This window comes from Thamnophis elegans, chromosome 1 (assembly GCF_009769535.1).
Source record: "Thamnophis elegans isolate rThaEle1 chromosome 1, rThaEle1.pri, whole genome shotgun sequence".
Classification (NCBI taxonomy): domain Eukaryota; kingdom Metazoa; phylum Chordata; class Lepidosauria; order Squamata; family Colubridae; genus Thamnophis; species Thamnophis elegans.
In genome coordinates, this window is record NC_045541.1 from 22,711,771 (window position 1) to 22,783,859 (window position 72,089).

The following is a 72,089-nucleotide window of genomic DNA, read 5'->3' on the forward strand; positions in this document are numbered from 1 at the left end:
AAAATATTTAGAGGAATGTATCATGAATCTATAGAAACCCTCATATTTAATTTCAACATCTCTTGTAAAATCAGATAACAAACTGCACTTTCTTAATAACAACCCATTAATCACAGCAATTGAGTCCACTGGTACAGAGATAATTTACTTAATACAGATAATTTACTTAATTTGGCAATGTTCTGGCCTGTTGCTCTGTGCCAAAATTACAACTTTTTCTCTGTTGGGCAATAAATAGCAGGCAATATGGTTGATATTACAAAAAAAAAGTACACTACAATATGCAAAGATGAATTTGATTGTGGAAAGAATTCCAAACTATTTGGGGGGGGGGAGGGGTGAAATAAAGACAGCAGCCTCACTAGGGGTGAAAAATGCTAAAAGGCAGAAATGATAGAAGCGGAAATACTTTGAAGTACTGTCACTTCAATTCATCTGGATAAAAGAATATTTGCCTGTATAGATATGAGTTAAGATTTTCTCTATCATACTGAAAAAGTAAACATTACATGATGTTACTTTAGTATCCACTGTATCTTTGATCAGCCTCAGTTTGAACTATGTAATTTCTCTTAATGTATAGAAAAGCACATCCACAGTTGTCTTCATTATGCTCCAATTGTGAATTATGACTATTTCTTATTAAAGCATACCATGTAGCTATTTCAATTCATTTCCATTCTAATCTTCTCTGTAAAAATTCCAGTATAGTGCTACAAAAAACACATAAGGCAATTTGATTTTCATGTAAAGAGCATACATTTCACAGGCCGAAGACTTGCTGCCTCTGGTGTTAGAATCCACTACAGCAAGTAATCAGGAAAAAATAGGAATAAAACAGTTTCTGCATCACTGTCATCAAAACAACATAATTTTAAATCAAGACAGCATGGAACAGTAACAGATTTTTCTACAGTGTAATTGTCCTGTTATAAGGTCCAGCAAATCTTTTCAGAAGACTATCAGAATAAGACATACATGCATACATATTATATTATATTTAAAGGTTTGTATCTGATACTTTTAATGCTATATATGGGATGAAGGTGGAGCCAAGGTGGCGCAGTGGTTAAATGCAGCACTGCAGGCTACTGCTAGATCAGCAGGTCAGCGGTTCAAATCTCACCGGCTCAGGGTTGACTCAGCCTTCCATCCTTCCGAGGTGGGTAAAATGAGGACCCAGATTGTTGGGGGCAATATGCTGACTCTCTGTAAACCGCTTAGAGAGGCCTGAAAGGCCTATGAAGCGGTATATAAGTCTACTGCTATTGCTATATTGCTATGAAGAAGTCATATAATAAATATAGACTGCAATACAAACTGAGTCTCCCTTTCTTCATAAGGGAAGAAACTTGAACTTCTCATTTTCAACAAAAACCTCTTGGCAATTTTAAGGGCAATATTTCTTACGTGACACTCATCGGTATTATTAAATGTACTAGTGTTTTAAAATTAGATGATGATATACATGAAACACGTGTAACGTGTACTCTAGCTATGTACTGCCAGTGTAACTTCCATCTATTATTAATTATACTGATTCACAATTACAATTTGTATTATGAACAGTAAGTATAAGTTGAGTTTCTCTTGATGTTAGCTACTAGACTGTTTTAACATTTTCCAATCTTTGAAACCTAGTCTTTTTCATCCTACACTTAAGTCACCATTGTTTTAGTTCTTAAAAAGGCACTTTATCCAAATCAATACTTTGAAAGAGTGCAGTAGCCTCTCAGCGTTGTCAAACAAGTATTTCTCGTGCTTAACCTAATTTAAATAGAGAATTCTGATAACTCAAATGATTAGAAAGGGAATAATGTTGATTGGGGGACTGACAAAGAATATACCTACGTTTACAAAAAATATTTATATGAAATAGCTTTGCTGCTCATCTTACTTTACTTATTGAGTTTGCAATGTAATTCACTCATCTCCATATCCTTAAGTGCAGTCTAAGTGGCTCAAATAGATTTATGCACACTTTATTTGCTTATAATAGATCCTCCTGCAACGTCATTTCAAGATAGTGGGGATTTATAGTCCAAGAGACACTTTCAAACAGAGTTAATGCACGGTGTCAGGCTTTAAGAAGTTAAAAGGTTGACTGGATGCTGCTGAACAAGACTTGCAGTCATTTTGTCTTGTAAATTGGTATTTAGATTACTGATGATTCAAGCAGGAAACAAATTTGGCTACTGACATCACAAAGAACAATAATCCTTTATTCCATAATTCAGAATAAAATCATTTTGTAAATGGGAACCTAGATAAACATGTGCAACAGCCAAGCCATCTTCAAAGAACTGGTTTTCCACTTATTCTCTGAACGGAACCATTTTAAAGAGCAAGAATATTCCTTTTTCATAGCCTTTGTTTTCAATTGGAAAGACTGATTAAAAAAAGCAAGAGTAGTCAATTTTGAATTCAATATGATGGTTCCATCTTTGCTGTATTTGAAAAATAATTTAAATACAGGTTCTAATTAATAACTTAAAATTAATTACCAAATTTCTGTCTTCACAGGGTATAAAAAGATAAGGTGGGACAAATACCTTCAGATGACCTAGCAAACACTCAAAGGCATGTAATTAAAAAAGAGAAATAACCATCTCAAAAACAGGGGATTTATTTAGACTGACTTTCTTGATCTCCAGAATTATGAATGATTAAAAAACTGAATAATTTCATCTTTTATATATTATTTTTACATTTTACTATAAATTAATGCATTTTAGAGGTTCTGCATTATGCGTGATTTTTCTTGGTATTTACTGTTAATATTTTAAATAACCAGATAAGAGAATTCTATTTAATAGCAGGATAAAAATGCAAAATTTATTTATGTAAACATTTTACATAGATACCTTTAACCAATCCCAATTTAGTAGTTTAATGGCTGTAATGCAAATAATTGTAAAAATGTAGCATGTATATAGGCAGTTAAAAATATTAAGAAAAATACTTATAGAATTGTCTAAACTTTTATTGTTTTACATCTTGACACAATATTGTTTCGAGGTCACTTCAAAAGAATATTAAAATGGCACAGAGACATGTATAATGAAAAACTCAATTTTGCTTTAAATACAGTGGGTTTCTTGAATTCATCACAGATTTTCTTGGGCTACAACAGTTTTGGCGCAGCTTGAGAGCTAAGCCCAATTTTCAAATCTGTGCAACTATCTTTTTAAAATAAAACAAGCATAGTCAAAATATTAATTTTACTATTACTATCATCAAAAGCATTCTGTTCCTCAAAGACAGTTTGGAGAAGGAAGGACTAGGCCGTCTTAACTTCAAAGTAGTGTTGTTCTATTCTTTTACAAAATGCAATGAGGTTACGGTAGCCTTTCACTTTTTCCAACAGTTCATCGCTGATCAACTGGGTAGTAAGGATTGTGAACAGGTGTCCAAATACCAAAGCATCTAATTCAGTTGGCCTATGAACAAAAGAAAATTAGTATGTTGGTTGAGAGAACACAACCAAGGTGTAATGGCTCCTCTCCTAACTTGAGAAAGTAAAGATTCTTGAAACGGATTGTTTCAAAAGGAACCTTTAATCAAGCAGGATGGAAACCATTAGAAGCAAAGCAGCATCTGAAAACCTTTAGGCAGTGCAAATGGGATTAAGCTGATAATGACTCCTCCCCTTTGTCCAATGCAGATTCTGACCAATACACAAGTGTGAAGATGCTTCCTTAACTCTTCTGCCCTGGGAGTCAATAAAGCACATGTTCCCATGGCTATCTCTAGTTAGACATCAAAGTTATATATCCCACATGGCTACCATAAACATCACTCCAGAGATGTTGGGACCTTCAGTCTCCCAGTGACAGGAAACCAGTTGTAACGTTTTAAAACTCAGTTGTTTCAGATGTAGCTAATGATTTAACTCCGAGGCTCCCCTCCTCCCAATTGAATGGCAGTATCACTTTTAGGGATCTGACACATGGCAAGCCACATTAGGCATTAGTGCCAGTTGAATATACAGACCATGGCATACTATCTTGATCATTCCATTTTGAGGAGAAAATGCCATCAACTGCCTTTATTCCACCTCTTCTCCTTAAGGTAATGACTGAAGGTTGCCAATTTAAGCTTTGGAAACTACAACAATGATGAAGAGGCATGCAAATGCTTCATCGAATCACAGCCATGTCTGCCTTATTGAGGAAGAAATTGGTGGGCCACAGGAACATTAATAAAGGCAAAAAAAAAGACTAGATTTGGCACTTAAGTACCCTGTCACTGCACAACAGCAATAATCTTGAGTTTTTGTTTTGAGTTCTGTCCTTTAATCTGAGCATCAAGAGATAGACTGCATTCAAGCTTAATGTTAATATATGTGAATGTAAAAAGTCTCTTTCTCTCTCTCTCTCTTGTCTCTCTCTCTCTCACTCACACACACACACACACACTCACACCATCAAATGAGATATTGTGAGAGAATGGAATTGGCATCAATTCAAATGATCGAAGCATTGAAAATATGAAGTAAATATTACTTTTAAAATATTATTTAGGGATATAATCAAAGAATAACTTAGAATGGAAATAAACCTGCGGTGGTAGCATTTCTTTAATCTAACCTAGATTTTAGTGTGTGCTGCAGATTTAGACAAAAATCAAATGTTTAAAACTTTTTGGGAAACTCATTTCACTGAAATTCTTCACACAGTGCTTTCTAACTTGATCCCATTAACCTTCCTAGATGTTTCTCCTTGCCTCTCTCAAGTTGCCCAGAGGTAACTTAAGAAACACAGAAATAAGTTATTTCCTGCTTCTTAGCTCCTGGGCCAATAGGCAACTACTATGATGCCCTTTTTACCAAAAGTTAGAAAAGAGAAGAGATTTTTATTTCATCTATTGGAAAAAGAAATACAGCAGGAGAAACATCTCCCCATCATTTGAAGAATGTCTTCTTGGCAAAACTCTTAAATTAAACAACTTACTTCTTATTGAAGAAATACAGTTGTGTCCCAAGCCTTTGAGAAAGTGCTTGACAACACTGATCTACATCTTCAAGTACCTAAAAAGAACACAGATATCACAGAAGAGCAGAAAATATTTTTTATGAAGTGCTATAGAAACAAAAGCTTTAGTTAAAAATACATTGCATACATAAGATTTTTAGCAATATTTGTCATACACAGTTCTTGTCCTTCCCATATGATCTTTTCTTCTTTCTCCTTTAAATCAGGGGTGTCAAACTCGCGGAATCACATCGTCACGTGACGTATCACAACTTTTTTCCTCTTCACTAAAATGGGAGTGGACATGGCCAGCGCGTGACGCATCTAGCCCACAGGCCATGAGTTTGGCATCCCTGCTTTAAATGCGACAACAATGTGTCGTATTTTTCAGAGTATTAGACGCATCTTTTTTCCTCAAAAAACAGGCTGAAAATCTGGGTGCATCTTATACATTGAATATAGCATTTTTTGCCTCCCGAAACCCTGCCCTCTTCACAAAAATGGCAGTGCATAGCCTTATGGAGGCTTTCAGAGAGCTCTTGGGGGCTGGGGAGAGCTGTTTTTTGCTCAATTGGGGCTGCTTGGTGAGTCTTATACTCTGGTGCATCTTATACTCCGAAAAATACAGTATTTGCCCCTGTTAAAAATCAAACAGGATTAGTCCTTAACATATTTCCAGACCAAGTATTTAGATTCAACCTAGAAACAAACCTATACAAATAACTTCATATAGTTGCTGTTAAAATATAACCCTGATGTACATACCTGAGAGCATTTGGAAACTTCACCTAACACTAACTTCTACTGATAGCTAACCATCTAATGCCCACTACTATGATCCTATTACTCAAATATTGAAAGGTTTACATTGGATGCCTTTTTTTTACAACACATTGATCTTACATTTTAAAGTTCTAAACAGTTTATATTCTGGCCATTTAAGTGTCCTGTTTCATTATAAACATATTATGTTATAAAAACAAATTTAAAAAATGTATCTAGCAAATCAAAATATATCACACAGTAAAACCATTAACTCGGATCATAGACAGCAGAGGCTAATTTTTATTTATAGAATAGAATAGAAAAGAATAGAATTCTTTATTGGCCAAGTGTGGTTGGACATACAAGGAATTTGTCTTTGGTGCTTATGCTCTCAGTGTACATAAAGAAAAACAAAATACATTCATAAAAAATTATAAAATACAACACTTAGTGATAGTCATAAGTTACCAATAAGCAATCAAATTGTACTAGGAACAAATAAAACAATATAAATTGTAATTTATATTTAATTTACAGTGCCTCCCTGAAACCTTACATTTTACATTTTCTAAGGGGTTGGGGATCAGACTTGGAAACTAATGACTGACCTGATCAAGTGACTTATTGCCCCAGCCAACAGCCTTCATTTTACGCTGGACCTCCCATTGCTTCTGATAGGCCAAAATACGATTCAGAGGCCAAGGATAAGGAGAACCATATCTTGGATGAGTAATCTTTAAAGGGAGGGAAAAAGGATTATTGTGTTCTTATATAACTGACAAAACTGTTTTTTAAAAAAGGCTAGTCTAACAATGATTTTATTGCCGTGGTTCTGCCTCAGAACCTGATTCTGTGCAATTATTTATAACTTGCAGCTTAAAAAAAGCAAGCCTTTAAAATGATATTAATTTTTTTTCTTCACTTTAGAACCAGCACATCCAATAATGACATAGAGTAACCCGAAATGTATATGCAAGCAAAATTAAAGCAAAAAAAAAAAAATTGGTATCATTAGTGGTATAAACCTCTATGTTTCATTTATGAGTAGGGACTTGCAATTGTGAGCAAAAGTGTTTTCTCATTAAAATTTAATTAAGATGTATGCTGCAGAATCACTCACCTCCTGGACTGTAGCATCATCGCACCACTGAAGATATAGCTAGAAACCAAAGAATACTAAACTTCATAATGGAGAAGGTTACACAGTCATTTATTCCTTGCAGCTTTCTCTCCTAGCTCTACCAAACAAGCCATTAATAACATTTAAAACACATAAATACGGCTACTAGATCTATCATGAAGCAAATGCAGTATTTCAGTGCACCAAAAATAACCTGAAAAGGATTGCAAAGTGTACATAACAGGGTGCTGCATTTTGAGAAGCACTGTTAATCGTAAGTCCACCTTTTTGTTTAATACACAAATGGTAGCTGTGGCTTGCAATGTTACAAAGAAAATAGCATTTTATTCCCCCTCTTCGATATAATTCATTTCCCAAGACTGACAAATTACTAGTGTTTTGCCATACCTCCGCTGTCAAAAGCATATTATTGACTAATTCCATGTAGGCTTTCATCTCAGCTTTTTGGACTTCATCCAACCCATCACTAAGTGAATGGCCCTAAGGCAGGAGAGAAGGAAGGAAAGAGAAAGGAGAGCAAAAATTATCCGTTTGGGTCCTTTCCAAACTTTATTGAAGTCCAGGCCCTTCTCTCATTCAAAACAATCCTTTGCAACATTACACATAAGAGGCAGCTTTGTAGACCACAAAGACTATTAAAGGCTCTGGGGAGATGGGGGGGTGGGGGATATTGAATTGAAATCTTTTAAATAGAAAAGTACAGAGTGATCAGTAAACAGAACTTTCCAGCTACAGACCTTTCTTTTGCTTTTCTGCTGAGTGGTTTTTATAAATACATCTTTGTAAATAAACTGAAGTGAGTTATGGTGATGTAAATACCTTATTAAAATACGATGCATGGGTATCGATTTACAAGACTAAAGAAAGAAGCAAGAGTAAGCATAAATATTGATTATTTGGAATTTTTTAAGATTTAAACAAAGTGTTCTCTATGCAGTAGTTTGCAGAAGCCAAGTACTAAGTGCAACATTATTTCTTGGCAACAGCCAAGAAAGCAAACAGAGCATGCAGCAATCGGGAATAGCCAACTTGGTGGTGCATTTCTTTTTTTAAAAAAAATAATAATAATCTTAATTTCAAAAGCCACAGCAAGCGTGGCCAAGGTTCTGAAACGATCAAAGTTACAATCCAAACCCTCTGGAGACCACTGGGGTGATGCCTACCCTATCTTAGATGTAGGACAGGATCCAAAGAGCTTTTGGACAGCTCAGGCCTCTTCCTATAGAGCCAAGACATACAGAGAAACAATTTGAAAAATGGAAGCCCTTTCAAAGAGACATCTAAACCACTACAATTGGTTTTAAAAAAAGTGCACCTAAAAAGGATATGTCTCAGCTGAATCAACTGAGAATTCTTTAGGTATTTACTGATGAAGCCTTGTTGTATTTGAATATATAATCAGAAATATGTTTACACTAGACAAATGTTAGGAGCCAACCTACAATCTAGCTTTTCCCCATTTAATTACCATATAATTAGTTTATAAATTTCTATCTACTGTATATCAACTGAAAACAATCAACAAACAAGTTGATATTATAACATTGCATCACCGTACTGTATTACAGAATAAACTAAAAACTCTTGAGAAGATAAATATTAGAGAAAAGGGTAAAAATAGAAATCTATTTATTAATCAGTTCAGTTATGGAATTGGCTTTTAAGGCCACTTGAATTAGTAAATTTTCAAGATAGAAAGGATGGAAGGAAAAGCTGCTCGCCTAAAATCAAAATTATACGTACACATATCCATACTAATTGTATGAGAAATTTAAGCAACAGAAAATATTTAGATATTCAAATGATGCATATCACCATGTATGAAGCCCAGAATATTTGGGTTACGTTTGCTTCAAAATGGAATTAATGCTGTATCCAAAAGAAATATGGATTTGGCTGAAAGGTCCTACTGGAAGAAGCATATCTTCACTCCTTCTTCCTTACAGATATCTTGCCATCTCCCTTACTCTCTTGAAACTTGATCAGACTCCCAAGATACTTTCAGAGCATGCAAGGAGCTAAAGAAAGGGAAAATTCATTTCTTTCTCCCACCAATGTGAAGACCTAATTATGAAAACTACATTACACAAATTTCATTTTCAGAAGATGGCCCAACACAAGAGTTTGTTTTCCTGAATCAAGTGATCCAATCAGGATTGAATCTGGTCAGTCCTTGGAGGGAAATAACCAAGAAATGCTAATTCTATAGGTTACATTGGGAAGTATTAAAAAACATCCAAAAGACAATGTCATGCTCCTTCTGTATTGTTGCAAGGAAAACTACAGGAGCAAACTCATTACCTCACCAGTTGAACTCTATTCAAAGGAGACTTTACAATAATTATTATTTAAACTTCTTTCAGTTTAAGGATCTCATATGTGCTAACTGGGGAGATATTGGAGCTGCAACTTAAATACAGCTAGAAGATATCAGGATGAGCAAGGCTGTAGGACCCCTTTCTGAAATTCTTGGGTAATACAGATTTGTGTGCTGCCTGGATAAATAACAGAGTTTCTTCAATATGGACATATATATAGAGAGAAAGATAAATATTGTACAGAATAACATTTGTACAAGAAAAAGAGTTCAGCCCAATAATAATAGATAGAAATGTACAAGTCTTTTTACAGATAAGCACTCAGCAGAAAAGTAACCTACTGAACTGGATAACATCTTAAAAGCTTATTAATGCAGTGTTTTCTGAAAGAATAAAGAATTTAATTTTCAAAGCTATGAGGTTATCAAATCACTAGGATAATTTCATAAAGAAATAATTAAAACAACTGCTGAATAGGTATTTATCTTTTTAAAAAATATATACACATTACCTTGGCTTTTACAAACTGGACAATGGGTCCAAGTTCTGAAACTACTTGATTTCCTACATGAATGAAGGGCACTTTTCCTGCAGGCGAAAAGAAGAGTATATTTCAACATTCATCACTGACATAGGATTCAGAATGAACCAGAATGAAAAGACCCAGAGAAACTGAGATTTCAGTTTTGTGCTTGTGTATCTTTGAAAGATGTATGAAAACATAGGTTGATAGCATTTGTTCTAGGCAAAAGTAATTGGTCCTTTTCTGAATACGAATCTCTGTGAATCCCAAATACTACTATCCTTATTTTTTAAAAAAATCAAATAACTTTGACCAATCATCATCATCAAAATTATAGTGAAAGAACAGAGTAAAGCAACAATTAGTAGTTAGGGGCGGGGGAAAAGTAACGGAAAATAAAACAACAGCTTGGTTGTCATTCAGTGATACCCAAGACCTCAGCTCCTCCTAAAAATCTGACCATCTGCATCCAGGGAATTCTGGTAGCACACAAGTGCTTCTTATCCACACAGAAGAGTTACTGAGGTTGGACAGTTTATATCAGGTCACATTTCTTTGTAAAAGCTTCTACACAGTTATGTCTGATTCTCTTGTAAACGAAAGCCTCCAAATGACAAGAATCGTCTTTTGTTTGAGGATTCATAATCGAGAATATAACTACCCTGAGCACCAATTATTAGCAGAAAGGCTACTGCACATGCATACATATGCACAAGTATGTATATTTTGTTTTGGTATGAATCTGCACCATCAATTGGCCCCAAAAATTATCATATTTCTTCCAGAGGTGCAGAAAGATACAATTGTAAAATCAACTAGCTTCCAAACAGTACATTAATAACAAATCAAAGCAGGGTGAAATTTAGCAGGTTCTGACAGGTTCTGGAGAACTGGAAGTGGACATTTTGAATAGTTTGGAGAATTGCCAAATACCACCTCTGGCTGGCGGGTGGGAATGGAGATTTTGCAATATCCTTCCCCTGGAGTCAGGTGGGAATGGAGAGTTTACAGTATCCTTCCCCTGCCACGCCCACCAAGCCATGCCCACAGAACCAGTAGTAAAAAAAAATGAATTTCACCACTGAATCAAAGATTGTTGAAACAAATGTTCCAAATATTAAAGTAAATGCTAAAGTTGCTGGACTTATATATATAATACTGCGTCAGTTTCACAGAAATTGTGTAAAATATACAAGATACAGAGTTTAAGAAAATAATATCCATGAACAGCATTCAGGATAACTTCTGGCAAGAGATGCATTGGTGATCCAGCCAGTCTTTGTATTTTCAAAACTGTCATAAGTCACTTTTTCAGGGCCAAATGGGAGAAAGACGGGTGTCTACTACTTTTTATTCAAAAACTACTAGATATAATCTGATATCCATTACTGATTTTCCTATGAAATGTTAAATTTTCATTTTGAGATACTGAAAACTTCAGACTGAAGCACCTACAGTAACCTAAATTTTATCTTTCTCTATTTCTTCCCATATCCCAATAAAGTCCTGAAAAATTCAAAAGCTTGCACACTTTTTTATGACATTCGACCTACCTATAATAAAACTACATCCTACTATAATTCTAATAAAAATAGTTATCTGTGCTAACTCTGTGCTCAGAACTTAATGGCACCTCATCAGAAATTGAGCAAACAGTGAACTAAGTGGCCTGGTGTTCCTTTGTTGACACTGAAAGCAGTGGTGAAATTCAAAATTTTTATGGGTGTGGCTTGGTGGGCATGGCGTGGCTTGGTGGGCTTTATGGGCGTGGCTTGGTGGGCATGGCAGGGGAGGTGGCATTTGCCGGTTTTCCGAACTACTCAAAATTTCCACTACCGGTTCTCCAAAACCTGTCAGAACCTGCTGGATTTCACCCCTAACTGAAAGGCTATAATCCTAAAACCTCTTGCTATGAAATATAGGTAGTCATGAATTTACAACTACAATTGACCACAAAATTAATGTGTTAAATGAGAACTTGTTAAGTGACTTGCCCCACTATATGACATTTCTCACCACAGTTGTTAAATGAATCACTGCAGTTGATAAGTTAATAACCTGGTTGTTAAGTGCATCTGGTTCCCCACTGACTTTATTTTATTTTGTTTATTTAGTTTGTCAAACATGTACAAGATAACAGGTATAAATATAAACATGGACATGAACAAAGGAAATGAGTACAAATGAATGGGGACAGAAGGACGGTAGGCACATGGATGTGCTTATGCACCCCTTCACGGACCTCTTAGGAATGGGGCGAGGTACACAGAGGACAGTTTAAGGTTGAAGGGTGTGAGGGTTAGAGGATGTAACAACTGAGTCAGATAGAGCATTCCAGAAGGTTGCAAAAAGTATGACCCCGGGACACTGCAACAGCCATTAATATAAACCAGCTGCCAAACTTCTGAATTTTGATCACATGATCATGGGGATGTGAAAAACTGTCATAAGTCGCTTTTTCAGTGCCATTGTAACTTTGAACAATCACTAAATGAACTGTGGTAGGTCAAGAACTACCTGTAATGTCAGTCTCTTCAATGAAGGACTACACAAATAACTGTGAAGGTTAAACACTGTCCAACGAATATTTGGACTAGTCTTGCGTTTACTTTTACTGAGAAAACGGGGGGGGAGAGAGAGCTTGGTCACTGACAGTTACACTGACTCAAAAAAAGAATTGCAAGCAGCCCCTGCACATTGGCATACATTGCAAAAGGAATGCAGGGCCTTTTGAACTTCTACACCTCTCTATGGTCCTATCAATCAAGCTTTTGCTTCTAGGGAACTACTATACTGTATATAGAATGAGCTTTTGGTGTTCCTACAGCAAGAGTCAGCATATCGGTGCTCTCACAAGGTGCGATTAAGTGCTCTCTTATTAACAGATGGAGAAAGGGAGTAGCACCAAGCAAGTGGTTCTCAAATGTGGACTCTCATAAAAAGAGGAAAATGCATTCGTGGTTCTGAATTGTAACCTTGTAGAATTAGGGCCACAATTTCTGTGTTCGCAGAAGCTCCATTTATCCAAGCTCTAATTTATAGGGAAGCATGCATATAATAATGCATGATGAAAAGGCTTTTGCGGTAGGCAGCAGGAAATGCTTTCAACCTGCCAACTCAAAAACTGGGGGGGGGGGGGGAATATTCTCATTAACATTGAATTTTGCTTTATTTAGATATTTCCTTTTACCACAGCTAATGGGGAATAAGAACACACCACATTATTGGCTAATTAGCAGGCTATGTTCATGGAAAGCAATGTACATATTCCCAATAGTTCTCTAGGCCATAAGGGGGCATGCCTAGATGATGAAATTTAGGAGAATAAGTCTTAGTGAATTCCATCCCACAATATTCAATCGAAGCATCTTTTAGCCTGCATGGATTTCACTGTTAACAAGCCCAGCTATGCCCACTGCAGACACATCTTGTTTCCTGCAATGAGGAAAGTTATGTCTGCATGTGAATTTGGAGGTATGCTACCTTATTTACTCTGCAAAGATCTGGGTGACTTCTAGATGGAAGGAAAGTGTTATATTTTTTCATCATCTCTTTGTTGACACTCAGTGGTTGCCTGGATTTTGCAAGCCAGATATGGTAGCCCTACTCTTCATGTACAATGAAGTGTGGGAAACTCCTTTCTGAACATGCCCCCTTCAATAGACAATCAGCATCAAATGTATGACGAACAAAAAAAAATGCTTTCGTCCATAATGAGACCAAATGAGAGATCACAGCAGCAACTCCGTATATTTGCATATAGAATTGCCCCAAATTAGAAGAGGATGTTGAAGAGGACCTGTTTATAAAACCTGAAAGGGGTACATGAGGACATATACAATGATTGGTTGCCTCCATCTGGGCCCTCTCTCTTCAATCATTCTGAGAGCTCAATTCTGTAAAGTAATCTTTGTTAGAGTATTAAAGGAAAAAGCTGCTCAAAGGTAGAATGTAAGAAAGAAGACAGGTCATCTCTTCTCATCTAATGTTAAAACCAGCCTCTTCCATCTACTTCCATCCTGACCGAGGCAGTTCACATTTAACACACACAGAAGTGTTAGCGGTATGTTTACCTTGGCCTTACAACACTACCGTTTAATACAGTTTAATGATGAAAAGGTATTTATTTCTGTTTCTTGCAAGAAAAAAAAATCTGTAGCATAACAAGAAACAAGCTACTGCATTGTGCAGTAACTCCAACTGATCTCCAAGATGAGATACTGTTGCCATAGTTTCCAAGCGAGGTGTAGTGTAAATGATTGGTACACTTACCAGATGGGGACATATATTCTGCATTTGCCCTACAAACCACCTGGACTGGCAGATTGCACATTTGTAAAAAAGCCTGAAAATAAAGAAGAGTAAATTAAAATTTTCCACATTATACAAATACATTTTTTTAAAAATATTTGTAATTTTAAGCCACAAGAAATATTCCTTTTGTTTATAATTATTGTCCAAAACAGATAACTGGGAGAACTATACTTCTAGGTGCTAGCTTCTAACACTGCACTTATCACAAATTCATCACTCTGGACACAACTATAAATGAACAGAGAATTAAGCAATCTGAAATATACAGCATCTCCATTTTCTTGTACTTTACTGTGATAACCTCTCTCTAAAAAAGTAACTGCATCCAAAAAAAAAAAAACTTTACATTCCGTTTTGGCAATAATGATAATTGTAGTTTTAAAATGAATTGATGAAACTTTCTGCTACAATTCCAATTTTTCATGGAGATCAGCCGACAAATTAAAGTATAGCCCACTTCACATTTTTAAAAAGATGCCATTCTTTTGTCCGTCTGTTAACTTTAATCAACTATAAAATTAAAAATAAAATACAATTTTTAAAAATTACACATCATGCATACTGCTTAGAGTGGGGCTGGATAATAATCAACAGCCCCAGGCCTGCCGGAACAGCCAGGTCTTCGTAGCTTTACGAAGGCCGGAAGAGTAGTAAGGGTCCGGATCTCTACGGGGAGATCATTCCATTATACAGACCTGAGTTGACTGAAAAATAAATCTTGGCTCTTCTAATGGACTAGAAACTTAGGAACTTAAACTGTGGGTAAGGATGTCCCTAGAAGACATCTCTGTTTAGAAATTTCTCACTCCTAAAAAAGCAAAAGTCTTAAGGTATTTGAACCCCTAAACAGGTCAGATCTGTAAACAAACAAGAGTGGTTTACTTCCCAAACATAGGCTTTGTGGCTATACCTGAAAATGAAGAACAGTGGGCAGCAATGATAAAAGCATTGCTCCCTAATAAACCCTTTGCTTTGATTTTTCAGGTTCTTCCACCACAACAGAATACACATTCCAGACAAGCAAAATTTCCATAAACCAATTCCCACAAAACAACATGAAGAGGGGAGATTTCCATAAAGTATGAAGAAAGATTCCAAGCTGAGATATTTTGAGTAATAACAAGGCTTCTCTGGAATTGCATATTATTAATCTTATAAATAAATCAAAGCCAGTCCTAGTAGTATTATAATAATTAATATTTAAAATATGGCTGTAGAGAATGTCAATATGCAGACACTGAAGGGGATCTGCATTTTCTTTCATTAAAAAATGACAAGTGGAAAAAAGTGGAAATTATACAACATGAACTAATGCACAAAATATTCCAGTTTTCCTATCAAGCGGTGGCAGATGCTGTAAATTGCACCGTCTGTCTAAAATTATAAATAAAAATGGTCCAATATCATTCTTGGAATGATAGAGTATATGCCTAATGCAGTTATGATAATAGTCACATTTGTAGTTTAACATAAATTAAGAGTTTAATTGTATTTGTGACTACTTTAAACAAAGTAACGTGTTCTTTTGTACCTGCAAATGTAATTTATTGCAAAGCCAGGTTCATTTTCCAGAACAATCAGTTTTATACTACCCTGGAATGCTGCTGTAATGTAATTCCTGCAGCAGAATGTGTGAAGAGTACATTCGCTGGTACCACAGAGGAGGCTTTGAAGATAAATGAAGATGCTATTCATTCAGGAGTAATTTCATCTTAGAACCATATGAAAGATGTTTCACTCAGACACGGTGGATGCCTGGCTTGGGATTTCAGTCTATTTTCAGCTCCGGTGTAATGTTGTTAAATCGATTATGTTGATACTGTATTTCTAATCATGAAGAATTTCAGCTATTATTCTACTTAAAGAATGGATTGTCAGACTGGCATTATACTGTTAGGTCTCTCTCCGGTTTACAACACAATTACAGTTTCAAATCACAAACTGAAATTATAAATTCACACTAAAAGAAATTCAAATCAGATAGTCTGCAGCAGTCTTTTTTTTTAATCATTTAGAGAAAAATGATCCTTTTTCTCACTATAAAGAACTAATGAGCTTCCAATGCATCATGAGTGTTTCTTTCAGGTTTTACTCCAATTGTGTTTATCTTTCTATGTTATGTTTATGCTTGGTGACCAAACTCCATCATCTTTCTTCATATACATACATACTACAACTTGAAGAGCTATATGCAGGGGTGGGTTGCTAATCCCGTTCCAACCGGTTCGGTTGGAACGGGGCTGGCGGCGTCCTGGTGCATGCGTGCAGTTCGCGCATGCGTCTTAGCACCTGCGCGATGCTCCAGCTGCTTGCGGAGACTCGCGCAGGCGCTGTATGTGCCATCCAGCTGCTTGCGGAGACTCGCACAGGCTCTGTATGTGCCATGCACCTGCGTGAAAGCGCAGAAGCCTTCAAAGACCGGTAAGGAGCGTGGGTGTGCAGGTGGGCCCTTCGCCGTTCCCGGAAGTTACTTACTTCCGGGTTCGCCGACCAACCGGTTCGCGGGGACCGCCGCGAACCGGTTGAAACCCACCCCTGGCTATATGGGATATATTATCACTTACTTTAATTACTATATTTACATCACCAAACCATGAGGGAACACTGTCTGCTGCTCCCTATTCAATTTTAACAAGGGTACAGGTTCAGACATCCCAGGAATGCGTGATATCATACTACACTTACTGCTAATTAAATACATTTCAATATATTGACTTAAATTTAATTTGGTCTAGTCCATGCTAATGCCTTTACAGTGCTGGCATATCATACAAAGGATGTTACATCATTTAACTCCCCAAAACGTTTAGCAACCTTCCATTAAAACACTAAGTTTACAAAGCTACTGACATTGTTACTTTCTGTGTACATTATATTATTTTTCCATTCTTTCCAAAGATGAAGCAGTGAAACCTCTTTCTGGATATTTGTTTCACTGAAAGCTGGAAAGCAACTGAGATGAAGTAAGTAAGTAATTAAGTGTGTGTGTGTGTGTGTGTGTGTGTGTGTGTACGTACACACACATACACACACAAACACATACACACGGCACAAAATAATTTATCTAAAGGGGAGAAAATAATTTCTGCCCGAATAGTGATCTGAGTCAGATTCATAATAAAGCAATCAGCACGTCTTTATAATCTCTACAATCCTGAGAATATTTATCACAAAAAATTACCATTCCAGTCCCAAAAAATAGGAAATAGAATATATCAAACAACAAATCCTAAAATTCCAAGTGTTTGAAACCTATACCTGCATATCCTGACTAGAAAAATATTAGGAATGATTTTACAGGATTCTCCTCTCCCCCCCTTTTATTTCTCGGCAGGAAGACATTAAAAAAAAAGGAAGGATAAAGTATTAACAGTCTTCTTAAAAAAACGGAGTGAAGAAAGAACCTACAGAGAAAAACAGTAACCACAGACGTTGACCATCTCACTGACTCACTTGGTCTTCTTTCTGGATAGGTTCAGAGAGAATTTAATGTATCAGATTTTTATCTCATTGCTCCTGTCTTAAGTTTCTTCAATTTTATTTCTGCAACAATTTGTAAATTCTCTATTAAAAACCACATCTCAGAATATACACATTGTTTCCCCCAAAAAACCTTTGGTGTTTCATACCATATACGTCACAGATAAACCTATCTGAGGATAAACTGACCCTCAAAACTGCAACCAAAATACATCTACCATGAACTACCCAACTGTCATATTTAAAATGGAATCTGTTTTAGAAAACAAACTTTCTTGATAGAAAATATAAAAACAAATGAAGTCCTTCAGAATTTGCTGGAAAACCATACAAAAATTATCAAAATATTTTTTAAAAAATCCCCATCTTCATCATCTGCTTATTCAAAAAGATTTTCAGATTCTTCCCTTGTAATACAGCATCATCTCTATCATCCTCACCTTAATCTGCTCTGCCACCTACATACATTGCATCATCTTCTGTTCCATCCAGGGCATTGTCGATACCATACTTGAAACATGAACAGTGAACCATATTCAAAGAAATATTTTCCATCCATTTTGCTATCAGCTCTATATTTGGTTTTTTTAAATGTCTCTCTTCCTTTAACTTGGCCATGCCAAATATTGTCTGCAACATGTACTCTAACATGTCCCAGATGAGAAGGGGTGGTTTCTTTTTGAAAACAGGACCAAGCCATTTTTTCCAAACCTTCTCAAGCCACAGGTCTTATACCATTCTTGTCCATGCAACGTTTTCCATAGGGGCACACTATATATATATCCCTCTCACATAGAGGGAGGGAGGGAGGGAGGGAGGGAGGGAGGGAGGGAGGGAGGGAGGGAGGGAGAGAGAGAGAGAGAGAGAGAGAGAGAGAGAGAGAGAGAGAGAGAGAGAGAGAGAGAGAGAGAGAGAGATTGAGATTTTGCTTGCCTTCTTTGGGAGCTTTTTTCACTTAAAAATAATATCTGGATAGCTCTTAGTTCCACTTGTTAAACATGAAAGAATCACAGTAAAATTATTCTTTTAATTTCCCAATGACCGAACAAAAATTGTTTTTTACCAATACTTGTCAACTGTAATTGAACTGCCATGAATTTTGACCATATTTCTAATGTCACCAAGTTATCACCTATGATGCTTAAAAGTTGTTCAAGATTTTTTTTTCAAAGAAAACAATCTTCTCTTCAAGAATTCCGGGTAGCCCTTGAGAAACTTTATTTCATCATCTTAAGCAAAGTCTGCATCTAATCATGAATTTGGAACACCAGCCAACAGAAAAACAGAAATCTACCAGGCCCTCAGCCTCATATTTTTCAGACTTCGCCATCTTAAGTGTTCCCAGACCAACATTGGTCCAGGTAGCAAGTGTGCAAGACCAAAGACACTCCCCATTGGTATGCCTTCTTCCAATTTGATTTATCTTCTCAACTAGCTTTCATCTAGGACATCTTCAAGGCAGCTTTAGAAACCTGTATTATATTTAATTATTAGAAGATTAGATGTCATCATTCATGTAACGTGCCTTCACACTTGTAAAGAAAGAAGACTACACTGAACCAAAATCAAATGACATAAAAATGTAGTGTCCTCTAATATAAAGTGAAAAATTCAAAATGCTTCTTCTTTCAGTGAAAAAAATTATTTAAGAGTCAACTCATTAAATTATATTCTGTCTCAAAGAAACTCAGGAGAAAGAAGGGACGCTGTTAATTTACAGAAGAGCATTCTAAGAATAAGGATAGAGCCTAAATTTTGTTAGTATGAATTTTCAAAACTCTCTCCTTCAACCTACCTAAAAAGGTACAATTATATCCAATACTCTCTTTCTGCCAATCAGTAACATATGGCAGAAAAGTTTTTTTCCCACCTGCATCTCTGTATAACCATAAATCTCCTCTAGAGAGCTGAATATCTCTGAATGGGGGGGGGGGGGCACAGAAGGGACTAAAGGAGAAATAATTTACAAGTACAACTTCACTTCAAATCCATTAACACTGCAATCCCATACAGCTCTAACTGAAAGAAAGCTTTCAGGTTAGCACATAAAGGATTGTAACTAATTATCAGTGTGGGAAATGCTGCTTTAATCCACTTACATTAGACAATTAAAGAAATAATACGTATTCTTTGGCAATGTGATTCTTACTCTACTGGGCCTGTCTATATTTGTTATTGACAGAAAGCCAATAGTTGCAGAAAAGCACAGAATAGGTTGAAATGTTCATTTTTGTGATATAAATAGAAGGAAGTAAATTGAGTATACAATATAGGTTAACAGAAGGCATCTATATCATGGATAGTACAGATTTCCAAGGCTAATGTTGTAAATGTTCTAAAACACAATATGCAATAACACTATCTTATTCAGTTTCAGCCTTAATGAAGGTCAGATTATTATCGGTGCTCTGAACTTACAATACAAAAAGAAAGAACCATTGCTGGCAAGAACTTTAAATAATGCTTTGATTATATGCTATCAGGCCAGCATCAATTCTTAGCAATCACATAGATAGGCCTTCTCCATCAGTCCCAATCTGGCCCTTCAGATCTCCCTAATGACCCTTCAGTACAATTATACCTCTGCAATCAAATCCACCCATTTTGCTACTGACTGTCCTCTTTTTTCCCCATTCCCTCTGCGTTTTCCAGCACTATAGAATTCTCTAGACAACTAGATCTTCTTCACATAATGGCAATATGATAATTTGAACCTAGTCATTTGTGAATTGGGTATGAGCTCTGAACTGATTTGTTTTAAGATTCATTTGTTTGTCTTCTTTGGGTATCCATGATATTTGCAAGAGCTTTCTCCAATAATCAAAGTTCAAAAGCATCGTTACTGCTTCTCTCCTGCTTCTACAAAGTCCCGACTTTGCTTCCACAAGGTATCACAAGCAAAGTCATTGCCTACACAATTTTAAACTTCATGGGTCTTAATACATCCCAACATCGTTTCCAGGGAGTTTACTGATAGTCTGCCAAACACTAGTCTGCAACTTATTTCGTGACTGCCAATTCCTCTACTGTTAATAGTCAATTACAAAATACAGAAGCTATCCACCCTTTCAATATCTTGTCAGTTCTAAGGTTTGTGCTGCAGCTGACATTAATTTGATCTTCTCTGCATTGAATTATAGAGATTTTTTTCATTGTGCCCTTTGACTTTCATTGCTAGAGCTCACAGATCATTTGCATTTTCAGCTATCAGAACAGTGTCAACAGTTCTGTTTCTTTCTCCAGTTTTAAAATCACACCAATCTTTTTTTCCCATCTAGCTTCCTTCAATATATATTCAGCACATATACTTGAACAAATGAATGAGAGCATACAGTCTTGTCTTATTGGTTTGTTGATCTGGAATCAGTCTTTTAACCAAGTTCTTTCCTATGTGTATGTTTTGCATGTGGACAATGAGATGTTTTGGGATTTCCATTTTCCTGAGAACATTCCACAGACTAATATAGTCTATACAATGAAGATCTTTTTATAATAAATGAAATACTGTCCATGATAATTTACTTCTGGTATTTTTTTCATTTTGTCAATTATAAAGCATGCATCAGCAATAATGTTTCTTGTTTCACAGCTTTCCCGAACCCAGCTTGAACAGCAGCATTTCCCTTTTCATATAAGCCTCTGCAATATTTTCCCAACAAATGTGTGAAATTAAAGCTATCATACAACAGCTTGCATGCCAGTTAAGTCTCCTTTCTTTGGCATTGGTATGTAAACTTAACTCTTCCAATCTGTTGGCCATTGCGTCATTCTCTAGATTTGTTGGAGTAAAGGTTAGAACCTTTACTGGTTCTTCTATTAATCACCATAATTCTATAGCTCTTCCATTAATTCATGCAGCCTTCCAACTTGGTTATGACCGGTGCTGATTTAACCACAATGCTTACAATATAATTGTAAAACATTACAATATAGAAATTGAAACAGAATTCAGAGCATAGAAGACAGTAACTTTAAATACTTTAAGAGAACAATTAACATAAAAGATTTGTAAGCAGTTACCAGGCACAATTTGAAATGGAAGAAAGGCTCTCTCAATTCTACCCCACCCCCCAGCCACCACCACTGCCGCCCATTTTATGATCAGGCTGGGCTTCAACAATTTCAGCAACAGGTTCTCTGCCCAGTTGCTGGGTGGGCATGGCCATCATGGGCATGGCCATTATGGGCTTGCCTAGTCGGTCTCCTGCACCATGGCGGGAGGAGCATTTTTGTCTTCCCCAGGCTCCAGAGGCTTTCCTCAAGCCTCTGGGAGGATGAAAACTGCCTCCCCTGGGCTCCGGAGGCCTTCCAGGAGGCCTATTTTTTCCTTCTCCAAGCCTCCATGCAGGCACTTACCTCACATTCAAAACGTGTTGAGGGAGACTCCTGAGAGGGAAGGAGCCAGCCAGGGGAGGTTCTCCAAACCAGTCATAATGTTAGTTAGGGGTTCTCCCAAACCTGGGCAAACCTGTAGCAGCCCATCCCTGGTTATGATGGATTCCCCAATGGCTGTGGGACTCAGTGGATGCTGACATTACAATAGGTGCAGGTTTTCAATGTTCCTGAGAATTACAAGCCATAAAAGGTTGTAAATGTCTAAACCACCATCTTGGGCTTGGAAATAAACTGGTGAAAGTCTCCCCAATTTGCAGAAAGTTCCCGTTATATATCTCAATCAGAAACGTGTTGGCCACATTTTTATCCAATTACTGTTGCTAAATCATCTTTAAATAATTAAATGGTTTCAACCATATAAACAAAATAGTGTACTGTGAAAACAAAATCTTTACAAAGCAGAGAACCACTATCAAAATTACAAAAAAACAAGGAATTCATAATCATAACACAACCTAAGTATTATTAAGTACTGTTTAATAATAGTTACTGCAGTAACTGTACAAGTAGGCATAACTTCTATATTTCTTATTACAGATTATTCTAAACTGATAACATCACCTTACATCAAAGAAAATTGTTCCATAAAGTTTAAAATCAGATATCTTTTGAAGTCATATTTATATAGTCATGGCCACTATCTGCTGTCACGCAAAGAATATTGAAAAAAGATGATTTTAATATATTATGGTTAATTTATCATTTAAGTGACATGTGTAAAACAGAATTGAAATACACAAAATTCTCCTCTGAAAGGAACTTTGATTTTAACTATTTGTCATAATGATGATTATAGGTTTCTTGGTAGAAATGCAGGAATATCATTTCAAATATATTAGTACTATCAGTTATTTACCAAGAATTTTTAAAAATCCATTTTATAACAAAATACACACGGGGTCATTTCTACTTCTTCTCACCTGCTCTAGGATATCCCCATTTACCCCTTTCCTACCATCTACTGAGAAGTTGTCCCCCCAAAATCAGGAATTTCTAGGGATTGTCTCTCAGAAATGTGGGACTATCAAGATAGGAAACCGAATTATTATTGTTCATTACAATGAGATGCAGTGGTTAGAGTGCAGTACTGCAGGCTACTTCGGGAGACTGCCAGCTGCCTGCAGTTTGGCAGATCGAATCTCACCGGCTCAAGGTTGACTCAGCCTTCCATTCTTTCAAGGTGGGTAAAATGAGGACCCAAATTGTTGGTAACAATAGGCTGACTCTGTAAACCACTTAGAGAGGGCTATAAAAGCACTCTAAAGTGGTATATAAGTCTAAGTGCTATTACTATTGGTATTACATAATACTTTCTTCAGATGCAGAAAGAACATCATTTCTAATGATGGTGCAACATCATGGATTGCAAGCATTATTTAAATCAGTGATGTGTGTATTATTTATAGTGCAATCTGTTACAATCTTGTACTCAAAATGAGCCCCATTGTATCCAAACTAGCTTCTGAATAGGATTAGAGTGCTACAGTTACAACATTATCTTTTATAAATATTCTTTTGGACTTTTCAGTTTTCATTAACCACTAGACCAAACTTATCGCCATGACCCACAGAGATCACCATCATATTCCCACAGTGTGACTTCAAGCCAGCTTCTAACAAGCAAAGTCAATGGGGAAGCCAGCAGGAAGTTGCAGTCATGTGACATTGTACTCAACGACCCATTGTGACTCACTTAAGTTTAAGTTTAAGTTTTATTTTATTTATATGCCGCCCTATTCCCTAAAAGGGACTCAGGGCGGCGAACAACTTAAACGGGAAGGGGAAACATACAAGTACAAAATAAACATATTAAAATGACCAACAATCACACCTGTCGAGAGGGGAGGGGAACTCATCAACCCCAGGCCTGCCAACACAGCCAGGTTTTAACGGCTTTTTGGAAAGCAGGGAGAGAGGTGAGGGTCCGAATCTCCGCGGGGAGTTCATTCCAAAGGGCCGGAGCTGCAACAGAGAAGGCCCTCCCCCGGGTCGTAGCCAGATGGCATTGGCTGGTGGATGGAACCCGGAGGAGGCCGGCCCTGTGCGATCTAATGGGTCTTTGGGAGGTAATTGGCAGCAGGCGGTCTCTCAAGTACCCAGGTCCAATACCATGAAGGGCTTTATAAGTAATAACTAGCACCTTGAAGCGTATCCGGAGACCGATTGGAAGCCAGTGCAGCTCGCGGAGGATAGGTGTAACGTGGGTGTATCGAGGTACACCCACAATCGCTCACGCGGCCGCGTTCTGGACCAGTTGAAGTCTCCGAATACTCTTCAAGGGCTGCCCCATGTAGAGCACTTAACAAATGCAGCCAGAACTGACTAATTGATTTTGTTAAGTCAGGGAGTCACAATATTTTATTTTTTTACTTTCAACTGTGTCACTTAGGAATGGAGTTGCTGGTCCTAAATACTGTCTGTGTCTTCAAACAAGTATGAGTTGCCACATACTTTATTTATTCACAAGAAAATGACATCGACCATTCTTTATTCCGTAGTCCTTAGAACAGGCAATTTGTTTTTGATGCATGACTTCACATATTCTTGTAAATAATGCAATATTGGCATTATTATTGGTACCCCTTAAAAGGTAGAACACAATATTGGATTTTAATCTCTCAAGCAAACTACTTTCTTTAATTAGCATGATTTTGAATTTCTTAATTTGAATTTCTTAATACCCATTATCTGAATATAAATGCAAAGCATTGCACGTTGAGGGGAAAAAAAGATCCTAACCTCCCATATATGAATACTGATCAAAAAAACAGATGTTGCATTGGTGAATAATCTACTCAATGCAATAAGAAAGGTAAACATGATAAAGGAATTTAAGAAAGGAATGAGAAACTGAATTGCAAAAATGCTCTTCTGCAAACATTGTTATATTTGCATACAACATATATGTACATTTTTGGTCACAACATCACAAATAGGATATAGAAAAGGGCAGAGAAAGAACAATGAAAATGATAAAAGACAAACAGTACTCTGTATGAAAGAATTACCGTATTTTTCGGAGTATAAGACGCACCCTTTTCCCTCAAAAAAGAGGGTGAAAATCTGGGTGCATCTTATACCCTGAATAAAGCATTTTTGGCTGACTGAAACCCCGTCTCCTTTGCAAAAATGGATGTGCAGAGGGTTTGGGAGGCTTGCAAAGTGCTCCTGAGGGCTGGGGAGCGCAAAAATGAACAAAATTGGGCCATTTTTGCTTGTTCCCCCCCCCCAACCCCCAGGACCACTCTAAGAGCCTCCCAAAGCTCTGCATCCCCCCTTTTTTTTTTTGCAAAAAACAAGGCATGCAGAGGGTTTGGGAGGCCTGCATAGTGCAGAAACGTTTTTTAAAAAATTTATCTCTTCAAAATCATGATGCGTCTTATACTCCGGTGCGTCTTATAGTCTGAAAAATACGGTATATATGTAGCTTTTTGTGTGTTATATTTTAAATGTAAGTAGAAAAAGGAAAAGTTGATAGAAATTTAGAAAGTTATGCAAAATATATATAAAACATTTATTGGAAGTTTTTCTTTCTTCTTAAAATACTAAACCACGGGTATGATACAGGGAGACAAAAAGAAGCCCAAATTCACAAATACAAGGAGACATTTCCCCTGGTTTTATTTAAATGATTTCCACTTTAAGATCAGTTTCTAAATAAATGATGGCAGCCAAATTTGCTACTATTTGAGTACTGTGATTAGAAACTAACCCTTCTTTTGAGGTAGTTTCTAATCATGGTACTCAACTGGTTGCAAATGAAAATAAGAGGAAATCTTTCTACTGTTACTGATCCAATAAAGCTGTATGGTGAAAGATTCGGGAGGTTAAAAGTTCTACATACATACTTCTACACACAGCATGTAAGCAATTCTCTGAAAAATGTTACGAAATATAGTAATGCCCATCAACTCCAACAGCTTTAAACTTCATAGAAAATAAAGCTAAGGACAACTATTAGACTAGATGATTCTATATGAGTGTCAAGACAGACAATCTTCTAAAACATTAACAAAGCCAGTAGGAAGGCTTCTGGTTTGACATCTGATTACATTATGTTACACTACAGTTATGGAAGCAAATTTGGAACAGACTCTAATTCCAGAGAAATCTAAAATTATTCAAAAAAAGTATGACACATATTTTTGATGTATGCATGATTTTTTTCAAGGTACACTATAAATCTAAAGAAAGATACCATGGCTTGATAAATCAACTGAATCAAATAATTAAAGTAACATATCCTTTAATGCATCTTTTAAACCAACAATGTATCCTTTCTCAGGCTTAGATAGAAAGTTGTTTATGCTTTAATGAACATGAGAGAGGAGCTGCCCTCACATAAAGTCCAAAGCAATTCTGAATCTTTTTCGAAGATTCAGAATCTTTGTGCCAGGCCTACTCTTTTCACATTCTGGCAGATGCAATACATCAGGCATAATATAGCACTGGACTATCTTGCATCTCGTACCTAGTCTAAAACCAATATATATTATTGTGCATTATTAAAATTTGAAAGAAATTGACAAGACTAAGGGGTAGAAATGATCTTGAAAAAATGTTTTATATTTCTATTACCTTACTGGAAGATAACATACCAGAGCCAATCTGGAACAGACATACTGGTGTCTATCAAACAGGAACTGAGAGCAACAAAGAGGTGCAAAATTTAATTCATATCAACAAAGCATGGGTTAATAAAGCTGTTGGAGGATGGGGACCATTTCTTCCAGGTAATATTAGCAACCACAAAATAAGAAAACGATTATAGTTACCTGAACAGCAAGACAGGCGGCATTATCAGAAAGCAAAATCTGTTCCTCTATAAAATAAAATGCAGTATAATTATTTAAAATAATGGTTCTTTCCTCTGCCGATAATTGCACATCATTATGAGTACAAAAATAAATGGTATACAAACACACAGAGGCAAACTGTTTTAACACAAATCACACGCCCCATTACATTAATGCCACTTTACAAAACCTGAGGCCAGAAGTCCCATAAACATTTCTCCTGATGTGTCCTATAATTTGTCCTATTGCCCCAACAGTTAAAGAATCCCTAACAAAAGATATGTCCTAAGGTTTTCTGTTTCATTATAGGCAAAAAAATTTTTAATAATCACTCATTTCCTAATAGAAATAAAACCCACAACTTCATAATTCTTCTTGCTAAAAAGTAAAAGCATTCATAAACCTATGAAAAAAACCCAGCTTGCAGTTAATATTGCAGACTTTGTCTAGGTCTGTCACACAAAAGAAAGATGACAAGTACACAGCAATAAAAATTCCATGCTTAGAAGACTAAGGCTGCTACCTATTAGTCTTCATTACTTTGCAGTCTTCTGACAACTGTAGCAGGCTGCTGAGCCCCAAATGGGGGCCATAATGTGATCTGATGATATATGAAGAGCTGCTAAAGGGAGCCTGAACCATCCTAGCCTATACATTTTAACAGTTCCTTTTTATCGAGAGCCCACTTTACCACAAGACTTCAAAAATCTGCTGCCTCAGCTATTGGTGCAGTAAATCTGCCAACTGGGCCTGCAAACCACATCATTTTACACTGCCTACAGCAGCCAATATAATGAGTCAATAATAAACCAAGGACCTTATAGGCCATGAATAGCAGGTTTATATTGGCAAATACAAGTTTACACAATCCTCTGACCAGATAAGCATCATAAAGGATTCCCTTTTCAACAAGGCCTCTCCTGCCCTTCACCCCCACCAGGGCTCACTTTAATTATAAGGATGCATATTTAATGAATAAAAGTTAGCTAACTGAGAAAATAAAATACACACCTTTCAATGGCTGATAGAGCACAGCATTCTGAGGCCAAGGTTCAGCAGCTATAGGAAGGGATTAAAAAAAAACACCACAATTTATAAGGTAAGCATTTGTTATTGCTTTTATACCAGATTTTCTCTCAATTTAGATTGATAAGGCAGATTCCTCTGCTTAATAGCTTTACCCTAATTTATTATTTTTTTAAGAAAGATAAAAACAGGAAGTAACATTTAAGGTTAGAAAATGAAGATTTTTTTTTTAAAGCCAAAAGTATCAAGAGAAAAAATAAAGAAAAAAATAAAAATGACTTCTGGTTTTTCTTTCACAATCATGAGTGTAAATTTAAACTGACCTCTTACTCTATTCCAACAGATCTACCATCTGTTATTTTCTAATCATGAAACCGATATATTACAATTTAATTTCTTTCAAAGTCAAACAGGGTTTCCCATTGGCATTAATGAAAACCAGTGTGTTTTCTCTAATTAAAGCTATTTTGCCACCTCAGCAAGCTCCATCATATTCAACATCCCTCTTCCAAATCTTTCCATCTTTGTACATATAAAAGTCTTGCTGCTGTTATCGTATAGAAAAACAAAGTTCTATGAGTTTTTCCCCAACTTACTGTCAATCAATCCCCAAAGAAAAAAGTCTGGCTTCACTTGCATATTAATCTTTAAAATCCACAAAATTAATGTCTGTATTTGAATCATTTTTTTTAGCTTTTACATGTCTACTAAGCAAGATTAAAAAATCCCCTCTTGTTCACATTTCCAGTATAAATTTGAAGCATGTTTACATTTTAGGCAATTTTTTCCAATGGAAAATACCAACAAAACTTGAAGTTGATGTCAACGAATAGATTCCTTTCCCACAGTACATAAAACAGCTTTGGAAGAGACACTTTTCTCAGGAAACTAACACAAAGGGAAAGGATAATTTCTCTCTTCAAATGGCTGCAATGCTTATAATTATTACAGGCACGTGCAATTTCTTTTTGCAAAAAAAAAAAAAACAGCAGCTTAAATGCAAACTTTGGCTCTAAGTTTAAATCTGAATTAGTAAATAAAGATGTTGCAATGTTTTTTTGGATAGAGTGAATTATACAAATAACTGGAGGCGAGAGCTTCAAAGATAAGGTGCTGCCAAAGAAAATAGATGGAGGTATGAGACAATAGATGCAATCTTTACGCTAACCAAGAGATTTGAATCAAAAAAACCTGCAGAGCTCTAGAATGAGCATAAAAGATACAAGGAAGTTAAATCAGGAGCAATAAAGCAAAAATATTTAGAAGAAATACTATTTAAATGAACAAGCAGAAAAAGAGGCTGATCAAACAATGGGAAAAGAGAAGGAAAAAAAGAAAGAGGCTGCTATGTAGAGGCAAGAATGGAAACTGCAAGAATAAATAATATATGTATCAGTTTTTAGATTGCATATTTCCCCAGTCCAACCTAGTGTCCTCAATGTTTGATTACAATTCACACTATTATAAACTAAGAATGATGGAGTTGTTGTTGAATACATATGGAGAGTCATTGAGACAAGCACTGGCACACCTAAGTTTAAATTTTTTTTAAAAAAAAGCTAATACATATTTCAGTAAATAAAAATATATAATATGTATATTAATGTGAATATCATTTTGAAAGAGTGACTCAAAAATAAGCAATGAAAATTGTATAAGAATAACATTCCAATTTTCATATCTCTGCTAAGGGTAACAAATTCCCTACAAATGTTAAAGCAACACTATCCCTTTTCAAAAAGGGATATTTTTCTTTGCCAAAAAAACCCAAAACCAATCACTAAGGAGATAGATGGAAAGAAAAACCTAATATAGCAATTGAGAGCCAGTCAACAAGCCTGCTTGTTAAAAATCCCAGAAACTGCCATATATCTTAGCTGCCACACTCCTGCTCTAAAATTTCTCTAACTGTAAGGAGCATTTTACCATGATAAAGCTTTTCTATGCTGCACATTTGTGACATCTGTAATGTGTAATTTGCGGAATAGTCTATGACCATGATGGTGAACCTATGGCACGCAGAATCCTTTTTGCGAGCATACAAGCTGTCACCTAGCTCAGCTCCACCGTGCATGCATGCACACCTCCTGCTGGCCAGCTGATTTTTGGGTCTTTGCTGCATATGCACGGGGAGGGGGACACACATATGTGGGTCATGCATGGATCCACAGGGGAACGGGTGGTGCACGTGTGGGAGTTGCACACACATGCATGGAGTCAGGGCGCATGTAGGGGGTCACGTGTGCATGTATGGGGCGGTGAGGGGAGTGCAGGGGGGAACATGCACAGGGGCAAGGCACGTGGGGGTGCACATTGCCTTATGGGTGTGTGCATGCACTTTCGGCACGTAACGACAAAAAGGTTAGCCATCACTGGTCTATGGTGTGTGAAAGAAAAGGGGTGGGAAAGTAATACTTAATATTATCTAAAGAATGGTGGAGGTGAAAGGATTTTTGTAGGATCCATTCTGCAATTTATACAGACAAGGAAAAATTCAGAAAGCTAGGATGCTTATGTAAGCAAACAGGTAGCAACCATTTTATTTATTTATCAATTTAAATTCCACCACAAGAGAAAGCTATTAGGGTTATATGGTCTATAACCAAAGGTTGCTGGGAAGGGAGATGAAGATACTTTTAACAAAAAAAAGAGCCCTCTTTACAAACCATTGCAAGCAACATATTGTTTTTACTCTCTATCGACCTTCTTATGCTGGCCCTTTCCAGATCTACAGAACTTTTGACAGTTCCCATCATCTCCAGCAATCCAATCCCAAACATCTAGAAAATATCAAGATAGAGAATATTGCTATCTGCAAATTTAAAGAGGAAACATGGGAACCAAGATTTTCCTGATGAGAATATGACTCTGATTTATTATTCAAAGTATGACTACACAGAGTTGAACGTGGTATCAGTAGTTCTGACATGCCAACACTGCCGGGCACAATGTTCTTGCAGTTTGGCATGACAATGTTGACTCGTCCATAGAAAGAAAATGTGCATAAAGATAAATCAAAATACCATTCAGCATACACTAGTCACAGATAGGAGAGATATACAATTATTGTAGTTGATAAAATGTAAATGATTTGCTAAACCTATTTACCACAGCTGGTGCTTTTTGCAACGATTCCATCAGTAAAAATTAAGAATGCTGATTCTCTGCATGACCTTGGAACCACAGTAACAAAAATGCTTGACAGCTTTGTAATTGTATGCCACTTTACCAGTGAACTAAAATTATTTTTGCGCAGGAGCTAGATGGGGCTGTAAGATATGTAAATGATATGTTGCTGTTGTTCTGTCATTTCCAATTCTTTGTGACTTATTCAATGTCATGTCATTTGGATATTTCAGGATCAGGATATCACTGGAGCCCAGTTTGGATTTTTCACCTTGTTCTGATTGTGTTTATTTTTTAAATGTTTTTACTTTGCAACTTTTATTGCAAACTGTTATATGTATGTTTATGTTTTTATGCTTGTTCATTGATCAATGTTATTCAATTAAGATGGACAGTCATATGAACGTGAATAGTAAATCCCTATTAATGTTCTGAGTTCTCATAAGCTCAAACCTGGATCATCAGTGATAGCACCTAACCACCTATCTGCTTGTTGATTGCCTTTGATCCTTTCAAACATCAATCCTCTCCAATGACTCTTGCCTCTGTATTGCATGTCCAAAATATTTAAGCTTCAGCTTTGTTATTGGTGATTCCTATGAATAGGCTATATTTACTTCATACAGTACTGAATTATTTTTCTGGCAACCCAAAGTATTCTCAAGAATTTTCTCTAGGACCACAATTAAATTCCGCTGGGCCAGATTTCATTACCATATATTGTAAGTGGAAAACCACAGCTTTCAAAATACATACTTTTGTTGCATGTGTGATTTCTCCATACTAACGTTTTGTCTAGAAAGTCTAAAGTACACAGAGAAGCTAGCTATATCCAAGTGTCATAATGGAATACTTTTTTCATTATATTAATATTAATCTGTTCATGCAGCGTAGACCAAGAGTCCCCAATCCCCAGAACCGGGCTGCCACACAGGTGGAGATGATGGGCAAGTGAGTGAAACTGAAACCATCTCTCTGATCTGTGGAAATATTGTCTTCCACAAAACCGATCCCTGGTGCCAAATAAGTTGGAAACCACTGACAGACATTTCCACTGAATGATATACAAGGTGATCAAAAAAAAAAATACAGAAGACTCAAATCAAGGCAAGTATGACACGTTTATATGATCTACTATTTAAGATAAAGTGAGCTAATATTAAGGTGCACTAAAACCTCAACATCTTCATGCAAGTCTAGAAACCTAAAATGTTATTGCTAATTCCTATGGACCAACATAGGATTGGTCCATGCTCCTGAATAAAACTTAGGTTGGGAAAGATTGGTGCAGACTATACAGTAGTAAATGGGCAATAGTCTGAGGCAATATAATGTAGTTGCCCATAGTCCTAAAATAAAAGTTATGGTTTTAGAAATCTTTTATGAACAGTTTTGGATGTCTGAAAATGAAGATTCATCAAGAGAAATATCAATGAACTGCATTAATTTTTGTACTGCTCTAGCCAGAAAATTCACCAGCACAGAAAAAGAATTATTCATATATTTCTGAATAAAATTGTAACTTCAAATCAGTAAAACTAAAAGAATGAGGCTTCTCAACAAGAGAGCAGAAAAATAAACACATTTTTTAATGTACAGCATGTTTCTTGCCTTGAGAACAATAGGTGAAGGCATAATTTGTAGAATAATAGGCACTAATATTACACACTGCTTTAGCCCTGTCATATTTCCAATCCATCAAGTTGATTAATGTTTAAGTCTCCTTCAAGTCAACCTCGATTCCTACTGACTTCATGGACACATCCAAATAGTTTTCTTACATTCTTCAATAATGTTTTTGTTGACTTTCCAGATTATTATATAGCCATGGAATTTTCTGGTGATTTTTCCATAGGCCTTATCAAGCCCAATTTGACTTAGCTTCCAAGCCCAGATAAAATCACACAACAAAGATATAATTTGTTCAATAATGAAATCAAGCCAATGATTGAATCCCTGCCCTGGAAGCGTGGCACGACAAAACCGCGGTCCACTAAAGCGCGCCCGATTAAAGCGCGTACCTGACGTCATCAGCAGTGCGACAAATACGACCGCGGAGAAAAAAGGGCGCTTTAAAAGCGCTTTTAAAGCAAGCCGATTCACGTTAAGGTAAGGGTTAGGTTTAGGGTTAGGGTTAGGTTAAGGGTTAGGGTTAGGGTTAGGGTTAGGTTAAGTGTTAGGGTTAGGTTTAGGGTTAAGGGTTAGCGTTAGGTTTAGCGTTAGGTTAAGGGTTAGGTTTAGGGTTAGGTTTAGCGTTAGGTTAAGGGTTAGGTTTAGGTTTAGGTTTCGGGGGGTTAGGTTTAGGTTTACGCGTTAATTTTAGCTTTACCGCTCACAGCGTGCTTTTTTCGTCGCGCTGTGATGACGTCAGGTACGCGGTTTCGTCGAGCGCGCTTTAGTCAACCGCGGTTTTGTGGTGGAACCCCCTGGAAGTACCCCATCTAAGAATATACAAAAGTATCTTAGTATACTATCCATTTAGCTCTCTTATTCATGTCTTTGCAAAAACATTCTCTTTCCTTCAGCTACAATATGGTGAGAGACAAGTATTGGTCATCTTCTTAAAACATTAAGAGTGGTTTCCTAGTATATCTTCAAAGTCCAGATCATTTACCTGTAGCTAACCTAATAAAAGATATTGTTGGCTCACTTGGCTACTGCCCATTAAAGAACATTAGCCTGTCATCCTACCTACCCCAATGAAACATCTTACATCAAGCCACAGAACAGACAGATAGAATATAGCCCTCAGGCGGTATAATAAATAGTGCCAGCTTGAATTGTTTAAAAAAAATGCAACTTGATGTGATAAAATATGAATCTACCCTAAACTGTCTTTAGCTATCCCAAAATCTGGTCAATCATATTTTTCCAACTGTTACTCGTTCTTTGAAATATCCTTAAAAATCATTACTGCAGGAGCAACCAAAACACTTCTCTGTATCAATTCCCACAACCAGTCAATGCCATTATTAAGGATGATGAATACCTCACAGAACAATTCAAGAGTCTGTCTTCTTTTCATCTCTATAATTTTCTCAATTAAGAAAATGTTATCCGATTTTAAAAGCAAATCAACACATAGGCTGAGCATTGCATAAATCAAGTAAATATATCAAGAGTATAGTAAATAGTAAATATAAGTAAATTGGGTTATTACTTATATAATATATAAGTGAATTAATTTCCTCCCAGTCTTTTGATATAGATAATAAACTGCAATACAAAGTTCAAACAAGCCAAGAAATAGATAAGCAACCCTTATTCTGTACCTGGCCCCTTCCTCAATCTACTAATCACACTACAATTGCCATAGAAATTGGGTGTTGGTTGATATGCTCATTCTCTGTTGAAGTGGAGACAGCAGCCAGACTGGGTTTGCTCCGTCCAATAACCAATTGGACTGAGTCTACACTTATGATGTCATTGGACCCTTGTGGCTCTCATAGGTTCAAAGGGCGGGGAAGTCAAAGCCTTTAGGACACGAGGTAAGTCCTAAGTCGGATACCTTTGGATGGCAGGGGGATGCAGGTTGGATGCTCCACGGAGAAATCTCCGGATCAAAGGATGAGAAGGTATCGATAGCAAAAGCAGTCGCAGGAGGCCACGGCTTGAGCAGCACCTGCAAATCAGCTGTTTTTTGAATGGCAGCCGGATTGGCTCAACTGATCCGATCAAGGAGCTGAGAAGCGCTGAGGTGACCGGGGAAGGGAAGGGCTTCCTCCTGTACTTGCCACGGCACCCTTTCACTAGGGCTTATTTTTGGGGGAAGGCATATATTTACACCCACCTCAAAAATCAGGCAAAAACCAGGCCTGGACTTATTAGCAGGACATGTCGTATTTTCGGGGAAACAAGGTATGTGGCGATCCTAAACTTTGTGTTGGAATTGTCTGAGGGCAAGGTGAACCGCCCATAACTCTAGCCAATTTATGCTGTTTTGGCTCTCTTCAAAGGACCACTGACCCTGAGCCACTAGGTCCTGCATGTGTGCCCCCACCCCGTCAGACTTGCATCCGTAGTAAGTATGAGATGGCACGGATCTCTGAACAATTTGGGGGTCCTCCTGGATTCGCAGCTGACACTGGAACATCATCTATCGGCTGTGACCATGGGGGCCTTTGCCCAGGTTCGCCTGGTGCACCAATTGCGGCCCTATTTGGATCTGGAGGCACTTCAAACGGTTACTCACACCCTTGTCACCTCAAGGCTGGATTACTGCAACGCACTCTACATGGGGCTACCCTTGAAAAGCGTTCAGAGACTGCAGCTAGTCCAGAATGCAGCCGCGCGAGCGATATTGGATGTACCGAGGTACACCCACGTTGCACCTGTCCTCCGCGAGCTGCACTGACTACCAATTGGTCTCCGGACGCAATTCAAGGTGTTGGTTATTACCTTTAAAGCCCTACATGGCTTAGGGCCAGCGTACCTTCTAGACCGCTTACTGCCACATACCTCCCAGCGGCCAGTAAGATCCCACAGAGTGGGCCTCCTTCAGATGCCGTCAGCCAGACAGTGTCGGCTGGCGGGCCCCCGGAGGAGAGCCTTCTCTGTGGCTGCTCCGACCCTTTGGAATCAGCTACCCCAGAGATCCGGACCATACCCACTCTCATGGCCTTCAAAAAAGCTGTAAAAACCTGGCTGTTCTGGCAGGCCTGGGGCTGTTGAAGTCCAGCCCCAATTAAAATGAATGCATGTGGTTGTGATTTTAAACTGTCTTTTTTCTTGGTTTTTTTTTCTTTCTCTTTTTTTTCTTCTTTTTTGTAAACTGCCCAGAGTCCTTCGGGATTGGGCAGCATATAAATTTTGATAATAAATAAATAAATAAATAAATAAACAAGGTCCCTTGCAAAATTGCCGGGGACTGCCACTATTTGAGGGATTGCAAGACCTGGCTGGGAAGGGGAACCTGGAGAGGAGAGCAGCTCCTGTCGGCCTTTTGTTGTGGAAGCATGAACCATTGAAGGGGCCTGCTGTGGAACCTGGCCCACGGGACAACCCCGAAGCAAAACACCATCTTGCCCAAGACTTGGGAGAGAAGAAGAAGGGACACCTTGTATAGGTGCAGCACCTTCCTGACAAGCTCATTCAGACTGAGCATGTGGTCGCTAGACAGAAACACCCTCTCTGCCACAGTGTCTATCAAGACCCCAAGGTGGAGAATGCAAGTGCCGGGAACAAGGTGACTCTTCTTGAGATTCACCCCAAAACCGTGATTCCACAGGGTGTGAATGGTGAGAGCGAGATCCCTTTCTGCTTGAACCGAAGACCTGGACAAGAAGAGAATGAGTACCTTTATGGATAACTAATTGTATGAAATGCGTTTGACACTGTGATTAATCTTATCACTGTACAATTCATGGTATTTGCCAAAAAGGCTATAAATGGGCTTACTGAAAACTATTTAGAACATCAGTGAGTACGTGCTCTGGAATAAAACAAATTAAAAATTAGAGATGATTGCACTTACAACTTATCCTGTATAACGGCAGCGAAAATTGTACAAAACGTTCTATAGAATACTAGAGTATTTCTAGACAATTATGAAAAATATTTGAAAAATAAAAATCTGATTTACTAATCAAATCTTGTATAAAAGCAGTGAAAATTCTAGGAAAAAGTATAGAAAACAATTCTAGAAAATTCTCAAAACGTATTTGGAAAATAAAAATCTAATTTTCCAAACAAATGTACTAATCAGTAATACATCCAAAATAATTATAAAAATATACTTCCAATGGCAGTATACAGATTCCAATACAAATACAGGACTCTGATGATACTGTAGTTTGATAATTTTTTTTGTTTTAAAATAACTATATATAAAACCTTTATTACTTCAACAAACCTGCAACCAGCCGGATGCTCCAGTTTAAAATAATCTCTCATCCATTAGGAATGATCAATAAAGAATGCACAAATACTTCCCTTTATAAATTAGCTGCTCACTTTCATCCAACCTAAATACCTATATGAAGACATAATCAATTTCAAAATGTACTTAGGCCCTTTCATAAAACTGACCTTATACTATTCATAAAAAGGGTCAGGAAAAAACAAGTTCATTGCATAACAAACCAGAAAAGTGACTTGGATAATTTTTCTATATTGGACTTACAAAAAAGACCTGTTAAGAATTTTGAGAGAAGCAACAAGAAAAAAGAAAAAGAATTCCAAATTTATTTGTTTATTTTAAATCATCATTTTAGAGTACAAAATTACATATGCAGTACATCCATATTTCTTTATATTAATTAAAATTGCAATCCTATGCATACTTGCTAAGAAAGAAGTAAACTGAAGCCAAGAAATTTTAAATTTACTTGCTTTGGACTATATAGGCGCAAATCTAATTACAAAGTCTAATTAAAACCCCAAATGACTGTTCCAGAAATAGAATGAAGCTTACATTCATGGAATGGTTACTAAATTATAAAAGCATTCATATTTAGGAAATGTTTCCAAGAGGAAATCAAGCTGAATATTGTCTTCCTGAAAAATATGCTTCAAGGAATATGCCAAAATCTGTTCTCCACTGAAAAAGATATGTCTATTTGTAAGAGAAGCTAGAAGGATGGTACTCTCCTGGTGGTTTATACTTAAGGCAGATGGGGATTATAATCTATATGTGGAACACTGAATCTCCCAAATCATGGATAAGTTCCACAAGCTCTTACAACACCTTGTATTTAGATACTCCAAAAATGTGTGGTTATATACTCTGATCTACCTTCTATCATACAGATGATAGAGGAGTATTGGAACTCCTTTGGAATTCCACATCATGATGCTGCAAAATAGATATATGTGAAAATGAAGAAATAGGGGGGGGGATTAAATTAATTACAGATTCTTGCTCAAGATTCTTTAAAATGTGCTATGAACTAATTTTCTCACAAAACTGCTAACCCAAAGAAATAACTCCATCCAGCTAAACAGTACAGATTGTTATGAGTATACTAAGGGAAAAAGCTAGAAACAGGTTGGAACTATACTCCTTCAAATATAGACTTTGACATAATAGTTGATAGCAATCCCAAATCTGTTGAGGGTTGCTAAATTGTATTAGCCAGGTGTCTTATTATCTATTTGACAAAAATGCAGTGGCAAATCATTCTTAAGATTATTTCACCAGAATTTGTTTTGTTCCATTCACCAAAAATAACTAGTATATTGGTCAGACATGTCTGATAATATAACTCTAAAGTTAGAGCACTAGTTAATGTATTGATATCTGAATTATTGATGAATTAGTTTAAAATTAACCTATACAGACGCTGAAGTACACAGTAACAAGGCACTCTTACATTCTGGACATGAATCCTAGCACACAATGTTCCCATTCCTAAATTTTGTTAACTTCTACTTAAAGTTGGGCTACTGAACTATATCAGAAGAAATATGTATATTACTGAACACACATTACAATCTGGGATACATTGCTGTCTACTCTTTCTTATACATTCAATTTTTTTGAAGAAAAAAAAAACCTATTTATGTATTCTGCATCTAAACTCCTTTCATTGTGCTTTTGCAATACATCAGTATATTACTTAAACATATGCAGGTATTTGTTATCCTGTTTTCCTTATTCATTAGAAGGGCAGTCTTAGAAAGCCTAAGTTTGTGCTGCATTCTGTATATTTATTATACGGAACAGTCGTGGCTCAACCTACTAAATCAAAATGCATATTTCTGGATTTATTGAAGATGAACTTCAAGGTACTCTTTTGTGTCATAAAAGTTTTCTAAATATTAATGAGCAAATGGTGAAAATCTGCTTCTCAGAGTAGCCTTTTTTTCCAGTGTAAGGTCATCTCTCAATTTTGGTAAATAAATATTTTCCACTCAATATCCATTGAACGAATCTTTCATACATCTTAGGAAAATTCTTTCCTCAGACTCACTAATGTATCATTCTTGCAACCATTTTTCTTTTCCAACATTATTAGATGATATTTAAGTTGCTGCAATAAGAAAGATTAAACCTTGATACCATCTGAAAACCAAGATGTTAACTCTCAAGCAGTATAGGAAATTTATTTCCTTATCCTGAGAGTTCATTTGTGATATGCATATGATAAATCTCAATAAATCCTCATATTTGTCTGTGGAAGAATATGTTCTACTGGGTATCTACCTAAAATAGATTTTAAGTACTGTAGTGCATGAAAATCAGTTTTGAAATATGGCTACCATTTATAGCATTAAAGGAAAAAAATATTCTTAGCATGAGAAGCCCTATCAAGCAGAACCACCACAATTTAAATCAGTAAAATTTTGCAGAGTAAAATGCAAGCAAAATAACTTCTTCATTATCTAGCCAACATCATCACGAAAAAAACCTCTTAACGCTTCATAAATGATTTGGTCATCATTTTATATTTAATCATTAGTGCATTAGAGTAACGTACTATGCTCAGCATGTTCAAACAAATGCAACTTACCAAGTGAAAGGGGCAACATTTTAGAAAATCAACATTTACTGTACAACAGATAAACAAGGATAGAAAGCAAAAAAAGCAATTATGGCAAAGACTACATTCTTTCTCTACAAAGAAAACGCATTTTTAAAGACTTGACATCCCAACTGAAGTCACAACCCACTTTGAGGCCAAGAAAAATCTTCCTTTTCTTTTTTTTAAATAAAATCATCCTAAGCCATTTAACTGCCTATACAATAAAGATCAATATTTTATTGCTGCCATTTCACCACAGCAGTTATAGTTAACTGGAGCTGCATAACGGAATAATTGTTTTCATGAACAGGGTCTTCTACTAGTAGTCAATCAAATTTCATTTTTATTTTTTGATATTAAAAGTTTCACATTTATGACCACACTATGCTACTATACATTTAAGGTAGAGAAAGTAATAATGAAGAAAACAGAGATAGAAAATATGTTATTTTAAAAGATGAATATGTAGAGAAGACATCTCACTGGGTTAACTTGATGAATGCAAGAACTTAATATACACATAGTCCTTACTTACCAATGGAGTTCAATAATTGTTTGAAATTGTAACAGTGTAAAAAAACAAGTGTACTGCAACCGCCACATATGCAATCAATCCTTGCCCTTATAGCCATCACAGTATCCTACAGTCATATGATCAACAATTAAGATTGATCGTTGTGCCATTTGATGGATATATGATCACCATTTACATGCTTCCCAACCAGCCTGCAACAAGTAGAGTTAATGGAGAATGTGGAAGTATAATCAAAAGTCACACATGTGATGTTTTGCTTAACGACTATGATGACTCCTTTAACAATTGAATGGGAAGTAATGTCATAAATCCATAACGATCACATGATTTTTCACTTAGCAAACTTAGCAACAGTGCTGCTGGTCCCCATTATGGTCCCCCCTAAGTAAGGACTACTTACAACTATAATCTAGTCCAGTACACGGGTTCAAAATATTTTTGTTTTGCTGGGTGGGAGTGACTGGGTGGGAGTGATGTCGGGTTGGCATGCCCGCTAGGCGTGGCTTAGGGGATCATGTGATCGGGCGGGAATGTTAGCAAGATGGCAATGGGCATCCAGGCTTTGTGGCTCCCAGTATTTTTTTTTCTGTGGGAAATGGCTCCAGGTGGCTCTTTGAGTCTTTAAGGTTGCAGATCTCTGATCTAAGCAGTATAAATGCAGGATTACTAGATCTATAAATCTTTCATATATGCATCCTATCTTTCTACAGGATAATGTATACAGTATCAGCTAATCTTTGCCATTACTTCCTACATCATGAGATAGATCATATTAAGAGGTAGTTAATTAACCCAATGTTACCCCATGAGATTCACAACTGAGGGCTTCAGCTATGATGACTACAACTAAGAGCCTTTATTAGGCCTTATTTAGTGGCGATACAGGCGACAAAATGTACTCATTTTTCCGCTCTTATTGCGTCCGCAGAATCTCGCCCGGCCGCCCTGTTTAGGATAACCCGCTCCCTCCTGAAAGGGAGGGATGCGGGGGAACCCTTACAGGGAAGAGCTGAGGAATTTGTTCTGTTTCTGTCGGACAAAGTCGCTCAGATTCGGATGGATCTGGACTCCACTTGGACAGTACCAGCAGAAATGCCGAGGGTGGGCCTTGATCAGATTTCTTGGAGTGAGTTCCAGCTTGTCACTCCTGAGGAAGTGGACAAGGCCATGGGAGCGGTCCTGTCCCCCCCTCCTCTTTAATATCTACATGAAGCCACTGGGTGAGATCATTCGCCGGCACAGGATCAAATACCACCAACTCAGCGAAGCGGTGGAAGTGATGTGCCAGTGCCTGGAAGCTGTCAGGGTCTGGATGGGAGTAAACAAGCTGGCACTCAATCCAGACAAGACCGAGTGGCTATTGATGTTGCCCCCCCAAGGATAATCCAGATATTCCATCCCTTAGCCTCGGGGGGGGGGTTAAATTTTACACCCCTCAGAGAGGGTCCGCAACTTGGGTGTCCTCCTGGACTCGCAGCTGACATTAGAACATCACTTGTCGGTTGTGACCAGGGGGGCTTTTGCCCAGGTTCATTTGGTGCACCAGTTGCGGCCCTACCTGGACCGGGAGGCACTTCGCATGGTTACTCATGCCCTCGTCACCTCAAGGCTTGACTACTGCAATGCGCTCTACATGGGGCTGCCCCTGAAGTGTTCGGAGACTACAGTTGGTCCAGAATTCAGCCCCACGAGCGATATCAGGTGTACCTAGATACACCCATGTTACACCTATCCTCCGCAAGCTGCACTGGCTTCCTATCGGTCTCCGGACGCGCTTTAAGGTGCTGGTCATCACCTTTAAAGCCCTACATGGCCTAGGACCTGGATATCTGCGAGACCGCCTCCTGCCACATACCTCCCAATGGCCGATAAGATCTCACAGGCTAGGCCTTCTCCGGGTGCTGTCGACCAGGCAATGCAGGCTGGCGACCCCTCGGGGGAGGGCCTTCTCTGTAGCTGCTCTGGCCCTGTGGAACGATTTACCCGCAGAGATCTGGACCCTTCCCACTCTCTCGGCCTTCCGAAAAGCCACTAAAACCTGGCTGTTCCAGCAGGCCTGGGACTGTTGACCCCATGAATGAAGTCCAGCCCCATCTAGGTTTGAGTGTATGGTGTGTTGTTTTTAAATCTGTTTTCTCTTTCCCTATATTTTAGTTTTTATTTTGCTCTTGTATTTTGTAAGCCGCCCAGAGTCCTACGGGATTGGGCGGCATATAAATTTATTAAATTACAATTACAATTATCCCAGGCATAATATTACAAACTTCTTTATTTTAAAGGTATTAATTTTCAAAATAATAGATCAGAGATAACTAAACTAGTGCCTACTAAGTGCTTTTGATTTCAGTTCCCATGACTTCCTACCAACTTAGTCATAGTTAAAATAGTTTTTATTTATTTATTTAATTTCGACACTGCCCATCTCAGGTAAATAGTTAAAATATTTGTGAATTGCAATAAAAACATCTGAAGAACACTTGGTTGCTAGCACAGTCTAAAATGATATAATTATCTTGGCAGTTAAAGGGTACGTCCTACTTTTGTATTATAATCCAAAAATCCATAATATACTAGACATTTTAATTTTCTTATATATTCAGTATGTACAGTGTAACTATGAAACTAAGATTACTATTTTGCTGTTACACTTAAGAACTCAAAACATCTTAGATCATTAATCAGATCATAAGCACTATGGCAAATTCGAGAATCTAAGAATATAAAAAGAAAGTGTATAAAAAGAAAAAGAACAAACTACAGGCTATATCAAGAGTTTGACAGGAACTGCAACAAGTTTCTACCGTGAATATCCTTCCCGCCTTCCTGTGTACCGTGGTGCACTTTCCTTCCCTTGCACTCACACTGACCCATGTCCTCCTTCCGTTGGCCTCCTTGTGCTCAAATCAATCCACATCCTCCTTTCCATGACTTTCCTCTGCCTCCCTCTCCCCAATTCATGTGTGGCCTGCACTTGGCATCCCATCACCTGTGGCATTTTTGTGCTCCTTACCCAGGACTCTCATCACTTCCCACTTGATTGCACACTTTCAGATTACAACAGCAATCTAAACTGCCTGAACTGCTATCACTAAGCAATGTGGTCATGTGATATCATCCTTTACATCAGCACTTACCAATGTCACTTACCAATGTCAAGTCCCAGTTGCTGTTGTAACCCAAGGACTATCTGTACTTTCCATCATGTTCCATTTTAAGTAACGCCCCATTTCCTACTTAAGCTCATCCATTTAAAAGATGCACAGATCTTTTACAAACAAAAGACCTTGACCTACTGGCATCCCCTTGAAACAGATAAACAAGGGCTTATAAATCTCAATATGCAGATAATCTCAAAAATATAACTCACAGAATTTACAAAATCACTGGCTCCACCCTTGAAAATGTCATTTTGCATTAGCCTCCATACCTCTTTTTGCACATGGCTAGGATTGGCGGATCTAACAAAGAATAGAGGAAATCTCCCAAGTCTGAAATACACCCCAAACTGTGTGTCATTCAAACATAACAAAGAAGATAACTCTTCATGTTGCATGATCATGATACAGACACTACTATTATGACTACTGGGTCACGAGAACCTCCACAGACCCAGCAACTACAAAATGCATGGCAGCAAAAAGCACTCAGGATAGGCCATTATGCCTGCCTATATTTGGGTGGCTGGGTTGGGTTAGGCTAAGTTGGGGGCAATTAGTAAGAAAAGGACAAGCAGCAGAGCGACAAAGGCGCAACTTCACAACAAAGTTGGGGCTTTCCAAACTGCAGGCCGTTATTATAATATTTTTAATCCCACCTTTTTTTCAAATAACATGGTGAACATACATAATGCTGCTCTCATTTTCCAAACAACAATGTAAGGAAGGTGGGTGGATGGGTGGATGGATGGATAGATGACTAGCCCAGCCAGGTTTCCTGCCTAAAAGGGATGCCTACAATTCAGTCTCCCGGTTTATAGGCCAGCACCTTCACCTCTACACCAGGCTGACCAAGACATCTAGGAACTGAGCTGCAACACTTCTGGGCTAGCAGGGTAAGGAAGCAGACAAGGCTCTCCTGTTAATAATACTGACAGGCATCCATCCGGATTGGGGTGGTGGTCTCCGAAATGCAAAAGCGAACGGGACAGGAAGCCTGGCTGCGCTGAAGGAGGCGACTTATCCGGCCCAGAAAAGCATTCCAGGTTCCCTGGGCAATCCCAGCCTCACCGCCGCCCACTCTAGCTCGGGCAACTCTCCAAAGGTCGGGCGCCTCTCCTCCTTCGGGAACGCAGCCCGGGCCAAAACTCCGCGGCTTGCAAAGCCCCGCGTGGAGGAGGAGGAGGAGGAGGGAGTTTGTATTGCTTCCCTTCCGCTCCCATTCCCGCCGCTGCTTCTTCCCGCTCACCTGCTATCTGAGTCACGAAGGCTTCCGCCACCAGGGACATGCTTCCGACGCCGGGGGAGTCCCTTGCACTCCAGACCCCAGGCCGCGTCGCAAGCGGCCGAAGGTTAAGGACACCAAACGGAAAGCACGGCGGCTGCGCCGACCAGCCTGCGGAAAAAGTGCATCCGGGGCCTGCTCCGCCCCTCGGAGGAGAAAGCGCCTGCTTGCAAGAGCAATGGGGAAGCCGCGCTTGGCGCCTCCTCGCAAGAGCTGCTGCGGGTCTGAGCCAGGAAAGGGGTTGCGGTCCCGGTTCTCCCATTACTCGCAACCGGGGGTGTTAGATTAGTAGCTGGAAGAAGTGGATTCTAGTCACCTTTGATGGGCTCGCTAATCGCAAAAATGCGTGCATTTGAATTCAAAGCTTTATTGTCAGAGTACAACATGTGTGCAATGAGATTGCGTGAGCCTCCCTTCGTGCACCCCCACCCAACACAATACAACCCACAGTGGAAGACAGAAAATCCCTAGCCCAGCGAACCCTACTAACACAAATTCAGTCCTGTTGCACCATGTGAACTTATTGCACGTGACGCTGTCTCCGCAAATCAATGGACTATGTTGTAGAGTTATTTTTCATTCAGGAGTCTGACAGCCCACGGATAAAAACTTATTCAACTTGTTTGTGCGGCTGCCTATGCTTCTATATATCTTTCCAGATGGTAGGAGAATAAATAAGGGCTGACCAGTGTGTGAGGGTTTGGTTTTGCCTTTTTCCCCTGGCATCTTTGACAAGGGCTAAAGGTGGGGAGTGAGTACAGGCCCACTGAACTATTCCAAAATAAAAATTCCCACAAAGCGGATTGCCCCAACCCTCAGATCCGTTCAGGCACCAGCATTTATATGGATGGTGGTGATGGGCACATCGAGCCTGGGGGTGGAGTGGGGGCAACCTTTAGGAGCCACATATGAAACGCAGTCCCTGTCAAATTATCCCTCAGTACATATGAAATAAAAAGTTTTTTTTAAGTTTTTTTTATTTTTAGACAAATAAAACAAAACCATCTTCAATTACATACAGCGTGGCGATTGATTACAAGATTTTTGTGCATCCTTTCCATAGTCCTCACTTAAATTTATATGAAATCACATATTATCAATCAAATATATATATGTATACATTATTATCATTCTACATCATTTGTTTGACTAAAACTATTATTCCTTCATTTTAAATGAGATATTCTAAATATTGGATTCATTTATATTATAACAATTCATTAAATCTTCTTAAATTTATCCAATAATAATGTATCTTTATATTGTATTCTGTCATTCTATAATTCTTGTATTATAAAATTATCTAATGTCTTTCATTTCCATGGTTTTTTTTATCTAACCACTGATAAAATAAATCCCATATCTTGTAATATTGTTTATCGTCTTGTTCTCTAATTTCAAATGTCAATTTGCTCATTTCAGCACATTCCATTATTTTCTGAATGACTCCCTTCTGCGTTGGTATTTTCACATTTTTCCAATTTTTAGCAAATACAATTCTACCCACTGTTAACACATTTACAATCAGATATTTCAATTCTCTACTATATGTTTCCAGTAAAAATTCCCATTAAAAAAATCTCTGGTTTTAAGTCTACATGTTTTTGTATCATTTTTTCCAACCATGTGTGGATTGAAATAAAAAGTTTTATAGGTTTTTTTTCAAGGAAATAAAAATAATTTGTGATTAGCCAGAGAATTACATAGTAGAAGTACTTAGTTCAATTTGGTTTGTGAGAACAGTTGTTAATTTTTTTTCTAGGGTTTCAATAGGATATTTTATTGATTTATCAAATTTCTACAACGCACATCTCACCTAAGTGACACCGAGTAGTTTACAAATAAAAAACATACAATAATGTAAAAAAAATACCAGTTAAAAGTAAAATTAAAACTAATATGAAATCAGAGGCTAGAAATAGGTTAAAAACGTAAAGGGGCTGGGGAGAGAGTCCCCTCAAGCCCCCAACCTCCCTCATGGTTTCATATCATGCCAATTGGCAGAGGCAAGTCTTGACATTTTTCCAAAAATCCAGAAGACTGGGCAGAATGCTTAGAAAATGGAAGGAGCAGTGACACAGCCCTGTAAAAGAATTTGGGCCAAGAAGCAAAAGATGGATACCATCCCGGCTCCCCAGAAGGCAAAGCAGAAAGTAGCAATAGCAATAGCAGTTAGACTTATATACCGCTTCATAGGGCTTTCAGCCCTCTCTAAGCGGTTTACAGAATCAGCATATTGCCCCCAACAATCCGGGTCCTCATTTTACCCACCTCGGAAGGATGGAAGGCTGAGTCAACCTTGAGCCGGTGAGATTTGAACAGCCGAACTGCAGAACTGCAGCCAGCTGAAGTAGCCTGCAGTGCTGCACTCTAACCACTGTGCCACCTCGGCTCTCAGTGGGGCAATCCCCATCAACACCGAAGGAAGCTGTGTGCTGTTGCTGTTTCCTGTTTGATTTTCCCCCTTATAATTTCCTTATACTGTGTGTTCTAACTTAACTTGATCATTATTTGCAATGGATAAAAAAATGGTATTTACAATATTTGGATCTTTGGTAACAAATAAGGTTTTGCTGTTTATTGGTGTCTTTCAAACCACCATAGATGTACTGCTCAAGGAAGTTGTAAGTGGTACCCATGACACTGAGCAGTGACTGCCTTCCTTGGGATCTCACCAGGCTGCTCTCATCTCACTTCATATTTTTAAAGATGGTTCTAATTCAAAACTGATTAGAAATTAAAAACTGGCATGTTGCAAAGCAAAGTAATTGGCTCCAGTATCATTGATTTACAAGAATGTCTTTTGGCCCTTCATATGTTTTACGGGCATTCCTGTAAAGATAAATGGTAAACAACTATAGCCAAAGGTGGTTTGGGGGAGGGGTGTCCAGCAACTTGAGGGGGGGGGGGAGGAACATAACCACAAAACTCAAGTATCACGGCAAAGAACATTCTTGGAAGCTGGAACTGCTGATGCAATGAAACTTCTTTAAATGCCATCTTCTGGTAAAGGAATGTTTTCTGAATGGCCATATCTGTTGTTGCAGCCATTTTGTGAATAATAAAGCTACTTCATGGTAGCCATTTGTAAGGCAGAACATAAAGCGAGATTTGGACATAATAAGAGTGAACATGATACGGAGTCAGACTAGAAAATCTCCTGGGACCTTGTCTATCCCTTCTAGCTCATTATACATGTTCTAGTCTTGAAGCAGAGCAGGAAATTCAAATATCAAACCACGAAAACTAACACCTGCTGTAAGTAGGTCAAGTCAGCTTAACCACATAAGTCAGAATGAAACTAGTGTTTAGAGGATCAAGGGTCGAAGGGAAGACGCGAGAGCAGCCAATCAGGGCTCAGCATAGGCTGTTGCTGGTCTCCCGGTCGTAACTGGAGGATTTTATTAATCCTCAACATAGTGCTTCGTGCATGCTTCTCTGCCTAGCAATAAGAAGCCTAGCCTAACCTGCTGTAAATAGGTCAAGTCAGTTAGAGGTCTCGCTTGAGTTCCTGTTGGTGACCATGATTCTCTGGGACCGCAGGTCAGTGGCAAGTGTCCTAGAACATGGGTGGTGAAGGAAGCGTTCCTTGAATGCCTCTTCGATACATGTTACTCTATACATCTTGATCTTTAAAAATATGCCAGTGCTTGCTGGGAGATCTAAAGATGATATAGAAAACTTTGGATCTTTAAAAATAGGCCAGTGCTTGCTGGGAGATCCAAAAAGTAGAAAAGAGAAGACATTGAACACCCCAGAACAAAGAAGAAGAAGGAGAAGGAGAAGGAGAAGAAGAAAAGAGTTGTAAGGTAGTCCTGGGTGGACAGGGTACAACACTCTTAGAAAAACCCTGCGATATAGTCAGTTACCAGGATGGGTAGCAAGCCTCAAGGAGGAAAGAAAAAAGAGAAAAGAAAAGGTGAGTCTCAACAAAACATTTAGTTCCTGTGTTGTTTTAACTTGCGTGTTTGTCTTTGTTGATGTGTGTTGATAAGTGTTTTTTTCTCTTTTTTTTTACAAAATATAAAAGAGAGAGAGTCTCTGACATCAGTGCCCTCCACCTGTGTATCTTTGACATGAAATGGTTGACACTGAAGAAGTAGGAGACCCAGGGAGACAAAAGATTGAATCAGATACTGGTTAGAAAGAACAAATGGTCCCATTAGGTGGGGCCAGGAGGAAGAAAACCAAAAAGGTTCCCGAGGGGACAAATCAAGTGGACCACAAAACTGGTCCAAGGGAGCAGTTGAGACAAAAACTCAAATTGCCCCTAAGGGAATTTTTATTGCCAGGAGTTGAGGGGGAGCTACGCAAGGTGTGGATATATGCTCCATTCTCAATGGCTAATTTATATAATTGGAAAAATCAAATTCCTAATTATAGAGAAAATCCAGATGAGATGCATATCCTTTTTGCATCCATTTGGGCAGATATACAAAGTCTGATGGAAATATTATTAACCCCAGAGAAAAGAAGGCTTGTGAAGGGAACCATGAATAAGCCTTTGCAGAAGGATCATGCAAAAGATCCAGACTGGACATGGTTACTGAAGGAACCAGATTGGGAACCTTAGTCCATTCAGCTGCAAAACTATTGGACCTTAGTTTTGTTAGGACTCAAACAAAAGTTAAGAACTTAGGGAAGGTCTATCAAATTCAACAGAAACAGGATGAAAATCCAGGGGAATTCCTAGAATGCATTTATCAAACCTTTAGGGAATATACCAAATTAGATCCTGAGGCTGAAGAAAATAAGAGAATGGTCAATATGATCTTCATTGGTCAGTCTGCAGATGACATTAAACCAAATTACAGAAGACAGAGAGGGCCCCAGGAAAGGCATCTCTGAACTTGTGGAATTAGCATACAAAGCATATATTAATTGGGCTCAAATTTTAGAGAAGAAGGAACTTCAAAAGGCAAGAAGAAACATATTTTTCCTCGCCAAGGCTCTTAGACAGAAAGAGTGGGGGGCCAGGGGACCTGCCAGAAGAATTGTACGAGGAGGAATCAGTAGTTAGAATCCCACACCTGATTAGAGGACGAGCCCTCCAGAAAAGGGAAGATGGTTAATGTCTACATAAACAGAAAATATGCATTTAGAGTTTTACATGCTCATTGGGCTATTTGAAAAGAAAGTGCCTGTCTCTGTTGTGCACAAAACAACCTGAAGGCAGGATGGAATGGATGCCAAATTTTGCCCTACCAGCCAAACTACTCTATGAATTTACAAAGGGGGGTGAAAAAGAACCCTTTGTTTGGGAGCGGGAACAGAAACAAGCATTTGAAACCTTAAAGTAAAAATTGTCTCAAGCTCTTCTTATGGGACTTCCCAACCTCGAGAAACCTTTTAATTTGTATGTGGACTCAAAGAATAATATAATACCACTGCTCTTCTGATAGAGGAAGCTAATAAATTGACTTTTGACAACCAACTAATTTATATGTATCAGACTCTCCTCACTCATAATCCTGAAGTGACATTGAAACAGACAAATGCCCTAAATCTGGCCACCCACTTGCCTAACTAGGGGCATCATGGGTGAGTCAAATGGTGGGAAAATTAAACAAGCAAAAGAAATCCAACCATATTGTGTGTCCCTTAGCCCACCGTTTCTGAGCACCTCTAGTCATAATATTCAGGTGGGAGAAAAGTATAGGTAAAACACTAGAAAGGAGAAGAACTTGAAACCCAAGTGGAAGGGCCTGTAAGTATACGGTGGTCAGGTGTTCTCCACTTGCAGTAAGAGGGTTGGAATCCAAGTTTTGGATTCACTGGACTCGAGTTAAGCCAGCTGCTGATGAGTCTTGGGAGGCAGACAAGGACGAAGCCCGTCCTTTAGTGGTACGCTTGAAGAAGCGCCCCCTATAACTGTCCTACCATCAACAGGAAAACTACATACGGGGCAGAAGAGGACTTACTGGCGTCACCCCTGGAAGCTGATGTCTTTACGTACGGCTGAAGATTTGGTGGAGGAAGACAACATTCCATTTATTAGATATAAAATGTATTAGAAAATCTGGGCACCTGTCAGGGAATGGAAAGTCGAGCATACATAGGCATAATTGCATTATCTGTTGCTTTAGTGAGTGTGCTTGCCCTTATTGTGATTTGCTGTGTTGGGTATTCATTCTTCTGGAATCGCCCCCTCCCCAGAAAAGCAGGTGCTGAGCCTAAAATCATTGACTCTGACAGAGAGCAGTATGAAACCCCTGGAAATACTTATGTTTGAGGAAACCTGGGAGTGGGCTCTCTGTAGTGCTGGGACTGTGGACATTGTATTTTACAAATAGGTGTTGGTTTTGTGGAACACCTAAGACTGACATTGCCCTTTCCCAAGTCACATATAACCCTAACCTTCTTCCTGACATGGTGATTTGGAGATAAAGAGAAGTGTGATTGGGTAGGTTCTGTGTAAAGGACAATGATGAGCTTTTAGTGGCTTTGGCTGTTATTGGCAAAGGGCCTGCTGAGTGATAACATCCTGAATAGTAGTTCCCAGTGTTGTGAGAATGCCCGAGTGACCCCCCCCCCTTGCCCTTGAGGGAGGATCCGGGGATGTTGAGAACCCAAAGGAACAGGGCAGGATCAGGTGACAGGGTGTGGACGCTTTGGGACAGGTCCGCTCCCACCAAAGACTCATTGTCTATGAATGGGAATGGAACCGTAGGCCAACCCCAAGACCTAAGGACAAGCCTCTGACAATCCCGGTAAAAAGTGGGATAGAACAAAGGGAAAACGGGCCCTTGCAACAATTGAGAAAAGGGAACTATATGTTAGGAATACTGGAATTGGGTCAAAGCCTAATTAATCAGTCTGACCCTGCCCTAGGTCAAAAATGCTGGTTGTGCTTGTCTGCTGGCCCTTCATCTTACAATGCAGTTCCAGTTGAGCCAGATCTTTGGGAAAAGACCAGGGCCACAATATTCCTTGACAAAGGTGGTAGATGGAGAACCAAAGCAGCAGAAGCCAAGTTGCAAGGTGGCTTTTATAATGCATTCAAAAGGCTGGGGATGAGCCACTTCCCCACTGTTGGCCCTATAGCCGTTGGTATGGAAATCCTAGGGTCACCTTCCTTGTGTGTTAAGCAGTATCAGGACCTGGCATTCCTGTAGGGTCACTGGCAGAAGAGCAATGTCCATCAGAAATATACCTTGGCCCTAGAAAGACGCTCATGGACGTAAAATTAGCCCACAGTATGTCTCCATCTGCCCACAACCTCTTCCAACAGAAGGTCACTTTCTTGCTTCTGCCCCCCTCACTAGTAACAGTTGGGAGGGGAATTTGACTACTGAAAAATGCCCAAAGTCATTCCTGCCACACCGATTCCCAATTTGGCTCTCGATTCAATTCACCACAGGATTATGTTTTCACTTTCCCCCTGGGAATACCAGTTCCCATTATCTGTTTGAAGGTCCAGTTCTCAGGGATAAGCGAAAGGATCCTAAGCAAGAAGCACCATTACAACCACTTACTGGCATGTTCATGGCAGGGACCTTGCAGGCATGGACTAATGAAACGAACCTCTGAGCCCATGCCTTTTCCATGAACATAGGTGTTTATGTGTGGGAGAGAAAATGGAGTCTTCTTCTTATGTGGGAAAAATGCGTATCTATGCTTACCTAGCAATTGGACTGGAACATGCACCCTGGTACACCTTTTTCCCAAGATGGGTGTGGTCAGTGGGGAACACACTATCCCTGTCCCTCTCATCGGGCATGTTCAGAAAAGGGTGCCACTTTTAATCCCACTATTAGTAATCCTGGGGACTAGAGAAGGTGCCTTAACAGATTTAAGTTTGATATATGCTTTACTTGTCTTTTTCTGCTTACTGATATGCATCATTATCATAACCTGATTGTATTATGTGCTTGCATTAACTAATATGTACTCCTGAGATATTAACCTTGCCATATGCAATGCCAAATGTCATAATAAGACACAATAAGAGGCAAGACTCAATTGTAACTAAAAATAGAGTCTTGAAGGAGGGACTAAGGCAGGACTTAAAGCGAGATTTGGACATAAGAGTGAACATGATACAGGGTCAGACTAGAAGATCTCCCGGGGGACCCGTCTATCCCTTCTAGCTCGTTATACATTTTCTAGTCTTGAAGCACAGCAGGTAATTCAAATGTCAAACCATGAAAACTAACACCTGCTGTAAGGAGGTCAAGTCAGCTTAACCACATACCGTATATACTCGAGTATAGGCCGACCCGAATATAAGCCGAGGCACCTAATTTTACCACAAAAAACTGGAAAAGTTATTGACTCGAGTATAAGCCTAGGGTGGGAAATGCAGCAGCTACCGGTAAATTTCAAAAATAAAAATAGATACCAATAATGTTTTTGAATATTTATTTCAAAGAAAAACAGTAAACTAGCGGTGTATTCAATGAAATACTTCACTCACCTCATGATGCTGATGTCCCGCTGTGATGATGATGTCCCGTGCAGCCGCGGGAGCGATGTCCCGCCTCCTATGACACACGGCACAGTGATTCCTATCATTGGATCACTGTACCAGAGGAGGTGGGACATCGCTATGTGGCTGCTTGCCATAACAAGGAGGAGGTGGGACATCGTTGCAGAGCGGCAGGAGGGGGAGGAAGGGGAATCGTAAGACAGCCCTGCATTACATTAGAACGTGAGGAGGGGGGATGGTGCGGTGCGCGCTGCGCGGCAAACTGACACAGAGGGAGGGGAAACTCACAGGGGCACTGGGCCATTCACGAGTGTCACCCAGCGGCATGGCCCCGCCCCTTTTTCTCCTCCATTTCGGGCAAATTTTTCACTGACTCGAGTATAAGCCGAGGCGGCTTTTTTCAGCCCAAAAAGTGGGCTGAAAAACTAGGCTTATACTCGAGTATATACAGTAAGTCAGAATGAAACTAGTGCTTCCTGCATGCTTCTCTGCCTAGCAATAAGGAGCCTAGCCAATAGAAATTATTTAGCACATTTCCGTGTTAACTGTTTTGAGGAAGTTATAAGAACACGCTTCTCCCTAAGAACCTCGCTCAGACGTCGGATGTGGGTTTACACTGTCTCAGCCTTTTGGCCAAAATAAAGTTTCTCTTGATCTCGCATTCCGGGTCTCCTGATTTTCTGCAACATTTGTGCAAGAGTCTATGTTATACTCCCAAAATTATAAATGTGCTCACCAAAATATTGACCAACATTGATATATCTGAATGTTCAGAATATTTATGAAAATATGTAGTTTGGAATTATATGTTTGTATCTTACCTTATTATTAGGCAGCTGCAGTACTGGAGATCTATGATTTTGGTATAAGTGCATAATACCCAGATACAAATTCTCTCATAGATATGACTTTAAACAGCACTAACAGTAAAACTGACAGTGTATAGCTGAACAATTTCAATGTCTCTAGGCTTTCTGTTTTCTTACTTCATATTTCATTTTAATAGCAGAAGCAGAATTAAACTGTCAGCAACATTTGAGAAGCCAACGCTGTTTCTGCTACTAACGGTTTTACATCCGTCATGGCTTACGTAGTAAATGTCATCACCTTCAAACATATGCCTTGCCTCCATTTGCTGGATAGTTATGTGGCTAATCCTCAAACCAACAATCCATCATAATGAACAAAATTATGATAAATATCCCCATCAGTTATAATATTGCAATATTGGTCAATGCTTTTCATTACTGCGTTGTCTAGATCTAATTTCAGTTGTGGCTCTTTCTTACTGAATTTCCACAGTGAGCTACTCATTATCTCTGGCCTAATCTTTCAATTCTCAATGAAGCAGGGAGGGGAGAGCAGTCTAATGAAAGGTTTTATGGAGTTTTCACATCAGGTTGTATTTTACCTTAAAAAGAATAGCCGTTTATTATATAAAGTAAAAGTTTTTCTCTTTTCATTATTGCTTTTTGAGCTGTATTGTTTTAAAAAAAAAAAAAAAAGAATTGGAATAAAGTAAGCTGTATGCTTTATTACACTTGTCTTCAGCCTTTTATCTGTTGGCTCTGTTGTTCAGTGAGAGTTCCAGCATATGCAAATACATTTGAGAAAATAGTCATACAATAAAAACTATACATGCAAAAAACACAAAAGTTCACTCATCACCCAGAAACAAATGTAGTACCACATTTTTGTGGTTGAAGCCAACAGCTAAAGTTTGTCCAAGCAAACATTTTTGGCCTTGTATAGCTAAATTTGATCTTATAATTGTGACATAGCTGGAAACTTATGGTTGCAAAATATAGTTGTCCCAAAATGAACTTTTACCCATAAGGAGAATAATTTCCCCATCACAAAATATCATTTTTGGAAGTCATTTTAGAAAGGGGAAAATAAATTATGTATGAGTGACAGCTGGCCACCCATGTCTTAGAAAACATAAATTGAACCTGCTAATTATACAGTTATGGTACAAGCATGCCATACTGAGCCTAATGCAGAATAGAATAGAATAGAATAGAATGGGATGGGATGGGATGGGATGGGATGGGTTGGGATGGGATGGGATGGGATGGGATGGGATGGGATGGGATAGAATAGAATAGAACAGAACAGAACAGAACAGAACAGAATTCTTTATTGGCCAAGTGTGATTGGACACACAAGGAATTTGTCTCTGGTGCATCTAGTGAAGACTTAGTTTGACAAGAAAATTAGTCTGTGTACTCGAAAAAAAATTCTTTAGTGTTTCTAGTTATTTGATATTACCGTGACTATACTCAGACTTGGAGTGTGCTGTATCATGTACTGATTCAACCCTTCCTGAACAACTAGGGTTGCGGATCACATGCCAGCATACCCTCAGTCACCATTGCTATCCATGATCTTTCTGATATTAGAAAATGAATTGCATGCACTGACTGTGATGATGTTTTCAAACTAGTGTATTCTCTTAGCTAAGTAAGAGACTATGGGATTCTTATACAGTAGGTACAAGTGGATACATGGATCTTAGTTTGGTTTCCAAGTGACCATTAAAAATATCCTGGCTGTCTTCTAGAAAAATAAGGGGCAAGTCTCATCCACCTGTATTTTGGCAGGAATTTTTATGAGCTACTAGTTGATAACCCGGTGTTGCAACCCGGGTTGTATTTATTTATCCTAATCCTGTATTAGACAGGAAAAGCCCTGATTTCGGCGACAATTAAATTAGTTCCAAATGTTTTCTCTGTGCCCTCAGAAGCGTCAAGAAAAGTAATACCACCTTAATTTCTAATGTTGGATTTCCCCCCTTACCACAGAGAGCCCCCTTGTGGAGTATTGTGAAGCTGTTACCGTGACGACTCCACTGCACTGCACAGTAGAAGCCATTTTACAGCAGTACAGTAGAAGCCATTGTAAGGCACAACAGGCTGTATCTTAGCAGAAGACACACACACTCCAGGGGTGTTAGGGCTGTTTTACCCCCCACAGTATTTGTTTCCAGAGGTGTGTACCAAGTTTGGTTGAAATTGCTTGAGGTGTTCCAGAGTTATGCTGGAACATAGACAGAGTCGTTTATATATATATATATATATAGAAGAAGATGGGTGATCAGATATACTTTACAGCAGCCCTGTACTTCAATTGTTCCTATTCCCCCTTCAAAGCCCCTGTAGGCTCTGTTGTTCACATTTTTTTCTGTAGACAGCACTAACTTCATTCAGTTCAATTTCTGCCTATTTGCTATTTATATACTCTGTAGCCTAAAGGCCAATCTTTAGTTCCCAGCTAATTCTCAAGATTTCAGGCACATGAATTAAATCTTTGCCTTTGAGATCAGCCACAAAAAGAAAGGACATTTCTTCAATTGATAAAATCTTGCGACTGACTTTCTGCAATAATGGACAAAGGCATAAGAAAATAATTCGCATTTTCCACGTGATAGAAACCTTGTATCAGGATTGTCAGTGTCTTTTCTGCCCAATGCTCTTGTCATTTAAATCTTTGATAAGAATCAGTTGGGAATGGAGCTATATAGCTGCAACAGCTTCTTGCAAATTGTAGATAGAGTTGATATTGCAGATACCTAATTAATGTGACATATTACCTTATTTCAGTCTCAGGCATTTTTGGCAATGCTGAATTGTTTTATATCAGGGATTATGTAGATATGGCAAACAGAATTATTATACTGTAATGTATTTTCAATTCTATAAAGTTCATGGATACACTACTATTAGACATTATCATGAAAAACAAGCTAAATAGATATATCTGATAAATTAGTGCACCATATTGCCCCAGAAGATGAGGTTGAGGAAATGGAAGAAGTTAATGACTCAATGAGTCATATGATTGTTGGAATTGGGTCCAGTATAGAAGAGGGAAGCATCTTCACTGTTTTGCTTTAAGTTTGATATAATAAGATGGGGATAAAACATCCAGAAAACTTGAAACCAGAAGTGGTATTCAGCTGGTTTGGACCGGTTCAGACAAACTCGTAAATTTTGAATAGTTCTGTTGTGGTCCACCAGCAACCTGCGGAGCTGGCAGCAGAGTCGGACAGCAAGGAGGTTGGAGAGGAACATGGGCCAGTCCTGGAGTCTGGGGAAGGCTCAGACAAGGGCTGTGCATCGGAGGGGGCCAGGACCATCTGGGACTTATGTGCTGCCTCCGGAGCCTTCAGAGTTGGACAGCAGCGAGGCAGAGGAACAGGCACCCTCTGTTCCCAGTGTGCGCATGTGCAGAGCTGCCAGAAGGCAAGAACAGTTAAAACAGAAGGGACAACTCGGGAGTAAGGTTTGGAGGTGATTGACCCCTCCCATAGGACATAAAGGAGGAGCAAAGGCACATGAGCCTTTGCAGGAAGCAACTTGGTTCATGCTGGTCAGTTTACCTTCTGAAAATACATTTGGGGTCTTTGCTTCGTGTGACCTTGCCAAGCTATTATCCAATTAAATCTTTGGTAGCATTTTCAAAGAAGATAAAGCTGGGTGCTTATCAGCCTTTGGACTTTGGAAGTCTGCTGTAGAACTCTTTACTCCTATTTGGAACTCATTTACGGGCTGTGAATGAATATAATTCACACCCTTTGAAATAAAAAGAGGGTTTTTGGACTTAATCATGTGTGTTTTACTGTATCAGGAAGCCTAGGTCAGAACAAGTTCGGAGAACTGGCAAATACCACCTCTCGTTAGCCCCCCACCCCATCCCCATCATTCTCTGTCCTAGATTCCTTTGTTTTTTTGGTCAGCTGATTTGCATGGCAGAGCAGATTGCCGCGCCTCAGCAGACCTAAAACACAGCTCAGCTCACCAGCGCTGATACCGAGGACGGTCTTTGAGTGCTGTGTGCATGCACGAAGCGCATGTTAGGCATGTGCACACAAAGTGCAAGCGCACACACAAACCGATACTCAAACAGCATAGGAAAAGATTTGGAATCCCGTCACTGCTTGTAACCTATTCTAAATCTGCTTCGGGGGAGAAAGGTTTCACTAGGATTTTGACATATTGCTAGTTATTTTCACAGACTATCTGATGCTGCACAGGTACTTGAAAGTAATTTGGCAAATCTTCTTTGGGATCTGAATATTTAGCTATGACAAAGCCTGCTAATTGTAACAACGCAGTATTTGGATAGGCAGTTTAAAATGGTTTGGTTTAATTGGTTTTTTAAACCAATGATCCTATCCAGTGATAAATGTGTGTGCAAGTAAACATGTCTATGCATAGACATGTTCCCTGTTTTTTTATGTTGACATACCCCCCCCCAAAAAAAACTTAAAATGTTTGGCAAAGTCCTTTTCAAACTGATGACATCCAAATCTGTAAAACTTCAAGAATTCTCAGCCTGTTGGGGACTGAAATTTCACATACCTGGAAAGCACCAAATTGGTCTACTTCATTAAAAGTAGGTTTTTTCCAAGATTCCCATAGAAAAACAAAACACTCACTTCTATAATGCAAACGTATATTAAAATGGTTCAAAAGGAAGGAAACAAATATTTAACTGTCATATTTTACTGCTGAAAAGAATTAAATGAATACACATAGCAAGAAAAAAGATAAATAACTTATCACATAAATCAAAATCTGGTTCTGGGGGTTTTAATCAATGGATTTTTTGCACACAAACAATTCATTCTTCCATATGCTGAAATTTCCTAGAAACTACAAGAAGCAGATTAGAAAAGAGATATTCATTTGTGTATATCTCATTTGAAGTTGTTTGAACTAATCTTTTATACCTATCAATCTAACAGCAAGCATAGCGGGTAGCATTGAAGAACAGAAACATAAATTTAAATCTTACTAATTAATTACTGAATGAATCCTTTTGAAGGGATATATAAAGTTGTTTTTAAAAAGAGAGCAGTATAATATCTAAATCTTTATATATATGTATATATGTTGACAGAACCTTTCAATCATAAGCAAAGTCAAATAAAAATGGCTTCCAAATGCCATTATGAAGAGAGTTTAATATATCCATGTGTATGTCATAAAACATAGATGTTGAACTATGAATTTATTAGATGATAGTTGAATTATAGGTCCCCCATCATTAGTAATAAGACAAGTTATCTATGTATGACTGTTGCAAGCTAGACAGAAGATCAACAGCCATAGATTTTCCTCTTCAGTCTTATAGAATACTAGCCAATATGCTTGCTGTTTAGATATATTTAAATATATTTTCTTTTGCAAACAATTTTGTGAACATACAATCCAAGCTTTCCCAAATTGCATGTATACATGTGCACCTAGTTGATACACATCTTTGAAAAGTTATATTTAGATATTTTTTTAATCTATCTTGCATCAGGTTCACAGTTAGTAACAGTAATAGATAAAAAGATTGACTGTATAAATGATTATTGGATCTTCAGGATTTTCTTTTTGAATACAACTGGTACTTTCTAGAAATATTGAACTCCATCTGCTATTACCCTCAGCTACCACAACCAATGAAATGCCAGTTGAGGTTGGCGGGGATTATAGGTTGACACACATGGAATATGTAGGGGAGGAGCCATCATATAACTTTTGTGCGATTAATGTAGCACATCATAAATCTTTTTAAAAGGTCATAGAATGTACACAAGTGACATTGGAGAATATTGATTTTTGGATTCATTCCAGTTCAGATTTCTGTTTGGCTTTGAAAGAGAACCAGTCAAGGTCAGCCTGGTAGATGACATGCTGGGAACTGAATGGGGATGAACAACCTTGTTGTTCATTTGAACTGTTAATGAGTTTTAATAACTTCCAACCATAGTATCCTTCTAAATCATCTTGCTCAATGGAGCTTCAGGGACAATGTTTTCAAGAAGCTCTTCTTCTTTCTGACCAAACACTTTAAAAGAAGGAGTAGCCAAAATAGACCTCTATCTCTAACCATAATAATGCCAAATTATCAATATACTTCATGACAATATAACACAATTTCCACCATTCGTACTTTCGGATTTCTCTCATAATATCACACAATTATATAAGTTCTTCTACCATATTCCACTCATGGCTTGGGGAATTTGTTCTACATGACAGTTGTTGTCTTATGAGATACTTTTGTTGCTTATGCTTCTCTTAGACTATTTAACATCTACATGAAGCCACTGCTTGATTTTTTCCAGAGGTTTGGTCTATCTCTATCCTCCTCTTCCCCTTGAGTCATATAAGACTTTGCCTCTTCCGCAAGCTCATTTTTTCATAGATATGCCATTTGCTTAATAGTAAACCATAGTTTCCTTGTTTTATTAAGAAACCAATCAATATACTATATTTTAATTATCTGTGTTTATAACAAATGTATGGCTCATGTGCATAACTCATATAAACTAGTACGTTCTTTGCACGAAGCAAGAGAGAAGAAGGTAACTGAATTTTCCTTCTCAGATCTTAGTGGCTATATCTTCCGGTGACAGATTTAGGCATAAACTAAAGAAGCTACAGTTTCAGGGGCTTACAATCCTCAGAGCCTCACAAAAATTATTTTTAAGCCATTTTTATGTGGCTTTTTATGTGTACTGTAGTTTTGAAAATCTGGTGTAGCAAACTTTTATGTATAGTTTTAGAATGACTTTATATGCAATTAATTTAATGTGCATAGAAAGCTATCAGCTGTGCAGCTTATCATTTGAGCACATAATCATGATTTTACTTTTGAGTAACAAGAAAGAAAATGTTTTAAATTGTATCTTATACCAGTTTTCTGACTTTGCAAACAGGTTTGATTATTATAAGTGATCTTGATTATTTATTTTGTCAGCGTTTTCTATATATATTACTGAATCTTAAAATTATTTTAAAAATCGCATTAAGTAATGTTTCCAGGATATGCTATATTTTATTATAATATAATGCTATATTATAATCTATAAGAGACATGAAGCCAGCCAAATAATAAATATGTAATCAGAAAATGCATTTGAAAGTAATTTGTATTTTTTCACTTTCAATATCTTGCTATTAAATCATTAAAAGGCATATTTATGTCTTCAGTTTTTTGTGGTGACCCAAGGCCCTATTTGGTACACACCTTATTGAAACTTTTGGTGTAACTTTTTAACAAGGAGCCTCCAAATTTTATATAATTTAAGGCCTCACCAAATATAAATCCTACCACTTCCAGCAGATAAGCTGTTAAAAAAACCTGATCATGGAATTATAGCAGCCCTAACTAACCATAGCACAGTGGTATTAGATTACAGTGTCACAGAGGTTGCAAACATAGACACATGCTAATTCCACAATGCAGAGGGAAAGAAGGAGGGAGAGAGAAAGTAAGAGAGCAGTTAATTATAAGGTTGTTATCAGTTTCTAATTATGAGAAGATGCAGTGTCTTTTCCACAAACAGAATAAGAAATGGGAGACATAATCTTTGGCACAAGGACAGTGTTCTCTAGAGTCCTTATTGCATAGCATCACAAGTAGTTATGCTATTAGTTTAGATCAGTGGTGGATTGTCAATTTTTTTATTACAAGTTTGAGCACGCTTCTACACATGCTTGTGTGCGTGTGCAATGCTTATGCGCATGTGCAGAAGCATCCAGGTGGATGGGCGGAGCCTCCCACTGCCACTATTACCAGTTTGCCCGATCCAGGCCAAACTGGGAGCAACCCACCTCTGGTTTAGATATATTTACATCTATTTGCTCCCAACTCCAATAGTCTTTGGTAGAGATATTTTCTCAGGATTCTGGTAAACATAACAAAAAAATGTGTTATATATGTTATATATTCCGTAGCACATGTTAAAAATTGGATGAATTTCTCATTTTCAAATAAAAAGGCTTGAAATGGATTGGAAGATTTGTGTTTTATAATGGTTAAGAGATTTGTTTAATATTTCCTTGTTTGGGTTTAGAAAATAATCTACAAAATTCTAAATTTCTAAAATAAATAAATTTCTATTTTTTAAAAAATAAAGGAAAGCCGACATCAGGTTTATGTTTTAGCTCAGTTTCCCCCAGTTTGGCTTGCTTGATAATATGTAGGCACCATAACTCTGAGAATGGAATCACAGCATAGTTGATGGATATCAGATTGGAGAAGGTAGATTGAAATAAAGATAGCATCTAACATTTATAAGAATGGAAGGGAAGATTAGAGCCAAATTGTCATCGTAGCAAATTCTATGAGGAGGATTCATTCATAGGACAATCATTTCCGAAAAAGGTATAACAGAGCACTCTCCTCTGGGGTCAGTTGGCTTCGTTCCTTGGAAGCAGATACCAATTTTCACCAGATGAGGAGATGGACTCAAGTAATAGACTGCATTAAAAGAAAACATGTCAATCATCTTGCAATTATTTCTCCCTACAAAGATCCTTTTGCCATTTTATTACTTAAGCATCTTGAAGGCAATGATATTTCTGTAATCAATGTTACATTATAGAGTACTCAGGCATAATGCTAAGAAGAGATTTGTGATTTGTGTGCTAGCCTACCCTGGAGAAGTTAAAGCATGTATCAAAAGAGATTAGGGCTTCTAGCATCCCCCTTGTTATATCACTACTTCTACTACTTCCTATCCCCCATCTTATGTGTCAGGATGAGTCTTACTTTTTGATTGTTCTCTCTAGCTCTGGTCTACTATTACAAACTTGGGAAGAAATTTATTCTTGCAAATGAGATGGTTTCAGGGTATAGACCTTATGTCCAAAGAAGTAACGAAGTTGCTAATCCAACACTGCATCCTTAGTAGTTTTGGGAGAAGAACTATGGCCTGCTTCATCTTGTTGTGTAAAACATTATTAAACCCTGAGTCTCAAAGGTGCTTTTTCAAGAGGCAACTGGACTTTCTTCAAAGACGTTTTGCTTCTCATCCAGGAAGCTTCTTCAGAATGAAGAATGAAGAAGCTTCTTGGGTGAAAAACAAAACATCTTCAAAGAAAAACAAGAAAGTTCAGTTGCCTCTTGAAAAAGCACCTTTGGGACAACTACCATATGACTTGGATGACTGAGAATCTCCATTGACATTTACTTCTATGCTATAATGGGGAAAATAAGCAGTTTTCTATATATGAACAGACTGAGTCGAATGTTAAATTATCTTTCTATCACACAGAGAGAATGAGGAAGAGAGACTTTAATACAGTTATAGACCTTGCATTATACCTTCCTCCCTCTAAGAGAATTATCTTGTGTGTTATTGCTAACTAGGAACAAAAGGGGGTTTATTGTAGCTGGGGAGAAACGTAAAAGATGTCAAAAATACCTTTTCCTTTCCAATAGACCTACCACTGGGAAGAGTGGAGCAGTTATCTCAGGCAGTAAGGTGTTGAGTGTCAAGAAAGATTATTATTTATGCATTTTGAATTTTTATTCCTAGGAAATAAAAAGGTGTTTATGAGATTTGATGGAAAGGGGCCCAGGTCCTGTGTCTCTGCTGAGATCCACCAGGACACTCCGATTCCCCAAAGGTTTGAGTAGCTAACAATCAAAATCATTAAATAAAAAACAGCCCCCACAAAAATAACAACCCCAAATTAACATCAAAAATTATACATAAGAAAATGCAAAGTTGTGCTTCTGTTGGATTTCAACAATCAATCACAGCATTTTTGCACATGCTGCTGACTCTCCTTATCTTATACTCATACTCCAAAAGAGAAGAATATCTGTAACTCAGGGTTGAACTATGAAGTCCTAGGTGCTCTCTGAGCTTGGTTGTTTGCTTGCAGACATTTTAATAGTAGGTAATGTCATTAGTGCTATCGGTATACTCATTTGATATTCCAAATTAAAAACTTTGACTATGTCCCTGTTGACATCATTTTGTTGGCTTCTACCCATTGTTCCAGCTTGCCAAGATTCTCCTGAATCTTGAAGTTGTCCTCTCAGAAGTATATGATCACTCTATATTGTTAGTGAAGCTGATAATCAAAAACTTTAACCCTTCATCCAAGTCATTTATAAATAGGTAGACTAGCAGAGAGCCTAGAATTGAGCCCTATGGTATCCCACTCCACTCCTTCTTCCGGCTTGACATGGAGTCACTGGGTATGATTGTTCAATGAGTTTTTATCCATCTAGGGTAGGGTAAAGTAAAGGTAAAGGTTCCACTCGGACATATGTGCTAGTTGCTCCCAACTCTAGGGGGTGGTACTCATCTCAAAGCTGAAGAGCCAGCACTGGCCGAAGACGTCTCCGTGGCCATGTGACCGGCATGACTAAATGCCAAAGGCTCACGGAACGTTGTTACCTTCCCACCAAAGGTGGTTCCTATTTTTCTACTTGCATTTTACATGCTTTAGAATTGCTAGGTTGGCAGAAGCTGGGACAAGTAATGAGAACTCACTCTGTTATGCGGAACTAGGTATTCGAACCGCCAAACTACCAACCTTTCTGATCGACAAGCTCAGCGTCTTGGCCACTGAGCCACCATGTCCCTTAGTAGTAGGGTAGTCCAACCTATATGGTATCATCATTTTTATTAGGTGTCAAATGCTTTGCTGGAATCAAGAAACACAGTTTTTCCTGCATCATAATCAGCTAATCTGGTCACTTTATCAGAAAAGTAGATCAGTTTGTGTTGGCATGTCTGACATTTCTGTTCCAATCCTTGGAGAGGTAAAATGTGCCCATAATAAAATAGTGTAGAAATCCAATCTACTAGTTAAATTGTGACAGGGTGATAGTACATATATCCTCCCACCTACCCACCTGCCTGTCCAAGGTAACAGCAAAATGATTAATTTCTGTTCTTTGCATTAATTTAAAAAATCTCTCCCTAGGGGAAAAAGGGTTTTATTCTAAATATCTCACTTTGATTGCTTCTATTACTGCCAATATTTTTCCAACTTTGGGAAACTCACTCCATTATATTTTTTGAGGGGAATAAATATTCATGTTCTTTTAATCCATAAATTGTTTTGAATGTTTGGGTATTCTTTTAATATGTATTGTAGAACAGTATTCCCCCACTCTTTGTGGCTTGGCGGCCTGGCTGGGAGAGGGAGCGGAATTGGTCTGTGCAAGTGGCAGGCCAGCATACATGCAGCTCAACTTGCATGTGAGTGCCTGCTAGCCCCCCGCTCATAAAGTTGAGCTGCACTTGCGTATGTGCGCATACATTCCAGCCAGCCACTCGCACAGCCCAATTCTGAATAGGTTGTGACCCAGAGGTTGGGGATCCCTGCTATAGAACATGGATACAGACTCTTTGAGGCCAAGGGCCAAACCTGACCTGAGAGTTGTTTGGGGAGCTGTTCTATGTGCCACATACATACATAAGTACATAATATCATGTAATAATTTACCTCTTCTAGCAGAGTGAAAAAAATATTTTGTCTTCAGTTCTTGCAGGATATTTTGAGGCCAACTCCATTGGTTGGGAGAAGAGGTTCATGTTGTTGCAACTTGAACGCCTTGTTTAGAATGATAAGCAATGAAATTGCTAATAAAACCATGAGGGGGGGAGCAGCACTTGGCCTATTCTATCATAATTAACGGAAAGCACTTTACTACGGAGGTGTTTATTATTTATACAATGCTGACTTTAATCTAACTGCTAAATTGTTTTACTAAATTGTCTAGCAGCTGTAAACATCCCCAGTGATCACATTGTGCCTGTTCTTCCCTGAAGTGTCTATGATTCTGTATCATTTTGAAATATCCAGGTAAAACATAACACATTCTAAGATTCAGACAACTTCCAAGAATAATGTTGGGGGCAAAGGTGATCAGATCAAATAATTAAATATTATAGATGAATAACCATAAGTATTAAAGCGAGTGTTAAGAATGAAGGTGGGAACCTTTTTCTCTCTGTCCTAATTCCAGGGAGAATACCGAACCAGGCCTTAATTCCTTCCAGCATAACCTACAACCTGTTTCCAATTGTTTGGCATCCACTGAACATATGTGGCACCCAACTGCTGTGCGTAATGTTGTATGAATGGATGCTAGACCTTATCTATCATTTATTTGTCTCATGTGTATGCCCATATATATTACAGACATTTTTATTTAATTATTCAGGAATTGGCATATGAGTTGCATTATCTCATTCCTCTGGGCCCCCTTGCTGACAGAATAATGCAAAGGAGCAGTAGCTAACACTTACACTCCTCAGGTTGTTCATCAGGAAATAAGGCCTCATTTAATTGCCTCTTTCACATGGGAAGAAAATTACCCTGAATAAGAAATGTTTCTCCATAAAAAATGTGTCTCTTCCCTTATACTCTTCTCAGTGAAAAGTTGCAGGGCTTGGTTTTCAACTGCAAATGAGTCTCAACTTTGGGACTTTGCCATTTTATAGATATCAAGCAGTAGTCTACAAAGTCGGCATGTATATCTGTTTATTCTGGAAAACAAATGGTATTAGTAAAGATAGGTATGCCACAAGGCTCAGCTTCTGTTTCATTAGAAGGCCCTGGACAGACGATTGTTCTCTAGCTCTCCAAACTATAACGTGGGGTAAATAGAGATGCTTGCTTCTAGGAATGAACATTATGTTGAGTGGGGAACATTTTCAGTTTCAAAAAATTGTGTGCATGTGTGTCTTCAAGGTAGTGGTGTAGTGTATATTGGAGGTGGTGACCCTTTGAGAGCTGTATGCAATGAAATTTTATTTTAATTAGTGTGTATTTGAAGTGACAATAAAATTATTCTCTTCTCTTCTCTTCTCTTCTCTTCTCTCCTCTCCTCTCGTCTCCTCTCCCCTACCCTACCCTATCCTACCCTATTCTATTCTGTGGTAGAATGCTGCCAGTTTAACAACTGGTTTGGTGAGCATGCACTTTGCTTGCATGTGTGCTTTGCATATGTGCACAGCACTGAAAATGGAGCATTTAGAAGCTCATCTGCTTACCTTCCAAGTCAACACGGTAAGTAAAACACTGGGGGCGGGGGATGAGCTGTGCCACACTATTGAGATGAGCTAGAAAGCAGGAAATAAAGGATAGGATAGAGCAGAGGCAGGGGGCAATAGTTTTTTTTTTAATAGCAATAGTTAGGCTTATATACCGCTTTATAGGGCTTTCAGCCCTCTCTAAGCGGTTTACAGAGTCAGCATATTGCCCCCAACAACAATCTGGGTCCTCATTTTACCCACCTCGGAAGGATGGAAGGCTGAGTCAACCTTGAGCCTGGTGGGATTTGAACAGCCAAACTGCTGAACTGCAGTCAGCTGAAGTAGCCTGCAGTGCTGCATTTAACCACTGCGCCACCTCGGCGGGCCCAGCTGATAATCAGAGCTACCGGTTCCCCCCGAATCTGTCCAAACCGGTAGAGTCCCACCCCTAATTCCATTCCATTCCATTCTATTCTTGTTCACTCCTGACAACTGCCTGGACCAGTCCCTGAAGTTCTCTTGGCAAGATTTTGAAAGTAATTTGCCTTTCCCTGCTTTCTAAAGCTGAGAGAAAGTGACTGGTCTTTCTAAAAGTCTATGCTAGCTGGACATTCTTGGTGGTTCTACTTTAAGACATGGGAAAGATTAGTAAGTTTAGGAGGGCAAGGGGAGGGAAGGAAGGCAAATAGGGAAAAAAACTCAGCAGGAAAAAAAACTGTTACTGCAACTGCAGCTGAATAAATGTGCAATTACAGGAGACGGAATATTTTTTGGGAAACTACAAGCCAAAAGAAAATAGTCTTTACTTGGTCATGATGATGGGAACTGGCATTTCTGTTGCTAAGCAATGTAGTAATAAAATATGGTATCACGTGACCACACTCATGTCTGCAGTGGGTGCAATTCTGTTTGCTTTGGTTAATCAACGCCCTTGTAGTTGTTAAGTATGGCATCATCACCATTAGTCACCTCCTGCCAGTTTTCCACTGACTTTTGTTTATTGGAAACCAGCACTAAAGTTCGCAAATGGTAATCACTCGACTACAGGATGCTATGACCATTATAACGATGAGCCAGTTGCGAGGCACTTGAATTGCAATCACATATCCACAAGGTCACTGCAATGGCCATAAGAACTAGCCATAAGCTCCTTGTTCAGCATCATTGTAATAACTTTGGTCAACAGGTCAAAGGGAGAGTAATATCATTTAATATAATTATATGCATTTTTCTCAGAAGATAATCCTATTAAGAAATGTATATAGGAATAATACCTTAAAGCAGTGGTTCTCAATATTTTCTTCACCATGGACCCTTTTTAAATACTTGTTGTGGCCACGGACTATGGCCATGGGCCCCTAAGACTTAACTCAAAATGTAAATCATAGCATTTCTTCAAGCCTTTGCAGATCCCTTGTGATGACATCACGGGCAATCCAGGGTCTGCGGACCACAGGTTGAGAATCACTGCCTTAAATACTTCCATATTATTCTAAGCAAGTGTGCCATCCTGCATCTAGATACCGGGGTCTATCACAGCTTGAATCTTTACTTAGTCTCATATACTTAAGTGAGTGTTCAGAAGCTAGGTTCACATTTAATATCAATCTATGATATTTTTTTCATATTTTAGTTTTAGTGCAATATAGAAATTTATCATGGTGGTTTATCATTTGTATAAAAATTATTCAACTCTTCAAATCTAACCAGGACCAACCCAAACATACTGTAAACTCTCCAGAAGATAAGCAGGGTATTAGAGTGATAAATTATTCTAAATGTCTGTTTCAGCCATTAAATTCTTTGACTTAACTATAGAATGAGTACCAATAACTCAAAAATTCAGTTGTAAAAGGCCCTCGAGCTAGCAATATAAGATTTCACTAAAACACTCACTTCAAAGATTCCAGTTACTATTTTCATTCCTTCCCTCCCTACTTACTTCTCCTTTACTTTATATCTGAGTGAGTGAGCCACAAACCACAAAAATGTATGCTCAATAACTGCTTTTATGATGTCATAAAACCTTTCCTTTTCTTGTCACTTCAAAGTACCCGGAATAAATTAATCTCATTAGGTTTTGTGGGATTACTCCCAAGGAAATGTGCAAAGGATTGTGGTGTGCTTTTTATGACATGGTTAGACATGCCTCTGAGGTACTTGACAACAGCTTTTTTCCTTATATTTATATTTTGTAGCAACTTCATACAAGTGTGTGTTTATGTACTGTATAAAAACAAAGTGTAGTGTAGATAGATGGATGGATGGATGAATGGGAGGGAGAGAGGGAGGAGAGGGAGAGAGAGGGAGGGAGGTATAGGAAGAACTCAAAAACCTCCCACTCTTTCCTAACATGAACTCTTTTTGACCCAGTCTTCTTCCTTTTAAGGCCTATCATGAGATGAAAACAGCACCCATTGTATCGTATCTCCCAATGTGATGGAAGCCTTCCTCCAAGCTTCACATTAATAAAACACTCCCTACCACATTTATTTTGACACTTTTATTCAGAGGATTGTCTTGCTGAGGTCTTCCAATGGTCTAAAATATGAAGTAGATTTTATTGGAAGGGTTCAAAGGAGGAAACAAGAAAACAAAGGGTTTTTTAAACACGTCCTGTATTGACATTCCTGTTTGATCAAAGAACTATGCATGGTTTACAGAAATAAGCCTTGCTAGAGGCCAGGTGTACTCTCTAGTATACAGAATTGCAGCCCAACTTGGCTCATGAACACACTGAGGCAGACTTCTATATAAAGCTGGAATCATACTGCATAAGTGTAAAGTCAAAAATAATGGAAGCAATAATACACAACTTTTCCAAATACAGTGGAATATATACTCCACTGTGTCCAACACTTATGGTCATTTTTTTAAGTACTATTTGAAGAATTTTTCTTTTCCCCTGAAGAAAAAATAGCCCTCAGTTTGTGCTCTGGAAAGTATAACTGTTTAAGTAAGGCCACTAAGATACTGACCTGACCTATACCCATGATATTACAGGGCAGAAGAGTTCAGATTTACTTCTGTCAAGTACGGCAATCTGATATGATTTACAATGATAAATCTTCAACAAAAAAGTTAGCACTCTAATCCTTGATCAATTCGTTTCTACTTACAAGTCAATGATAATTCCAGTTTGCTTAATGGATTTACTTCTGTTCAGTTAAGTCTTTGAGTTATGATTTATTTGACTATTGGTAATGGGTTTAATTAGCTTCAGTGCCCAAGGGCTTCTTACATGAATTCTGGGTTCAGGCTGTTATAACTTGTTTTTCTTCTATGCTTGCAGCTGTAAGCTCTCTTCTAGCAACACATCATGTTCCTCAGAAGAACTCTGGAATGGGAGTCTGGAGACCTTTTGAAATATCAAAGCCTCAGAGGGCCCACTCTTTTTCAAATTGCTGATTAGCATGAAATTAAAAACCAAGATTGCCACAGACTTAATGGCAACAGCATGTTAACAGTTTCTCAAACTTTATTCATAAATTGTGTTTCTATTAAAATCATAACGTTCATCGAAGTGGTTCACACAGGAAGAAAGGGCAACTCTCTATTAACATGAATTTCCTGAGACTCAGTGCTTCCTTCACTTCCCTATCACCGCTGTTCTCCTTCCCTCAAAAGATGAACATGGGGCATTTGATTTAACCACCAGATATTTCTCTCACCATATCATACTCGGTTATTTTTTCTCAGAATAAAAAGAATTTCAAGGGTTTACTTAAAAAGTAAAAAAAAAAAGTGAGAAAGATGGACTTTCAGAATTTTTATAAAGAATTAGATAGTTTGTCCATAACTGAAACCAGGAGGACTTTACTCAGACTCTAAACTACATTGTGAATCTGGAATTTTCTGATTATTATCTTCTCTTCTTCTGAGAAATTACTTTATTCCTTTATCAATGCTTGTTATTCCCAGTGCAGTGGAAATTCTCTCAGAATTACAATTCAGTGTTCAACTATGAACATGGCTGCTATGAATAGCTTCTGCTGTTCAAAATTAAAATAGAACTTTAAAAACATACCATGTGTAGAGTGATCACTGGACTATGCTATTTGTATGCCTGCCTGTGCATTTTTCAAGAACCTATTTGGAAACAAAACTGAAGCTAGTTAATGCAGAACCAGAAGAACAAAGTGATGAAGCAAAAAAAGCAGGGCATCCTTTGGTTTGGAATTGTGTTAGCCTACTACACTTTATCTTGGTATATATTCATGCAATAAATAATAATAATCTAAACCCGTTTGTTTGTCTCTCTCTCCTCACTCAACTTTTAAACCAAAGTATTTTAAATCAGTCTACTGCCAGAACTTTCTGACAAGAATCTTTGTTAAAAAGAATCACTTCTTGATTCCCAGAAACAAAAAGGAATCAAAACATCCCTGATGGCTAATGATTGTCTTTCCATACGCATACCTCAAAGGAGTATGGAGAAGTCCTAGTGGAACCCATTCAAAGTAATATTCAATATTCAAATTAAAAAACACAGGTTGGTAGATGAAATAGATTTAAAATCAGTGCAAAATTGATTCCATCCATGAGTTATTCCCTATCTTTGGTTTTATTAGTAGAATCCCCCACATCAGTCTTAAGGGGTTTCCTTTTAAGTAAACAAATGTAATATTAGCCTGTAAATAAATTCAGCCAGGCCAGCAACAAAGTTTAGCAGCATATAGAAGGTGAAAGCAGCTTTCCCTGAAAATATATATAAATAAAATGTAAACTATCATCATATGCCTTTTGTGCCTTGAATCAGTTCTGTGTAAAGCAGCAGGTTTTCAGTCTATACAATGGACTGCTCCATGGTCAGCGTACAAGTTAGTGCAATTATTGTCTTCTTTTGTACCTTGAATTCAAATTTGCATGATTTCACACATTTCAGAGCTGTCTGATTTTTGCTTTTGAAGTTTTAAAGTCTTCTCAGTATCGTGCATCTGTATCCATTCTCAGTGTTGTCATAACACCATAGTATTAAGGTGAGTTTTTGGTAGTAGGGGCCACAGAGCATACAGAAGGTGAGACTTGAGTAGGCACTCCAGGAATCACTATTCCTTCCCTTTCCCTTTTCTTCTGCTTCATCCTCCGATTTTGAACCAGATTTTCACTTGAGTGTCATTGAGGCCCAGAGACTTTGCTATTTCCACACGCCGGGCTCTGGTGAGGTACTTATTGAAATGGAACTCTTTCTCCAATTCGGTCAGTTGCTTAGTGCTGAAATTGGTTCTCACCACACTGGGAAGACTGGAAGACCCACAAGCTGCGGGTTTACCTGAAAACAATAAGCATTGGTTGAAAAGATGGGACTGTGACAGACGGTAATAAAATATGTAAATTCCTCAGATTAAATCATCAGGATTACACTTGGGGTGGGGACTTTTGTCACCTTTAATTCAAAGTTATTCATTTATGGAGCCCTTGGGTGGGGGATGGGGAGCCCACTGTGTTTCTCTCTGGATTAGATAAGAGGATAGAAACGAATAAAATATATTAAGTCCAGCCCATCTCAGAGAGTTTCCAGCATTGAAAGTGACTATGCGAATGACTTTTTGTGGCGGGATCAGCACAGAGCACTAAA

The 72,089-nt window shown here is 38.2% G+C and overlaps 2 protein-coding genes across 4 annotated transcripts in view; both read right to left on the reverse strand.

The window, feature by feature from the left end:
* Positions 1 to 2,201: 2,201 nt before the first annotated feature.
* Positions 2,202 to 44,398, reverse strand: LOC116509490 (metaxin-2). 3 transcript variants are annotated; one of them, XM_032218643.1, is made up of 10 exons: positions 44,259 to 44,398; positions 27,717 to 27,764; positions 26,685 to 26,731; positions 13,993 to 14,065; positions 9,709 to 9,785; positions 7,267 to 7,359; positions 6,859 to 6,897; positions 6,347 to 6,472; positions 4,953 to 5,029; positions 2,202 to 3,440 (listed from the first exon to the last, which is right to left on the reverse strand). In XM_032218643.1, exons 1-10 carry the CDS (start codon positions 44,296 to 44,298, stop codon positions 3,281 to 3,283), a joined length of 780 nt encoding a protein of 259 aa, XP_032074534.1. In that variant the 5' UTR covers positions 44,299 to 44,398; the 3' UTR covers positions 2,202 to 3,280. The 3 variants fall into 3 exon arrangements, with proteins under 3 accessions (XP_032074534.1, XP_032074542.1, XP_032074549.1); XM_032218651.1 differs by lacking the exon at positions 7,267 to 7,359; XM_032218658.1 differs by lacking the exons at positions 27,717 to 27,764; positions 44,259 to 44,398 and adding an exon at positions 21,871 to 22,076.
* Positions 44,399 to 71,589: 27,191 nt separating this feature from the next.
* The window catches only part of HOXD1 (homeobox D1), a 1,248-nt gene continuing 748 nt past the window's right edge, over positions 71,590 to 72,089 (reverse strand). The window contains exon 2 of the mRNA XM_032237546.1: positions 71,590 to 71,783. Within this exon, the coding sequence (XP_032093437.1) occupies positions 71,590 to 71,783 (194 nt within the window). The remainder of the gene's footprint in view (positions 71,784 to 72,089) is intronic.

What these genes read in the sequence shown, in the direction of transcription:
- LOC116509490 (XM_032218643.1), bottom strand. Translation starts at nt 44,298, where the DNA reads ATGTCCCTGGTGGCGGAAGCCTTCGTGACTCAGATAGCAG. An exon ending in CTTCGTGACTCAGATAGCAG is followed by an intron (nt 27,765 to 44,258) that starts GTGAGCGGGAAG and finishes CCCTTCCTATAG; the next exon opens with CTGCTGAACCTTGGCCTCAG. An exon ending in AGAATATATGTCCCCATCTG is followed by an intron (nt 9,786 to 13,992) that starts GTAAGTGTACCA and finishes TTTCGCCTGCAG; the next exon opens with GAAAAGTGCCCTTCATTCAT.